This window comes from Prosopis cineraria, unplaced genomic scaffold (genome assembly GCF_029017545.1).
Source record: "Prosopis cineraria cultivar Desert tree isolate PC_DT_omini unplaced genomic scaffold, ASM2901754v1 PC3, whole genome shotgun sequence".
Taxonomy (NCBI): Eukaryota; Viridiplantae; Streptophyta; class Magnoliopsida; order Fabales; family Fabaceae; genus Prosopis; species Prosopis cineraria.
The window spans coordinates 27217229-27289317 of NW_026555334.1; the positions used below are offsets into that span (position 1 = coordinate 27217229).

Consider the following 72089-nt stretch of genomic DNA (forward strand, 5'->3'; position numbering starts at 1 on the left):
AAATTTTGGATCCCTAGTTTACAAAACTAAAACCATATTTTTAAAGTCCTCCAAATAAACAAATCAGAGTTGACAAGTATATGAAAGTATAGGATCATTTCAAACATGAGTTCATTAGTATAAGAAATTGGAAAACAAGAAAATGTTAAAAAGGTTTGGGGTAAGCACTGCAGCTCATTGAACATGTCTACGGCATGTTTGTTTCTGTGACATGCGCTGTGGTGCAATTGCATGAATTTTGACAGTAAATTTTGTTGTCAATTGACAGTTTTTGGGGCAATGGTTGACACGCCCCAATTCTCCATCCGATGTTCAATTGATGCAAATTAGGTGTCTATGGAAAGCTCTTTCCAAGCTTTAACTAATGGATTTTGTTTTATAATCAAATTATTACTCAATCAAAATTTAAGTACTCTTTTCAAAACTTGCACTTTTTTTTTTACAAATTTCACAAAACTAAATAGCCAAACCAGTTACCATAAACCTTTAGACATTGAAACCCATTTGACCACATGAAAAACATCAAGATTAACTTGTACAATGCACCATATCACAATAAATACTTATAAATCACAATTTCACTACTCAACCCCGTAACCTCAAAAACATACAAGGGAGAGTTTAAGCACAATTTCATCAAATAATCCATGATCAACACATAATGTACTCTACTCTCACTTGCATTAATGTGTTGGCCTTATCACATATTTCACAAAACATGAACTTCATCCCTAGGGCCCAAAATACACTTACAACTCACAAACACATAATGCAAATGAGAACTAAAAATGGATAAAACCTAGTTGACAATTTAAATCGTCAAATACATATGGTGTCTCCAAAATAAAGAGACATACAAAGTAGGATCATAGTCTTAAGCCTCTGAGAGCTTTCCTCTTTCCAATCCTCTTGAGTTATTCTCTATAATATTAAAGATAGTGGGGTGAGTACAATTACTTATTAGCTAAGGTCCAACTAACTATACTAGTACATGTCAATTAGTTTAAATACAAGTGGCATATAAACAATTCTTCAAACCATGTAAAACATGGATTTAATTCTCTACTTCTCTTCTAAGGCAAACTCCCACCTCTCATGATCATGCAATGCATATATTATACTATATAATAATTTAAGGTATACAATCACTCATTGTCACACATGCACAAAGACATCATAGTACACATCTCATATATAAAAATTACATTAATTCAATCATTAGACTCATCATATTCATTGAACTCTTCAATTTAACTTTTCATTACACAAATCATTAAACTTCCCAATTTCACAATCATTGTACTTTACTCACTCACAATCGTTGTACTTCAAACTTTCAATCAATCATGGAACTCTACTATGTTACACATTATTAAACTCCTCATAACCATGTTTTCATTAAACTTCACAATACATAACTCATTGAACTTCTTAAATTCACAATCGTTGAACTAAATTAAATCACCACTTCATAGTGGGCTTTTTCAAGCAAAGCAAGCCACATTTTCATTTCAATCAATTTTACATAATTCAATCATCATTTATTAATCGATAACTAATAAACACACAAAAGTTTAAGTTAGAATTCCCTTGGTTACCTCAAATCTTTGAGAAGTAAAAGATTTACCCCTCAAATACTCACTTCCAAAGCTTTTAAGAAGCTTAAATGGTGCCAATAATAGTCACACTACAAGCATTTACCATATAAATCATCAATATCCATATTTGAGATAATTCACTAATACTTCAACATTTCTTAATACTCAAGATTCATTCTTGACTCATGTAAAAGCATTCATAGGTTTTCTTAGCTTCTTTTAACCTTCATTAATCATTGAGCTCTTTATTGGTTATTAATAGGACCATATTGTTCCTAACCACCATATTTATAAGGATTTTCAGACACTAATTGCTCCTCAATCACTAATCCTCATATAATCATTAATACCAAGTTTACTTAGCTCAATCTACTTCCATTAACTCTATTTAAGTTAATGAGTTTGGAACCATGTCCTCTATGAACCAAAAGTCACCATTATCAGTCAAACCTTAACTTTTACCATTAAGAAAATGGAAGAAGAGAGAAAGATTTATGTGTAGAAAGCTCACCTTTGACGTTTAGGAGCTCCAAAATACTCCCAACATTCAAATTTTTCAAGCCCTAGCACTAATCTCTCACTGCTCTCTTTATTTCTTCTCTTCTCTATTGCATCATATTCACAACTTATTACAATAAAAAAGTGACCATGCGCCATGGCAGACGCACAATGCACCACAACGCATGGCATAGAGAGCACCTCATAGGCATGTTGCCACACATGCACCATGGTGGCTTATCTAAAAGCCGTGACGTTGGCACAAAATCTTCCTCTTTAAAATTTCTTCCTCTTTCATTCTTGGGTGATCCGATTCTCCTTCGGACCTGTGTTTAGGGCTGAAATTGAAATTGAACATACTCGTTAGGCCATTCAAGCCACAAACTGAATTAATCTGATTGAGCTTAGATAATCTAGTTTAAAATTGAGGATGTTACAATCACCAATCACACGTGCCAAACTATACATTCAAATATTTTTTTTTGAAAAGATTAAGCCCAAGACTTATTTTGCAAAACTAACAAAAGCATAACATATCAGAGCTATACATAGTGGAAATAAATTATATGCATTCATATAAATCATTACATACCCTTGAGATAAGGAAATATGGTCAGATTATGAGGCATACGCCGTGACGTGCACCACATGTGCCGTGGCTTGTGGCACAGAGCCACACACCTTGACTTTCTCTGTACCATGCACTATAGCGTGATGTGCAATGCATCACGGTGCACAAGCCCATTTCCGCTGCTATCATCTGACAGCATAAATAATGAATGTAATACTTATATTGAGTGTTATCCAGAAATCACATAATTCAAATAAACTAAGTGTGGTTAAGGAGTTGATCCTCTAACCAACTTAGAAAATAAATCATTTAAATCACTAAATAGATACACCATCACAACATAAACATTTAAAACCTTTAAAAAAATTTGTAGGTTCTACCTATAGTGCATGAAAGCAAGCTAGACGAAAGTGGGATAAAAAAATATTGTCATAACAGCAATTGATAGCATTAAATTGCTATAATGATAGCCCTCCAAGGCCAACTTTCGGGAGGTGCCATTCTATCAATTGACCTCCGATCGAAGTATAATTATTACTTAGATTACACTAAATTTCAAAAAGATCTAACGGTCGAATTAAAAATTGGACATTTTTGCTGTCATGACAGCACAGCACCTTCGGACTAACTTCTGGAATGCACTATTTCATCATCTGACCTCCAATCAGAGCAATTCAAAAGCTCACATGTCACTTTTAAAGAGTACTATTAGCATACCAAATTTTGAAAAGATCAAACGGATGAATTAAAATTCATGTTTGTTGTAACATCAACACTGTTGCTATCATGACAACACTTTTGTTGTCATGATAACTCCTTCAGACCAAATTCTGGAGTGTGCCATTTTTTTATTTGGTGTCCAATCAATGTGATTCTAAAGCCCACACGAAGCTTATAAAAAGTTTTACTTGTGATCCAAATTTTAGAGAAATCCAACGGTCAGATTAAGATTTGAACACCCGGATGTAAAAGTGTAGTTTTTTAGTAAAAACATTTTCAAAATTGTCCAAATCCCATCATAATGGTCACAAACCTGTGAAGATACTTTAGACATGTCAAATAAGATTAAAAACATCTGATAGAACATTTAAATGATAGAAAAACCTTTTATACCAAAATTTGACTACCCAGGTGCCATTTTCCAAAATGAACCCTAAGTCCCCAAAATTCACAAATCATATAAGAGTGGCCAAAAACCATTATAAATATCATATACACATATGAATACACATGTTAAATATTTTCACTTGGCTCAGAGATCTCTGTGGGGCCCACATACCCACTCTCTCTATCCAAGGTGTATGTTTGCCCATAGCACACCATTTGTAATGCAGCCACTTTGCATTTGCTTGTAGAATCACATATATATCAAAATAAATATCTACTTGTAGTAGAAACTTGGTCTACTAGATAAATCCATCAAAACCACACACTATAACCAAGTTTCTTAGCCACAAGTCTACAAGCAGATAAAATTTCATATGCAAGCCATATAATCCACACATATTCACACACATATTTATATAAGCACATCCTACTGGCACCCTAATCCTAAATACATTACAATAGATTTACTCAAAAGAAAGAGGTTGTAGTTCTTTACAATCTATAAACAAACCCCTAGCTCTGCTCCTTTCCTCGTCCACCACTGGTTCATTTGCCTAGACCTAAAAATATTGAAAAGAAAGGGGTGAGACAACTACAGTCTCAATAATAGAGAAATCTACATTGATTATTACAAAGTAAGTCATAATTGAGTAAACAAATAATAAATTTAACGTAGTATATAATTTAGCCATTTAAAATGTATGAATGCGTGACATAGGTCGATATGACCTTTCATGACCAACAAAATGTCCCCTGGCACTCTTTAACTTGTAGGTAAACCTTATACCTACTTGTACCTCCACAGGCACAAAACATAATCTAAGGCATGATCTAATCCACCGAACTGCCTATGTCCCTTCGACTTAAATCCTGAGCAGTCGAAGCTAACTCCCTCCCAGAGCCAGCCTGACTTACTCTCCATGTGAGGGCTACTTTAGCCTAGGTACTCAACCTTACACTTTATATGTCAGATTCCCTCCCCCATTGAGAGGTGTCGAACACTCAATACACTAACCATTTTAGTGCATGAGCCTACAATACATAAGGCAACACTGAGTATTAGCAGTGTGCCATAGAATATTACAAGTCCACACCTTCTTATTGGTGAACTCTCACTAAGATCATGCCTTTTACTCTTGTTTACCTTTCTCGAGTATTGACCACTTCAACACTTTGAGCTAGTATAACCACTTCAACACTTTAAGCTAGTATAACATTTATAAATCTCCCTTAAATGGTTCCTTAGCCTATCTAAGGTACCTAACTTAGTTACACTTTCTTAAGTACAACTTCTATTCTTTATGATTACAATACATGTAAACAAATCTTGTTTCCATAAAAATATTGTTGTTAAACAATTAAAAAAACATATTTGCACTATAATCAAAGTAGTACCCCATAACCCCTAAGCACATTTAATCTTTTAAACCATATAATGCATGATAACTAGTAATATTTATTCAAAAATAGCTAAACAAAGTAATAAGAAATATAAATTCCCTTGTTATTTCGACCTTTTGGTACCAAAAGGGTTCTTCTTGTACAAAATAGGACTTGGCTTGTTCCTTAACTTTTTAATAAGTTCCATCAACAATTCCCTACAATATATGAGTGATCCATATTACTTTTTATGACAAATAGCATTAATGATGACTATAACTCATACCACACAACTTGAGTCAATAAGCCATAATCCATCCTAATGGTCCATATATTAAACCAACCATTCACATAATATCACTTAACCACCAAAACTATTTATTAGCCATCACTAGGCCAATTTTCAATTCATATAATTTTTAATTAATTAAAAACTTTTATTTAGTGTCACTAACTTTCATCATTAGCCCTTATAATGAAAATCAAATCTTAATTTAAATCTTATTGGGCTCAAATAGTAAAATTATAATAAAATCAATAGGCTTAAACCATTAAGGAGCAAAACCCAACCTCTTGGGATTTGACTTTTTCCCTAAAACTTTATTTTCATCCAATTACTCACTTAAAACATTAGAGCATCATGTAAAAACTCCAAACAACCTCCTAAAGACTCAAGGAAACTAAAGCTTACAAGAATAAAACCTTTTGGATCAAACTTCAGAAATTTTCTCTTCTAAAAATTGAAGAAAACCATGAGGGAAGGAAGAGGATTGAAGTAAAAAGTTTACTTATTGTGTAGCCGAGCTCACAATGGTCATAAAGCCTTCTAAATCCAAGTCTAACTCCCTCCCTTCCTCCTCTCTTCTTCCTCTCACTCTCTCGTTTTCTTTCTCTTTGTTTCATAGCTTTCTTTGTTTCAATTCTGCGTGAAATGGCTATTAAAAATTGATCCAAAAACTTTTGAAAAAATTACAAGGAAGGGCCCCACGTTTCTTAATTATAGAACAAAAGCCTGGGTCAACTTTAGTAATTTTTCTCATAGTTAAAAATAAAATAAAACCAAACTTTTCCTTAGAAAAATTCAAACTTTGAACCTCTATCAAATTATTCTTGATTTTAATTTAATTATAGATATTTTATTTTTTTTAAATAAATTCGAGTCTTAAAATTTTTAAGATGTTACAATGAACTTTCAACATGCGTCATTTTCACATACAACATCTAATTGTAGTGATTCAAGTGCCCACACAAAACTTATCTTATAAGCTAGCTAATGAAAATTTTTTGGATATGATCCAACAGTCCAATCAAAATGTGAGCACCTGAGTGCAAAAAGTCACCTTTTTGTAAAAATTTTAGTGCATCCAAGTGCTCAAATCAATCACATTGTCTCATTAGACCACTCTGGGCCATGAGCCAAGTCCAAAAGAACCTAATACATCTGATTGACCATAGTCTATATCATACAAACACATATATCATAGTTTAGCCATTCAACGGCCCATTTTCACAAACATAAACTTTGCACCATTTGGCATAAAGTGGCTTGCTTGGCTTTTTTCACCACATTATTTCAACTTTACCCATTCACAATATATTATAACTAAATCTTAGCCTCGGTTAATCATTTCACTACACATTTCTGTATATAGGCTAAGATTCACAAAATCACTACAAATTTGCACAAATCATAACTTAAACATACAGGCAATCCTTATGGCAATTTATATACACAATATTTGCATTAATTTAGTTCATTACACAAACTCAAGAATCTCTACAGCAATGACACCAATATGCCAATCCAGATTATTTCCCCTTATCTTGATCACTATTCTGTCCTATAAAATATAACAATGGGGTGAAATAATAATTTCATTAATAGTATAACTCTATACTATCGACTATCACATGCAACCATAAACAAGTATAGCATAATATATAGTTAAACATAATATATAACATATATTCACTTCAAATCTCATCAACTTAAATCATTTTACCACTTTTCAACATTTCAAACAATCCCATTTCACTTTTACTCAACTTTCCACTCCAATTTCTCTTTAGATTTAGAGCAAATGGAGCCTACAACTTCAAAGTTCTATCATTCAACTCTAAATTAGTTATAAAGCTCTAATTTAACTCTCGATAACCTTTTTATTACTATAAGGTAAGAAACAAACTCCTTAAATTTTCTCAATTCAATTTCTCCAGAACTCATATTAAAGGAAATTATAGTAGAATTGAAGGTAAGGGTCATATGAAGTTTACCTAATAAATTATTGATCGAAGGTGTCTTCTAATGCTCTGAAATCTCTTGCCCTAGCTAACCCTTGCTTCTTTTCTTCTCCCTTCATGTTTGTTTTTTCTTTCCTCTCTGCCCTCACCAAGATCCATGACTTTTGAAGTCAATTTTTGGTATATGCACCATGGTGTAGGTAGTTTTAATTGCGACACGTGGCACAACAAAAAAAAAATTCTCACTGTGCACACACATTTTGTTCCAGGACACAATCCTTCCAACCATATTTGTTTATTTAACATCCCAATGATATAAATTATTAAGTAATCATCCAAATCTCTAATCATTTATTAATTACTAATACATTGCAAATCAATAGCAAATTACTATATTAGAAAATCAGGATGTTACATATTGAATACTTCACTTGATATTTTTTGGTAAAAAAAATCACTTGATACTTTGCCAACAAAATATTAATCATTATAAGTTCTTCCTTACATGTAATTAGTTTGGTCAAATGTAAATAATTTGCATAAAAAGAACTTTAATATTAATCCATAATAAAAGTCACAAGACATTCTCAAGAACAATCAATATTGTATTTAAGAAGATATTTGAGAATATTAAAAATGAATTATAATTTTTTTGTGACATACCTTTAATTATTTGCGTAAAACTTTTGTTTGTAGTTCATACTTCTTCATTAGAATTAGCTATGTTTGTATCATTCACGTTTATCATTAAATTCCTTGTGTACTAATGCTGTCAAATTAAAGACCGCATACTAAGGGGGGGAAAACACAAACTTATGAATGTTGTTAATTTTGAATACATAGGACTTCCTTCATTAAAAAATATAAGGCATTTTTAACTGAATTTCACTCTCCAATAAAATAATTACCTATTTTCAAACTAACTCTTCTTTTTTAATTTACTTTTATTACACCTCTTATAATAAATATAAAATTATTATCAATAAAAAATATTTTTAAAATAATAATAATTATATTTTAAAAATTAAAAATATTTTATATTTTTAAATATTTAACTTTTTAAAAAATATCTGATTTTTAGGGAGTGTGTGATAATAATAATGCTCCAAGAGGATAGCTTATTCCACAATAAAGTGACTTTGAGAAAACATGAAACTAATATAATCAGATATCTCACCCTATTAAGTGGGGCTCGGGATCGGGAGCGTGTTGGCGGTTTGACTGTCTTTTCTTTCGATCATCGGAACATCTTCTCTTTCTCCATCAATGGCAAAGAAACTGGTCAAATATTTGGTGGTTGGTTTCTTGTTTCACTGGGTTTTGTGTGTGTTTGTCATGCATCATCGTGAATGGCTCTGTCTCTATTGATGAATAGGTGGACGCGTTCACAGAGTCACCTTTCAAGGGAAACCCCGCAGCAGTGTGTCTATTGTAGGAAGAGAGGAACGACAATTGGTTGTAAACGATAGCCGCTGAGTTCAATATCTCGGAGACCTGTTACTTGACTCGAATTGCTGAGTCGGAGGGTCTTCCCCACTTGATCAATGCTAGCTCTAACCCTCGTTTCCATCTTAGATGGTTCACTCCCGTCTGCGAGGTAAGATTTCTAAAACGATTTAATTACTGAATATATCACTATAAAATAGCTCTTCTTGGATTGTATATGCAGATTTGATATGGGAATGGTCTTATGCAGTTAACGATTCCTCTATCGCGTAGCAGTAATCTGAGTTTATTCACGAGTAATGGCTTTGAATACTGAATTCATTCATGATAATTGATGGCTTTCGATTCAACAAGTATTATTTTGCAGTCTCTGAGCTACGTGATTCGGTTAGCATGTGTTAGGAGAAAACTGGAAGTTGACTTATAACTTGGCCAACAGTATGCTATTCAAGTTTGTTTCTGGATTCTGTTTAAGTCAAAACTGTTCAAAAATCAAGCACGATTTGTGGCATGTCTATCACTCAAAAAGTGCTTGATGAGGAGTTCATCATTAACAAAATTGGTGCTCTTTTGTAGGTTGAACTTTGTGGCCATGCTACCTTAGCTGCTGCGCGCGCACTCTTTTCTTCTGGTTTAGTGGCTTCCAATATTGTTGAATTCGTGACGTTGTCCAAAGTATTGACTGCCAAAAAAAAAATTATAATAATAAAATACCAGAGATTGGTATATCACAAGTACATCTGACTTGGAAAATGGTGAAAATCAAGGCAGATACTACATTGAATTAAACTTTCCTGTTGATCCTCCTACAGAATTTCATTCTATTGAGACTTCACAAATTTCGGCAATGTTAAAGGGTGCTTCCATATTTGAAATAAAAAGGACAACCATCGGAGATGACCTATTGGTAATTCCTAAATCTGTTCTCTTCCTTTCTTTGATGGCATATTAATCATAGTTCTATCATTTTCCCATATTACAAGGCCTGCTTATGACAATGGCTTAATACTACCATAGCTTCAAACTGTTGACTGCGAAAAATACATATCCCATGATATTCTAAGTCTAATTAGGAAACGAGTTTAATGTATGTGAGTAGTTATTGTATATCAAACATGTTTGGTTTTAGGCTTCTGATATCTTGTAGGTTGAAGTCACTTCTGGGAAATCTGTCATAGAACTTAAGCCACAATTTGATGCTATAGTAAAATGTCCTGGAAGAGGGTTGATTGTCACTTCCATTGCTCCTTCAGACTCAGGATTTGACTTCTACAGCAGATTCTTCTGCCCAAAATTCGGAATTAATGAGGTAAATAGCTGAGATATAACTATATGACTATATCTAATGGTTCTAGTCTGTCATGGTTTATTTTATGCACAAATAATGGTGCATTATTTCTTAAATCCCCCCTTCCATTTTGATTTACCGCCTCATAGGTGCTGCTCTGCTGTTTGTCACGCAGCTGGCACCTTTTCTGATTTTGGCTTGTGATTAGCATTAAACATGTTAATTTAAATTTTGAATCAAACTATTCGATAATTTTCTACGTAATACTACAATGTCTAGTACAGTGTCTTGTGATCCATGTAATTACCTTAATGAGATAAAGAGCTGATGTTCTATCAAATAGAAATGGTTGTTTCACAAAATGTACTTCTAAGTAATGGCTCCATAGATCCTATGTCTATCTATATGAAGGAGAAATCATGTAACAAGAGGAATTCTTATTTATACAAACGTACTTTTAACTTAGAACAAGCATGAAGAAATTAATGATACTTCTTAATATTGAGTTGTTTCTGCCACATTAGTGCTCAAGACCTTTGGTCTTTACTTGGCCTTGATGAAAAAAATGAGATCACTTCTTATGGACTCATTGAGAATGGTTAATCTACCAGAAAGGGAAAATGCTACAGAAATCAAAACCGAACGTCCATTAAATTTCTAGATAATAAAACAAAAGTAATGAGATAATGGTGGGTCACTTTCATTTCTTTTCAGGATCCCGTTTGTGGGAGTGTACATTGTGCTTTAGCATCTTATTGGAGCAAGAAACTTGGGAAGCTTGATTTTAATGCTTATCAGGTACAGTCTATCCCTTAGTTTGGAGTTATCTTTGTGATTGTTGTCTTGACTCTTTATATTATATGAGCAGGCATCGCCAAGAGGCGGAGTTCTCAATATTCATCTTGATGAGCAGAACCAAAAGGTGCTATTGCGAGGGAAAGCTGTTACAGTGATGGAAGGATGCATTATAGTTTAGTCCTGCTTTGGCGTTGCAAATATAATTAACATGAATAAATGTAGTGGATGACAAGACCCACTGCAACTGAGTTTAAATTCTTAGACTATTATAATGCTATTGAATGTTGAGAATTATGATGGACCTTCTTCAGAGAGTGTTTCAGATAGGGGAGGACCAGTGCCACAATTAAGAAGGCTGATGGTCTAAGTGAATTTAGGAGAAGTCCTCATAGTTTAACCCTATGTTTGTTTGGGGGGGGAGGGGAGGGGACGGGAGGGGAAAATCCTCCAAAACCTACCCCCAAATTGGGGAGGAGCACCCTCCCCTCCCCTCCTCCTCCTCTCTCCTTCCCTCCCCTCCCCCTCCCCTCACCTCCCTTCCCCTCCCCTCACCTCTCTTCCCTTTACCTCCCCTTGAACCAAACAAAATCTAAATGATGGCTTTGAAAAGGAAAAACTTGTCAGAAGAGACATGTGCCCTGATGAACACAAATGCCTTAATGCATTGTGCGCGTAGACAAATAAACAAAATGAATATTATTTTATCATCTGAGTGCCAATGAATCATCAAGCTGTGCTCCATCCAAATTTCATCTTCTCTGCTTTAGCAAGATTAGATCCGCTTGCATCAGTTGAAGAAATCGATGTACTTAACAAAAATGTTATGAAGTTAGATGAACAGATGGTGGACAAAGGCTAAGAATCGCAACTAAATCATTCAATATCATCCAAGCGTACCAGCAATCTCGCAACAAGAAATGAAAACTCATCAAATTTGTCCAACCTATAGAACTACAATCTAGAAAAGTTCAAGTGCAAGATACAAACTCGGGTAAAGAAAATATAATCTCTGAAATCAAAGCCTTCAAAACTCTTATCTCTTACAAAGATTCACTCATAGGCTATAATAGCTACTTTGGAATCCATAAGACTAGAGACACTAGGCATATCAATAGCACACTTGCTAAAGAGCTAGACAAGGAATGGAATCCATCAGAAACAACTAAAAAAATTAATGGAGTGATTTCTAATGGTGCTTATCTCAGATCATGAATGGAAGAATATATGCCTTCCTTGGATGGACACTTTGGTGATAAATACTCTGGGCATTCAATTGCATCCTAGATCTCCCAAGTCCAGACTTGCCAGAATGTGGAATTTAGAGGATTTTGAGCTTATTGATTTAGTCAACAATTACTATATAGTGCGAACAAAAAATCCTGAAGTCTATGAAAGAATCCTCAATGGTGGTCCATAGACTATCTTCGATCATTGCATCCTTGTTCAGAGATGGACACCCTAATTCAATCCTAACACTAACTCTCTAGGTAAGGTAACACTATGAGTTCGATTATCTAACATTCCCATCCAATGTTATGATAAAAAAAATACTTTGGAGAATAGGAAATTGCATCAGAAAAACTTTTAAGGTGGATGCAAACACCCTATCTAAAGCAAAGACGAAAGATGTCATAGAAAAAATAGAACGAGGTAAAATCACTAGAATCAATGTTGAAATAGATTTACAGAAGAAATTAGTCCTCGGACTCCTCATTAGAGATGAATTATACAACATGGAGTACGAAAGCCTAAACTTAATTTGCTTCAGTTGTAGATGCTATGGACACAATAAGAATATTTGCCTATTTAATCCGAAGAACAATCAAGCAAAAACAGGGCAAGAAGGTCTACACTCAAAACCGAATCAACATAATATTCAAACTAGGAATCAAGGGACTCCGATTAATCTTGTTAATCCCATCAATAGAGGGTCATCAAAAAGCATTCAATAGCACTTATCGATAGAAGATTGCGGCAAACGGATGAAGGTCCGACGGCCAAATCATGCTCAATTCTTGAGGTTTACAATGGCTACAAATCTAGGCCACAAGGATCGATCACAGCACCTAAACCGAGGTACAAACTTCTCTAACAAATCTCAATTTGATCTCTTAACTAACCTTGACAAGATCTATGAAGATGACAACTGATATGGGGAGACTAGCAAGTAAAGTGTTTCACCTATAAACCTAGCTACATCTCCGAAGAGGACTGCTAGACAGGTATGGCGAAAAAAAGATTTATCTGGAGTCAAGAGATCTCGATCGATAGAGAAAGATGAAGTAGGGGCGGCTTACAATGATAACAGAACAGATGATAAAGGAAAAAAGAAAGTTAACACAATTGGACCGACTAGAAAGGCCCACAAACACTAAATGCAAAAGCAATTAAGATCATGGAAACTAAACCCAAAAACGCACAATCGAGGCCCAAAAAATTTGTCTATTCGGTAGTTAAAGGAAGCAAAAGTGATTTGGGCTCCTTCAAACAGCCCATAAACGATAATCCGCATCTTAAGCCCACAGATGACAAAATTACTAGTCCTTCATTCACACTTGAACCAAAAGTTTGGAACGAGCCCAACACATTAGATAGAAATCACTATCCATTAGCTAATCCTCCTCCTAATTCACATCCAATTCCTAGACATAGCAAGCCACCTGACCCTATTAATGCCACTCCAACCACTAGCTTCGTTCGAGAGACACAGTTCAACATTGACAAAGATATGAAAATTAATGACCAATCTTTATTACTAGAAAATAAAGAAGGCATAGAAGACATGAATCTCATTGAGGATAATGATGATGACAATCTCCAATAAGAAGATTTTGGTCATACTCCTAAGAATGATGACCTGGAATGTAAATACCGTATTTTATTCGGACATTTTTTTAATAATAATAAATAACCAAAATATATAAAAATATAAAAAAATAATAAACATAATTAAAAAAAGAGCTATTAGGACTTTTAGGATTATATTTTTCTTAAAAGAGTTATTATATTTTCTTTTTAGGATTATATTTTCAAAAATATTTTCTTAATCCAAAATCAGTTTTGTTTAAGTCCCTTAATCCAATTTTTAAAATTAATAAACATAATTAAAAAAAAAGTTATTAAAAATTAAAATATATAAAGTAAGTTGGGTCCTTCATGCACACGTTATAGCAAAAAGTGGATAAGAAAAAAATACAAAGCTGGACGAAACATGCACCAACATAGCACACGAGAGAGCAAAAACACGAACAGAAGCATGCAGTAGTAAACACGTAGAAGCACAGACCAGAGAGAAGCAAGCACAGAACAAAAGAAAAGGGAAGAGGAGAGAAAGCCGAAAAGATCAGCCTCGCGTGCACGAAAACACATGAACAAGAACCAGAGTCACAGAGGCAACATGAAATGCAGAAAAGAGAAAAAAAGGAAGCACGCACACACACAGCCAGAGGAGGCAGAAACAGAGCAGAGAGCTTTGGATGAACGCAAAAAATGCAGCGGAAGAGAAGGGAAAAGGAAGAAGCAAAGCAAGAGAGCAATGATTCACCTCTTCCATTCTCTATATAAGGCTGGACATATAATAGAGACGAGAGGAGTTAAAAAAAGACATAACATGAACGAAAGAAAAAAAACGGAGAAGGAACACTGGAGACGAGGAGTCTGAGAGGAGATAGAAAAATGAGAAAAAGACAGAGCATGGACAACGTTTGAAAGAGAGCATGAAAATGGAGAAAAGCTGGACGAGAAGACAGAGATGAAGGAGGAAAGGAGGGAGAGACCGAAAAAACTGAGGAAAAAAGCAGAGCAAAAGAAGAAGAGAGAAGAACGAACGAGAAGGAGAACACAGACAGCCTTCAATCCAAGAGGAAGATCTAGAGAGAGAAAGCAAAAAAAATAGAGGAGAGACGAAAAAAGAGACAATAGAAACGTGAGGGAGAGGCGAGTCCGAGGAAGAAAAGAGAGAGAAGGACCAAAACTGGAAAGGGAGAGAGGAGAATAGAAACAGAGCATAAAAGAGGGAAAGTGAGGGAGTGAGAGGACAGCGATGGAGTACTCTGAAATAAAGGTGTTTAGATATGCCTTAACATTCAAACACATAAGCAAAGGGATGAAGAGATTAACAGCACACTCATAGAAAAGAAGAAAATGTAGAAACAGAGCCACGTGGGTGCTGAACAAGATTATCTTCTTCTTCTACCCTCAATTACGTGGGTTCGGCTACCAGCAATGCACAGGTTCTGACTCGGTACATCAGTTGAAGGAAGTGATATGGCTTCGAAGGAGCTTAAGGACTTGCAGAAAGATCCTTTGACTTCATTCTGCACAGGTTCTAATACAGGTTTTTCATAACTTCATGCAGCCTTATATTATATCATTTTCTCGCTGCAATGTATGCATAGCTTGTTATAAAGTACAATAGTTGAAGGTGATGAATATATCACTATAGATTTGATTTTGGCCACCTATAATTAAAACTTAGACATACTTTTACAAATTAGATTCTATTAAGCTAAAAATCTTGATTACATAATGAATGTGTTTTTGAATAACCCATATCATAAGAAAAAAATTTATCATAATAAAAAAATTTAAATCCCCACAAAATGATCCTTTATCGTGGAAATCAATAAGATTTTGCGGGTATGAGGATCGATTTTATATGTATTTATATGAGTTTCAAAGGCCCATTATTAAAATTATTTTTTTAGATAATAAATATTTAAGTCTCACATGAGATTTTAAGAATCTTTGTAGAGAATTAAATTAATCACATTATCGTGTAGGATAATAAATTCTCATAGATATCGTGATTCACAATTTGTATGGTAAATAAATAAATGAATTTTGCAAATAAAATAAATTTTTTTATAATTTTAATTAATTAAATTAATGAATTTAAATTATAATTATATTTGCCAATTATATTTTTTGGTCATGTGAGATTTTTGAAACTTTGTAGACCTTTAAGATAATCGTACTATCGCGTGAGTCAATAAGGCTTCGCAAGTATAACGATTAAGATTTATATATTAAAAAATATGTGTTATATAATTACACATTAAAATATATTCAAAGTGAATATTATTTAATCCTTTTATCGTGTGAGACTTTAAATCTCCGTAAGTATAGAAGATAATCTCGTATCGTGTGAATCAATAAGATTTTACAGATATGAGAGCAAAACTTATATATTAAAATTAACTCTCCTTTTATAATCTAAATTAATAATTTATTTAAGTCTCATGTGAGATTTTAAGAATTTTCATAGAGACTTAAATTAATCACATTATCATATGGGATAATAAGTCCTCGCAGATATAATGATTGTCAATCCCTATAGTAAATAAGTGATTTTTGTAAATAATCATATAATATACAATTTAGGAAAATCAATTAACAAAATTAATGTATTTAAATTATAATCATATTTACCAATTATATCTTTTAGTCATGTGAGATTTTTGAATCTTTGTAGACTTTTAAGATAATTGTATTATCATATGAGTCATTAAGACTCTGCAGATATAACGATTAAGTTTTTAATATATATAAATATATATATTATATTAAATTAATCAAATTAAAAATATAATTAAATAAATTTAATTCCTTTATCGTGTGAGATTTTGAAATCTCTGCAAATATTTAGGATAATCATATTGACATACAAGCTAATAAAGCTTTGCAGGTATGATGATTAAAATTTTTTAAAAACATGTACATGCATACTTAAATAAATTATTACTAGCATTTAAAAATAAATAAATAAAATTGATAAATTCTTTTATCGTGTGAGATTTCAGAATCTCTACAGATATTTAAAGTAACTGCATTATCGTATAAGCTAATAAGGCTCTACAGGTATAGCAGTTAAAATTCTCAATCATAAAACATAAGAAAAATAATTTTAAATCCTTTTCTTTCTTTATTCCAAAAATTCAAAAATTAAGAAAATAATTAAAATCAAATTACTTTTTGCAAATTAAAATACACATATCAAAATTTTAGAAATTGTTTTATTTGTAAATTGGTGAATTATTTCTAATTAAGTTCTCTTTAAAAAATATATTTTCACCAACAATTTTCAAGCTCGAACTACGTGAACTTTGATCCTCATTACAGGACACATGGGTCTCAGAGTCAAATTCTAAGTCAAGTCCTTCCTCATAAATAAATAAATTATTCTCACTCTATTATCATCATTTTTATATCAAACATATGAATATAAAAGGGATAATTAAAATAATTATAAAACCATATTAATAGAGTACAATAAATTTCAAGTAACCGTTCTAACGAAGAGGTGTTGTGGGGTGCCTAACACCTTCCCCATACTCAATTGACTCCTGAACCTATTCTCTGTTTCTGCAGACTACCCTTATCCTCCCTTTAAATGGTTTCCTACGATTTCTCTCAAAATCTTGGTGGCGACTCCTCAACCATGCAGTTCCCGTCATGAAGGCCGGGACCTCTGCTCGCGCGCCGTCCAAAGTCACATTTTTCTGGGTGCGACATGGAAAATGATGAGTTCAATGATGACTCTATCTCCGAGTCAAATGATTAATCTAGTTATCAAGTTCTTTTCCTCCTTTCTTAATTTATCTTTTAATTATGGAAATCATATGCTATAATTGTAAAGATACCTACTTTAAAAGCTTTCCTTCACGTATTAGAGACATAACAAATAAGTTTAATACTCAAATTATCATTCTTATTGAAACTACAGTAAGTGATTCAAGAGCTAATAATATTAGTAAAAAACTTGGTTTCTTTGACTGAATTCGTTTAAAAGCTACAGGCTATACAGGTGGTATTTGGTTGCTTTGGAATAATGATGAGGTCAATATTGACTATATCTATTCCAATATTCAACTCCTTCATTATAAAGTTAATCACATCTCAAAGAAAACATCTTATCTCCTATCTTGTATCTATAGTGATTCTAATCCTTACAATCGGGATGGAATTATATTAATAATCTTGCTTCTACTATCACTGATCCTTAGCTTATTGTGGGGGACTTCAATTCCTACCTTTCTTGTGATAATAAGAATGGTGAAAGCAATTATAATTGGAGGTCTATGAAACTTTTAGAAATGCATCAACTCCTCTAAACTTCTTGAACTCAATTTTGTTAGAGATAAATTCACTTGGGAGAAAGGCAACACCAAAGAAAGACTTGACTGGTCCTTCTGTAATGCTGAATGGAGACTCAAATTCAACCAAGCAAACACATATCATCTCCTTAAATATGACTCAGATCATCGTCCTATTAGAATTCAACTTAAGAATTCACCTAATTCTACTCTTCACAAAAAACCTTTCAAATGTCATGCTGCTTGGATGGTCAAAGATTCTTTCCAAACTATAGTGAAAGGTGGTTGGATAAATCAAGATCAGAAAGAAGGTTCTTTCAAATTTGCTACCTTTGTAACTTCATGGAATAAAAACTATTTAGGTAGCATCTCAACTAATGAGGAAAGGATTTTAAGAAGACTTGAATTGTAAAAGGAACTCAAATGACAGTTACTTCCTTAGGAAACTTGAAAAGTCTCTTTGGGAAGATTACAATAAAACACTCCTTCAAGAAGAACTTCTCTAGCTTCAAAATTCTAGATGCAAATGGTTGAAATGGGGAGATAGGAATTCTAAATTATTTCATACAACTGCTATCATTAGGAGAAAAAGAAATTAGATATTATCTATTCAAGACGAAGATGGTAATTGGATTCATGATCATTCTGCTCTCAAGAACCAAGCTATCTCTTACTTTTAAAAACTCTTTTGTGAGGATACTTATCCTAAGTCAAAATTGTTAACTGATAGGAGCTTTTAACCTCTGTGCCCTATTCAATTAAAGTCTATCCATAAAGAAGTCAGTGAGGAAGAAATAAAAAATGTTGCTTTTCATATTGGTGCTTTTAAGGCTCCTGGGCCTGATGGCCTTAATGCTGGATTCATTTAATGTTATTGGAATGATCTCAGAGATAGTATCAACCAAATTGTGAAGAGGATTTTCATTGATCCCAATCTCATCAGTGAAATCAACAATACCTTCATCACTCTTATCCCTAAAATTGACAACCCTCTAGTATGAAGGACTTTTGTCCGATATCTTTTTGCAATATGAGCTATAAAATTATAACCAAGATCCTTTCCAACAAGCTTCAACAATGCATGAATCATTTGATTAGAGACAACCAATATAGTTTCTTACAAGGTAGACAAAGTAGTGATAATATCATTATTGCTCGAGAAATCATTCACTCTATGAGAAACAAAACTAGGAAAAAGGGCTTCATGGTACTCAAGATTGACCTTGAAAAAGCTTTTGACAAACTTTCATGGGATTTTATTGATGATACTCTTCACATTATTGGTTTCAATGAGAAACTCAAAAAACTCATTATGACAGCAATCTCCTCCACTTGTATGTTCTTTGGAATGGTGAACCCACTAATGAATTCACCCTATCACGTGGCATAAGACAGGAAGATCTTCTTTTACCTTATCTCTTTGTTCTTTGTATTGAATGTTTAAGTCATATCATTATAGCAGCATTGATAAGAAAGATTGAAAACCTATTAGCTTTACAACTAATGGACTCCTTATCTCCCATCTATTTTTTTGCTGATGATTTGTTTCTTTTTTGCAAAATCATCCCTCAAACAAGCCAAGATTATCCAACAGTGTCTCACTAATTTCTGCAAAACTTTGGGAAAAAAGTCAACAATACTAAATCCAAGCTCTTTTGCTCTAAAAATGTTAATTTCAATAGGGTGACTCAACTTAGTGAGGAATTGAGAATTCCCCTGACCAGCAACCTTGGAAAATATCTTGGGATTCCTATCATTCATGAGAGGGTTTCAAAACTCACTTTTGCTCCTCTAATTGATAAAACTAATCCTCATATCTCTAATTGAAAATGTCATTTCCTAAATACTGCTGGGAAAGCGGTGCTTATAAAATATGTTCTCTCTTCTATTCCTAGTTATGTTATGCAAACCAAACTCTTACCTGACAATATTCTCACTGATTTAGAATCTCACTCAGGAAACTTTCTTTGAGATTCTACTAATGGTACTAAAAAACCTCATCTTTTATCATGGGATAATATCACTATGAGTAAAGATCAAGGAGGTCTTGGCATCAAAAAGCTTAAAAATTGTAATATGGCCTACATTATGAAGCTCTGTTAGGGAATCATTACGAAGCATAATTGTCTATGGGTTCGTGTCTTGTGTGACAAATACAAATGCAACAGCCCTACCATTCCTATGGTTGTTAAAACCAACTCTTGTCCTTACACATGGACCGGTATATGCAAAGTTTGGAACCAATTCAGATCCCATGTGGGTTGGAAGGTAGGAAAGGGGGATCACATATCTTTTTAGTATGACAAATGGTGTCCTCTTCCTGAACCCATCATTAATTATGTATCTCATAAAGCAAACTTAATTTTACATGCTAAAGTCTCTTATTTCTATTTTGTCTCAAGAAGATGGAATGTTGATCAATTAAGCAGATATCTCCACCAGGATGTCATTAAACATATCATCATTGTCCAGCCTCCAAATGCCAATGTTGACAATGATGCTATTTAGACCTTCTAATGATGGTAGCTTTACCATCAAATCTGCTTTTAAGACTATCGATAACCACTATGACAATCCCCACTCTAAGATTTGGCTGAGAATCTAGAAATGGCCAACGTAAGAGAAGATTAAGACCTTTCTTTAGAAAGCAGCCTAGGATCGTCTTTAACCTAAATTTATCTACTCCAATGATGGCCATACCTTTCCTAGGGCATGCCCATTTAGCTGCAACTCCTTAGATTCAATCGTTCATATCCTGAGAAATTGCAAGACTTCTAAAAAGGTTTGGATAAAATTTGTTAAACAATCTAAACTTAACACTTTCTTTTCTCTTCCTCTACAGGACTGGATACTTTGGAATGCTAACCATGATGTGGGCAATGCTTGTTCGAGAAAGATCCCATGGCAGAAATTATTTGCTCATGTTTGTTGGAATATCTAGAAAGATAGATGCAAAATCATTTACTCCGTAAAAGATAATCTTGAGAGAGACATTGCTTTTACTAGCATCTAGGATATTCTCAATTATCTGTCTTCAATATAAAATCAATTTTCTAAAGTAGCAAGGCGATAAAACAAACTCTAAATGGTTATGCACTAGAGATTGATGGGTTAGACTTGATATTGATGGTTCAATTAACAATCAAGTTGCTACTTCCTGCGATGGGCTCATAAGAGATGAACATGGGAATTGAATCAAAGGATTCTTCAAATATCTTGGTTACCATCCATGTACGGGAGCTGAGCTTTTAGAAATATTGAAAGGACTAAATATTTGTTGGGAGAAGAAGATAGAAAAAGTTAATGTCTACTCTGACTCCATGGAAGCCCTTACGTTAACATGCAATGAGTTCTCTACTAATCACCCATTAATTGCTACTATCAATAAAATTAGAGATCTTATTATGAGAGATTGGACAGTCACTTTTGATCATGTCTATAGGGAGGTAAACAAATGCGCAAACTAGTTGGCTCATCAGGCTCCTACTGAAAATTTCAATGTTCAAATCTTTGATACTCCTCCCCTAGGATGTAGGGATTTTTTATACGCTGACATGACATAACATGTCCACACGATGTTCTTGTAGCCTTTTTATTAAAAAAATTGATGGCCTTGATAATCTTGGGGATAATTAGCCTCATAGTTTAAATGATGGCCTTGATAATCTTGGGGATAATAGCCTGTCTCACAACTCACAAGAATAGAGTGGATCAAGGTCAAACCATTCTGGTGCACGTCCTTATCGTCCTCATAGTGCTCTAGTTATTCATAGTAAAACTCGACTCCCCTCTTACACATGCCACCGCACGCCCCAACCCTCTCATGTCTACTTTTATGTTCAATTATTCATAAATCAACCAGCATGAATTACTACTCATCCTCTCTACACCTTAAGATCTTGTTCCAAGTACTATCATGTTTCAAATGTGAGTACAGATCCCCTAAAGTTGGGGAATTCATTTATTTCCTGGAACTTGTCTTTTTAAGGGAAAAGAAATATAAGTTTTTTATGTTTTGCAAAGAAAATTAAAAAAAAATCTCCCTTTAATTCTATTTATAAAAAGCTTTTAATATCTTTTTACTTTCACAAAAATTAAAGAAAGCTTTAAATCTTTTTGACTTTATTTTAAATTTTAATATTTTTTTGCATCAAATAAGGATAGAAAGAAAAAGATGAATATAAAAAATAATAGTATTTTATAATTATAATTATAATTATATTTTTTATTTTACAAATAGAATTAGGGTATATAACTAGACTTTTGTCCAATCGATGAGCTGGATTTGTCCTATAGTTTTTCTTTGTTTTTTTTTTTTTTCATAGGGTCCATGCATCAGAGCGACATCGCTTTGTGCACATTGTTTCTTTTTGGTCAAAAGCAAATATGCCATGGAATCAGTGGCTACACAATCCATTTTCGGCCAGCAGCGGCAACACATAATCAGTGGGCTCTCCAAGATGAACTGCCAGTATAATTCAAAGGCTTTTGCAGTTATGACTGATTAGTTATATTTGTTATTGATATAAATACTTTGTAAATGTTTAAATTTTTAATTATAAACCTATTGTATATTAATAATAAATTATTTATATATTAATTATAAATCTTTTATATTTCAATATCAATCGGTTATATTTTTAATTTTTTTTAAAAGTTAATCCATATTTTTTGAGTTTAAGATTCTTTTAAGCCAATGGGCCAATTTATCTTATAATCTAGCTGTCCTTTTCAAATTCGGAGGTTGAGCTTCAACGTTTTTTACCCCAACAGATTCAACGTTCGGAATTTGGAATCAGATATTCCTACTTGCATTCACAACTTACAGTAGTGTGTGTGTGTATATATATATATATATATGTAATAGTCAGAGTTTAAATCATCATAATTTTAAAAAATAATAAGAATTGTTATTTTAAACTAGAGCATCAATTTTGTAGCAACAATGCCAAAACAAGATGAATTATTTTATATTTAAGTGGTGATATAAACATTGCTTAATTAGAAAGAATTTTATTATTATTTGGATGATTAGCTTTTAAGGAAAAATATGACTTTTTTACTTAAAAAATAATAAAAACAGGTAAATTTGTAATTTTTAAAACTAAAAAAAATATGTTTTTACTAGTGGGTTTTGTGAGTTGGCAAAATTATAACCCTTGTAGAATGTGGGTTATGCCAATTTCATCTTACCAAACCCATAGCGCTCAAGTTGATCCATATTATCAACTTTGTTGGGTGACAATTATCAATCGATCTAAAAGATGTGTTGTTGCCAACGATGAAGGTGGTCATTGTGTAACACTGATGTCTAGGGGCGGATGACAGTGGGTGAGGGTGGGAGGCAACAATTAATAAGGAGGAGGAGATGACAATGGGGGTAGAGGTGGGATAGAAACTAGATTCTAGGAAATCTAACTAATTCTATGGCTAAGAAGATAGAATTTGATTCTGCCTTTTTTCCTTGAATTTAGATTCTTAGGAATTATAATTAGACTATAACAAATAACACTTGTCTAGAATTCTTATTCCAATTTCATTTTTAACTAACAGCAAATGTGGAAAAGAACCGGACATGATAATTTTTCATCATCCGGCTCGAGCACGAATCAAACGTATCTATCTAAAAATTTATATGTTATACACACATAACATATATGAATATGAAGATTCTACGTACGAAAAAATATAGCAGAGTCTCTTTTTCGGAGTTACAACTATCCATTGCAAGAGATTCTGTTCTTATAAGTTAAATAAATGCTCAATACCCGAGTAGGCTTATAAAGTTGATAGTGCTTTCTGGGTCATCTCAGACCTTGCGGTTGGCCTTTATCCTTATCCCCCAAAATCTCGAGACTTTTACTTTACATACAAAGGATTTACTTGTTACTAATATAATCTAGCCCCTATTCTTCTTTAGATCTACTTGTTTCACTCCGATAGTATCATAAATTGAGTCAATGCAGAGGAAATGAATGCATTTCCATACAATTAAGTTAAGTGAAATATAAGACATAATCCGGATTATACCACATCACTTATTTTACTGGATCTTACGGAGCCTGTTCATGCAGGACATGATGGAGTCTGATCATAGAAAAGATTCTCTTCAAGCGAACCAGCCTATCCTCTGTAGGGGACTTGCACGGTGGTTGGAACAAAGACACATTTCATTGTGAATTCAAATGTGGTGGATAAGATAAAGTCATATATCTGCGCGGCCCAATCAGTAGTTCAAGTCACACACTCCCATAATCCTTTTTTTCTTCGAAGAATTCCCTTCAACTATTCGTGTTTGTCAAATAAATAATCCAATTTTGTGAAGTTGAAGGGAAATATCCAAATACATGTCTTATTATTTTAAATAAGACATATTTGTAGCAATGAAATACTATTGTTCTCCTCCCCCAAATGGTAAATGATTGATTCCAAATATCTATGATCCATATTCTCTATAAAGGACCGGAAATGCCTTGCTTACGTATCATTGGAAAGTGCATTAACATAAATACGGCAGTAAGAAGAGGTAATACAAAAGTGTGTAAACTATAAAAACGAGTCAAGGTAGATTGGCCCACACTAGCACTTCCGCGTAATAACTCTACCAAAGATGATCCTATTACAGGAATAGCTTCAGGTACGCCAGTTACAATTTTTACTGCCCAATAACCAATTTGGTCCCAAGGTAAGGAATAACCAGTTACACCAAAGGATGCGGTCAATACAGCCAAAACTACACCCATAACCCAAGTCAATTCGCGAGGTTTCTAAATAATACCAAATGTGGCCTAAAGGAGTAGCAAAGCAGGAACTAACAGCAACATGGAAAATAACTAGCAACAGCAAATAGAAACAAACAAAATGAAAAATACCAAAGCTAGGGAACAAAAAAGTCAAGAACACTGGTTCCTAGCCTTAGACATAGATGAAAGATCAAAAACTAGGACATCAACCATGGGAGAAAGGGGCACTTCTCCCTGCGATAAAAGCCAAGAGCTTTGCCAAGATTAGTGAAGTCCACTGGAATCAAGCAAATTCCTTTCGAACAAAATGAAGCATTAAGCATATCTTGCACCAGTGGAGAAACAAAACCTTCCATAATCCTTACAAAATTAAGTAGCTTAAATCCTAGACCTCAAGTCATCCTTAATTTTTCCACCAAATGATCTAAGAGGATTAGCAGGAATACAACAAATTGGAGTTGGACAAGATTAACAGCACTACCCCCATTCAAAAACACAAATGCAGAAGCACCAATATGCAAAAGCAAAAAGCCCCAACAACACACAGCAATAACGTAGCATATACCAATCTAGAGAAGGATAGTTCAAGAAAACCATCTCCAGTATATCCCATTTCCAAAACACTGACCCTGTGTCACCCTCAATTGGCCTAGCGCAGTCTTGTTGTCACCATAGCTTAAATTTCCTAAGCTATTTACTTTGCTTTTCTCTCCAATCATTAGAGCACTAGTTGTATTTAATCATCAATAATATGATCAAATATTGTACGTTTTTTAACGTACTCCTAGTTTCTCATCCAACTTCGGCACTTTAAGAAAATTGTGATAAAGAACCTTGACAACTCACACATTTGCTTGATCTACTATTCACTTTGAAGATTAATTCCTCTAGCATGCTTAACCTCCTTTCAAAGGCCACAATGCTCCGTGCCTATATCCCAAAACTAAGCCAACACAATGAAAAGATGATGATAATAAATTAAACGGGGAAAATAGCGAGAGTGTGAGAAGTATATTTGATATTTCAAATGATTAAGGTGAATAATACATTTGAAATTACAAATAAATTATAATAAAATATAAATTTAGATTTAATTCAAATTCAAATTCATGAATTTTTATAAATTTAATTCCTGTCCAAATACATCCACATCTAAAAGTAACATTAAGATATTAAGATATTTATGTGTGTTAAGAAATGCAACAAATATGACAAACTTCTTTTTGGTTTTTATACCTTTCCAAATTGGTCATTAATTCATTTTATAATTAATAAAAAGAAAATAAAGAAATAAGACTATGAATGCTGTTTTATACTTCATACACATTAATATCATATTGAGATTACAAATAAGGATATAATCAAAAAAGGACAAAATTAGTCATTTGATTTTTTAACTTTTAATTCAATTATGACACAATTTTTCAAGTTTAACTCGTCACAATTCAATCTTTTAATTTTGGTTCATTTAAAAATTTCACCCTTGCCATGAGTCAATCAGACAAGACCAAATAAAAATATCAATAGATATGGTCTAATTAAAAGGACTAGTTTTTCCTAACACAACGAATCAAAATTTGAATCTGCCTACATTTAAAGTATGATCATACTTCGAATAATATTACCTTCAATAAAATAACATTTGTGAACAATAAAAACAAAAAATATCAATAATCAATAAATATATGGTATTAAAAATCTGTTAAAAACATGTGTAAAATGTCAGAAAATTTCAAAAAACTTTTTTTAACCGGCACCAAAAATCTATTAATTTTGGTTCATTTAAAATTTTCACCCTTGTCATGAGTGAAGTCAGACAAGACCTACTTATTAGTCACTCGCTTACATGACATTCTTATCAACAACACATCATATTTACCTGTCAATATAATTTGATGCATATAGAAATTTATATAGAGACATAATATTCACAAATCATAAAATATGCAACTCATTATTTAAATTTCACGCAGGGCACATAAAAAAAAGTGTAGCATTAAATAAATGTATAATAAATAGTATTATTTTCATGTCATAGATAAATCAACTCAAGAGGTATTTCATCATCAACATACTCAAGTATAAAATATATTACTCCTAATCAAAATAAGTCCATTGCTTCCAATTTTGTTTTGTCTCTAGATCTCTTCCTTCCACTCCGTCAGCCGTAGCTTTCCTGCTTTGTCATTCATAGTCTAACCATTTTCGTTTGCTTGTTCAAAATGCTCCAAAGTCTGAACCCGTCTCTGTTCCTTTTAATTTCTTTTTCTTTTTTTTTTTACTTTTTGTGATTTTATTTTTTAATACATTGGCAAGCAAATATGATGTGTGGCTGACAAGGATGCCATCTAAGCATTGTTTGTGACACATAAGCATGTCTAATTTAATTTCTCATGATAAGAATGAAATTTTTAAATTGATCAAATTTGAGAGATTAAGTCTTAATAAGTTATACTTGAAAGATTAAGTTAAAAGTTGAAGTATAGAATAACTAATTACCCCAAATAAAAATATCAATAGATATGGCCTAGTCAAAAGGACTAATTCTCCCTAATGCAACAAATCAAAATTTGAATCCTCCTACATTTAAAGTATGATCATATTTTGAATAATATTACTTCCAATAAAATAACATTTGTAAATAATAAAAAGAAAAATCAATAATCAATAAATATATGGTATTAAAAATCTGTTAAAAACATGTGTAAAATACTAGAAAATCCCAAAAAACCCTTTTTTTTTTACCAGCACAAAAAATACTTATATTTTATTATATTTGTAATGTTTGGTATCTTATAGGAATAATATATTTTGAAGACAGATTTATGAGGATACATCTTTATTTAAAATTCTTTAATACTACATTGTTTTGGGGTAATCATGTAGCTAGGAATTTCTACAGTGTTAATAACGTTGGAAAATAAAATTTATTGAAGAAAACATCCATTTGGTATAGAAAAATTTAGATGAGTAGGATTACGAGGATTTATCGGCATGTCATTAAATTTAAAAAGTATTTATAAAAATACTAACTAATCACCCACCACCAAAATTAAATTTGATCCCAAGATTGGATTGGCCCAACATTTGTTTGCTATTGAAGACAACATTCATGTTAACGCATGTCACCAACCATTATTCATATTTATTGTTCCAGAGGAACGTCGAAATTGCTAATTGTGGTCATAATTAAATAATTACAACGAATATTTTGTAGTAATTAATAACGTCACGTCATTGAACAAAATTTAATTTAATTTAATTTAATGATTTACTTCGGTCATACGACCTCACTGACGTCAGCACTATGGACCCAAAGGTCAATAAAGTGGTACGGATCCATTTGATATTAAACTATTCCACGATTTTTTTGGCCAGCTGTACCGAGAAAAATATTAAAAAAAAAATTAACTCATTTGTTTATATAAATCAAACGCTGCATATATGACTTTTTTTTTTATTGTACACAGCTTTACTTTTTTTTTTTTTGCAAATTTCAAGATACAATCACATATTAAATGCAAATATTTATTTTAACAGAATTTGAACACTTTTCATTAAATTTATTAAACTGCTACCAACAATCAGGTGAGAGGACATTTCTATGTCCCATTAATTCGTAGACAACTTAGTATCTGTTATTATTATTAATTTCTAAATGAAATGATTTTTCAGATAGTCGAGTTTAAATCCCATGTTGCCATCAATGCTTTCACGTTACAGTTAGCATAAATAAAAATCATAGAACACCGTCACAGGGGAATACTTGATTTTCATATTTCAATAGCATAGAAGATTTGAGTAGATTTTTATATTTTGACAAATATAAGTTATTGCTGTTAAAGCTTTTCTTTTTAATTAAACTCTAATATAACATCTGGATTTTTGCCAGAATCAAACAGATTTCTCTTCTATTTTCAAAATCAATACAAACCTCTCTAAATTATATATCTGAAAAGTGTATAAATATCTCTTAGGTTTAAAAATATAGAACCCTATATCTTCATTATATTTTTAAAAAAAATCAAAAAGATAATTATTGAACAATTTCATAAAATTGTACGAAACTTGAAAATTAAGAAAATAGTGAAACTTACTTTTTATTTTTATGAAAATTTTTCCGAATCTTTTAAAAAATAATGTGTGTGTGTGTGTGTGTGTATATGATTTTAATTTGAAGAAAATCGTATAATTTACTCCAAAAAATATATTATATCTATTCGTACGAGAATGACGATGCTGAGAAAGTGGCACATGCATGCATGCATGCATATGAATTACAACGCTGAAGAACCAGACAACATACAAGAGCGCTTTAAGCAACTGATTCATTAACTTCACATGTAATTAACTTATTTTGAACATAAAACCATGTGATGTGATAACCAATAAATATGCCCAAAAACCTGTCTTTCCAAGCCACGATCAAGTTCTCTTCTCAAGCAAATGAAATTAATTTCCATCACTTTTCCCGCTCAACCTTTTCACAATAATGGCCATAACTACTAACTCAAATCCCTTTATCTTCTTGATCTTCTTCTCCTTCCTTCTCTTATTTCAGAGCTCATCTGCTTTAGACATCAATGTGGAGAGTTTCGGGGCTGAACCGAATGGCATGGCGGACTCTACAACGCCGTTTCTGAAGGCATGGTCACGGGCATGTGAATCAGAAGAGGAAACAACAATTTATGTGCCGCAAGGGAGCTTTTTGGTGAAACAAGTGACGTTCCATGGTCCATGCAAGAAGAAGGTGAAGTTCAGAATTGATGGCACTATTGTTGCTCCTGGAGATTCCTGGTCATTGGGAAATTCTGGGTATTGGATATTGTTCAGAAAGCTTGATGGTCTTTCTATCTATGGAGTAGGCACTATTGATGCAAGAGGCTCTTCTTACTGGGCTTGCAGAAAAGCTCGCAACAACTGTCCTCCAGGAGCGAGGGTAAGTCACTGCCTGAATTGCATGCGTTAATTAGAGTTTAATATAACGCATAGATATAGAATATGGTTTGATAAATAATACTTATTTAGTAAGCTTTGATAATAGAAATTTCTAATTGAAAAGAGATTAATGCAGTAGAAAATAGGAGGCCTCATTTATTGATTAAGAAAAAATTAATACATGTGTTTGTTTGTTATGAACTATGAAGTGGTGAAAGTGACGATAACTGTGCTGTGATAAAAATGCAGTCAATATCGTTTAGTTGGTCAAGCAATGTGGTGGTGAGTGGAATAAAGTCAGTGAATAGCCAAACAATGCACATGGCCATTGATCACTGCAAGAATGTAATAATAGAGAAGGTGAAGATAAGAGCACCAAGCAGGAGCCCCAACACCGACGGAATCAACGTTCAGTTTTCGACTGGAGTCACCATCAGCAACGCCATCATCGCCACCGGAGATGACTGTATTTCCATCAGCCAAGGCTCCGCCCATCTCTGGATAGACCACATCACTTGTGGCCCTGGTCATGGCATTAGGTACATTTAAAATCTAATCAAATAGCTTCTAAAATTTCCAAAGATTCTGACTAATTCAAAACCAATTGAATTGAGGGTCATTTGTTTGGTTGTGACAGCATAGGGAGTCTGGGGAACTATGAGAAGGAGGAAGGGGTAGAGAACGTGACAGTGACGGGTTCGACATTCACAAAAACAGATAATGGGGTGAGAATAAAGTCAAAAGCGCAACCAAGCAATGGATTCACCAGAGATATGGTTTTCAGAAACCTGATCATGCACAGTGTCTTCAATCCCATAATTATTGATCAGAGGTACTGCCCTGGAGCCCCTTGCCATCATCATCAGGTCAGCCTTTCTCCTCCTCCTCCCTCCCTATTCATATTATCATGTAGGACCAGAGATGCTACATGAATAGTTGAATGCATATTGCTTCACATTTTTATAACGTTACCTTCATGAACATCATTAAAACTTGCCCTAGTTGAATACTTTTAAAGGAAAATACAATTATTGCTCTCTATATCTTTTTATCGAATTTTGCTTTTAATTTTTATAATTTTTTTCCAATGTTTTTAATTCTTCTAGTCCCTATAATTTAACATCATTAGGATAAGAAGAATAAACATCACCCAATTTTATTGAAATTATAAAGATTTAAAACATTAAAAAAAATTAAGACTAACTAATATCAAAACCCGATGAAACTATAAGGGATAATGATTGTGTTTTCCTTACTTTTAAATCCAAGCAATTAACTAACAAGCATTGATCTTAGTATGAGAAACTTTAACCATTTACATACATGATTTTGAGTTTGAGTTCATATAAATGTCAAAAATGCTTTTGAACAAGCTACCCTTAATTGCGCCAATAAGGCTCAGTCTTAACCCAATCATATAGCCATAAATCCAGGCGATGAAAAGGCTTGACAACAATACTTCCAACATTTGCACCTAAATCTTTGGTTTTTATTTACACTTCTTGGGTTTGCTTATTCCCCCTCCCCCGAAGAAAAGTACATATATTTTCTCGCCATTTTATCTGCTTTCAATAACTAGCTTCTTCAAGCAGCTTCTGAAAGCTTAAGCACCGCAGCTCATCTATCGATACAACTACTCTTGTAACTCTAAAAGGTAAAAGGCCATCACAAATGATTCTGAACTATCATTTTATTGTGAAATAATTGCAATAGCAGAACTCAGGAGTGAAGATAAGCAGAGTAAGGTACGAAGAGATAAGGGGGACATCGAGGAGTGAAGTGGCAATCAACTTGGATTGCAGCGCAAGTAATCCATGCGAAGAAATCACACTGCGCGACATAAAGCTGACTTATGCTCATGGAACAGCGACCTCGTCTTGTAGAAATGCTGCTGGAACTTCCCGCGGTTATGTCATCCCAAAGAGCTGTCTTTGAAAGTCATATATGTAAAAATCTTTTCTTTTTTATTTTTTTAAGAAAAAAATATTTCTATTGGAATCTTGTTTGTTAAAAATGTGTTGCTGTGTTTTATTCATCAGTATTCTATTAAGTGTATCTGATCAAGGATGGCTAGAGCTTTCTCATTAAACCATGGAGGCTTCTTGTGTGCTTGATTGCATGAATAAAGGTCAAGACTCCACCGTTGGACAATCTAAATCATTTAGATTTACAGACGGGACTGAATTGGAGCATTAAGAGAGAGAGAGGAGAAGGAAAAAGACAATGGAAGTAAAGAGGAAATATAGGTATCACACAATTCATTAACCTTGAAGATCCATTTAAGACAATTTACCCCTGAACAATAAACAAAAGGACAATAAAATGACCAAATTTAACATCTTAGATTATATTTTACAAGGGTCCCCCGCCACCTTGGCAAGGAAAAGAAAAAGAAAAAGAAGAAAACTTGGGAAAATTTTCTCACATGTTCGTTTAGATTCTCTAATAAAAATTTAAAATATTAACAAACCTCTGAAAACATCAAATCATACAACATTGAACTGAAAAATATCAGTATCAATAAATTGCACTAAAAATCTGTCCCGCGACAATAATAACTATACATGCGTAGCTTCTAACCAGTAAGATATAAACAAAATTTACGTACCTAAAAGATTGCCATTAAGGTTATATTATATTAATTTTCCTTCAGAGACCTGCAGAGAATGGATGCAAAATTATGAAATTATACGCAGACTGCTAATAGCAGACATCATAAAATAAGTGGTAATCAGATATTGAAAAAAAATCAAATCCATCAATTTTGAATCTAAAGAAAAAGAGAGTTTGAGTAGTTTAAATGATCCCCTACACAACTTTCTCAGTTGCATCCCAGAAGGAATGGCATCATAAGGACGCTAGATGGCAAGAGCATATAGTGTTGAAGAACAACTAATTAGGTACTTACCAATCCATTTACTTCTTTCGTGTTAATTTAATCCCCCTGATTCGCCCAAAAACCAAGAGTTGTATGGAGATTCTGGTGAAGGAGGTACCATGTTTTTAAAAAATTCTGACGCCTATACTATCTCAGTGGTGATATTGCTTTCTCTAAACCTCCAACTGTCAGCCTAGCCTTTACTACATATATGGGAGTAGATTATTCAATTTTAAACCATTGAACCAAACCTGTTTCTAACCAGTAAATTCACTCAAAATTTGATCTCTCTTGTAAACACCAGCAAATGGCAGTCCTGATCACTACCTTTAATGATTATTAAGGTAATTGCCACTATAGCGTATAGCAGCACAGTCAAATGCATAAATATTTTAAGACGCTTGTGACAACATTGTTTCTACCTATATGAACCTTCCTTTTGCCCTCTTACAACAAAGTCCTGATTCATACAAACCCAATCGCAGGCATGTATCACAGAAAAAAGCAGACAAGATAAACCTAGTTAACAAGGTCAACAAGTACGTGGAGAAAACCCAGAGAAGGAAAGCAGCGTCATTAGGCCATTTGGAAGCCTAGAATTCACTGTAAGAAATATATAACCAGAACTGAAATAGGACGATCTTTAAGGAAAGGCTAAAAAAGCTAGTGAGACCAAACAATTGGAAAACAAGCTACGTCTATTACCTCTCAAGCCTTGACAAGCAATTGAATTTAATGTTTTGACGACTCCCAACTCAAAACTGACTCGTTCCCAAATTTACAACAAAACTAATGATGACTGGTCTGATGATCTATTTGACATTCAGTGGCAATATGTTTGAGCATTACAGATGTAAAATTCAACATGAATAGCCTCTGAACATGCACGTTCTTCATTTTTCACATGTTTTTATGCCAGTATTCCAGTATCAGATTGCACTCTTACAATAGAATTATAAAAACAAAAACAAAGGTAACCACAAAGTTCAAATCACCCAAGGAAGCAGAAGAGAACAGGTGTAAGAATGATAAATGGAAATTCATTTCTCACAAATGCTGACATGGTTTCCTTGGATGTCAATACAGAATAGGAGACGGGTGTCATCTCACCAAGCCAACTTCAGTAATGACTCTTTGTGCCACTCTGCCGGTTGAAATAGGACGCATTCCTCGACCAAAGTGAAAAGGAAAGGCCCCTTGGATGCATGACTGATTTTAAATTAGTTCATGAACTCAAAACTTATTACAACAAGAATTTATAGATCTCATGTCACAACATCCACAACACATCATGATAAGAAATATTCAATCTGATTCTATCAGAAAGAGATTGTAGAGCATAATCATGCATGACTACTAAGTGGTGAATAAGTATCTTGCAAAATAAAAAAGATGCTTTTTAGAGTTAACCTCGACCATTTGACTATGTCATCCCATCTACAGCAAAAGATGATAGATATTATAACAACTCTCAAACAAAAGGTTAATCTACCATTCCTCTCAACTATATGTTGCAATCTTTCTCGAAATGTACTCTTTCCTAGAATCATTTTGCTTTAATAAGTTAATGCTTTTTGGAAGTCGATTCAGAAAATCACTGCATTAAGTAAACAATTTGTTGTCCAGCTTTTTGTCTAATTACCAACTACATCAAGCACACAATTTGTTGATACGAAGATACTGCTGAAAAGACGAACCCATATCAGATATGTATCTAATGTGATACGCTTACCACATTCCCCAATATGCATAACATACTTTAACACCTACGATGCAGGTCTTTCTGTATGATATGTTTGAGACATTTTCAAAATGCATTGGACATTTTTGAAATGCTCTAAAACAGCATAAGAACTTACAAAGAATCTTAACGATGTAAAAGGAAACGAACATTGACATTTAATTTGAGTTGGAATGTATACTTTTAATTTGTTATGTTGTTATCAGAACCATGTTTTGAACACAGTTATTTTACATCTGAAATATTTCTCTGGAACTCAATTTTCTAAAACTAAAATATTTACTTTCAAAATATATATGCTTTCAATTTTCTATTATGCTGTTAGCATTTCATGTGTTACTTTGTTGAATATATATTTGTTGCACCTATATCTTAAAATTTTAAAAGTTATTACATCTTTCATATCTTATCGTGTCATAACCAATAAGCTTATCCATATTGGTACTACTTTCCTAGGCATATCGAACATATTTTCTGATAACCAAATAACTTTTCAATGATTGGATTTAGTTTTGAAGCTCAGAATTTTCGAGAAAGCATGCGATATAAAAGCGCAGGAATGGATTTTATAGCTGTAACATGTCCCCGCCTGTAAATACCAGTGCTTGTTTTCTAAATCATCAATTCCCCATCCTTCTTGTATGATTGCACAACCCTCACTAGTGGCATACTGAACTCAAAAAACAGAGACATCTATAACTCAAGATGGGACTCACACTCCAAATAAACATACACGGCAGCTTGAACATGTAAATAACCATATTTGTAGGAAATTTAATACAATCTAAAAGCTATTTGAAAGCGGAACATAGATGTTCCTTGATAACAAGTAGTTCAGATTTTTCTTACTATAAATGGAAATGTAGATGATAGTTTGAAACTAAATATTTCTTGCATGTATAGTTACAGCAAGGAAGGTAAGCTATATACTTTGTAATGTGGACACAGTTGGGTAGAACGAATGTTACGCAGCTAATTTAAAAGAATTTATCGTCAATTATTAATAAATGTAACTTGAACCTCAGTTGTTTGATATTATTCTCAATTCCTCATCATAATTAGTCTCATTCTTATATTATTTATTATTCACTTACTCTCACAAGTATATTGAAGTGTCATACTATGTCCATAAATTTCCCTGCACTGTTTTAGTCGCACATGATGACTAATTATCATCTAATAGACTCATGAAGAGGCCCCTTTCAATAATTACTATGCAATTCGTCAAGTTTAGTAATTAAAATTTCAGACTTGAGGTTATTCTGGGCTCTTCAACTTTGCTAAACGTCTTAGTGTCCTGAAGCAATATGTTCTGGAAGTTTTTTATGAACTAAATTTCAGCCTTGCTTTGCTACACTTTTTCACCTAAAGTCCACAAAACTGTTTTAACCATAATCCTAGTCGCACATGTACAGAAAAAAATGAAAAAACTTAAATAGTTTATTAGCAACAATGATCCAAGGCAGAAATCAATAGTTCCGTTTCCACCCAGCACTCATGAAATTTAATAGGCCCTTTTCCATATGAAACCAAAATGAAAATATGTAACTTTACCATATATATTCCATAATCTAAAAATGTTTCATGTACACCCTCAGAGAATAATAAACACTTCAACTGTACAAGGACTAGGGATTAAGAGAGAGATCAGAGACAGATGCTACAACTACCTTTTAAGAGAAACAAAGCACTCCACAGAGCCGTCAACTGAGAGGAAAACGGAACCACATTTGGACTCAACAATAAGAAAACTGATAGTTTATTATAGTTAATACCTCAAGAGCTAAAGCAGAAAGGATACCTTTTCTTCTAATTAGAGGACAAATTTTCATTGGAATATTATTAGAAAAAGGAGAGGCTGCAAATTTTGCTCCAGCAAGAAACCTTATTCTTTGTTACCAAATTTCTCAGCAATAATTGGACGGACATCATCTGCATCAGCCAGTATCTCTAGGAAGGGAAGTAATGACATCAGCGCACAATCTGATGGATCATCAAACCAACTCTTTATTGGAATTCCATTATTCACTTGCAAGCGGAAAACCTGTAATTTATGACAGGAGAGCAAGAATTAATAATTCGGAACATAATTTCTCCCCTTCCCACTCCTAGGCTAGACAATGGCATTCCAGGTTAAAAGGTTATTCTTGACTAAATGGAAGGAATCGCATATATTTTCTTTGTTCTATTAGCCTCCTCTCAGGACAAGTTAAACGCTAGTTCTCATCTAATGCTTTCTTGTAGATTACTCAAGATAAATCTCTCAAGCAAACTTTAAGCTAAGCATGAAATTTTCAGAATCACCTAATGTAAATGCAAAGGCCCAGAAAAAAAAAAAAAAAAAACTAATCAATGAGGGCCATAATAGATTTGGTGTAACTCAGCCATCTGTTTTTTGTTCCTTTTTTCATCAATTAAACACCCCCTAGTAAACGTATCCTTTGTCACTTAATAAAATGACTGCCATGGCCCAAGTTTTGACAAAATTATCAACTCTCAAAGAGAATGAAGTATTCAAAAGGGAAGAAAGAAAGAAATCACCCTGGACAAAATTCAATGCTTCAGCAGAAACTAAAAACACTTAAAAGTACAGAACAAAACTAATAAAAAGAAAAGTTAAGCGAACCATCAAATGAGAGGAGGAGGTTCTGTCTGTACCTGAGGGGAATTATCAACTATGGCAACTTTTGCAAGATCAACACCTAATATTGTCAGATCTTTTGTGTAATTACCATCTGAAAAAATGCAAGATTCACGGTATATTCGGCGAGAAATAAGTTTCCCATCAGGATCCAATACATCAAGTAGTTGTTTCGCATAAATGCTTTGACTGGCAGTAAAAATAACTACTTCAAACATCTCTGCTACCCTTTCCAAGAAAGTGTGGAGGTATGGCCTCTTTCTTACATATACTGTGTAATCTTTCATATTGAAGAATACAGGAAAAGTGAAATCCGCATTATCACAATGTTCCAACGTAGAATGAACAAGAGTCTCTGCATGTATGAAAGCACAACGGCTAGATTGAATAGGAGTTACCAGTGTAAAAATTTCATAGAAAGAAAAATGATTATCAAGACAGAAAGAATTAATCGGTGTGTGACAAATGAATGTTATTGTGAGAGAGATAATCTAAAAAGCCACATCAATTACCTGATTGAACTCTAACATAGTTGTCAAGCAAATTTTAATTGGGTTTACCAGAAAAAGACAATACTAAGCCCAATCAACTAGCTGATTTTAATGAATATGCTGAACCATCAACTAACTCAGTCGTCTTGTGAATTTAAATTTTGTATACATAAGCAAACCCATATTGGCCTCATGCACTTTCCTCATATCATTACTCATTGTTGAAGAATGTATAGAGGCAATAAAGAGGATAAAACTGAGGAGAGGGAGAGTGAAAAAAATATTATAGGCAAAATGTACTTTCTGCATTAGCCGGCACCATTGCTTATATCAGAAGATTTGAAAGAGAAAAAGAATATGCACATTCCCAAAATTTTATCATATGATAACTTGCCAAAATTACTCAAAGGATGCATCAATGGTGAATATACTCTTAGTTAAATCAGCATGCTTGATTCTCTATTTATTACTGACCAAATCCCCCTAATCGAGGCCAGCTTTTTATTTTTGTTTTCTTTTCTCTCCTAAACATCTCTATGGACCATAGGAGAGCATTGATGGCAATGATTCATTTACTTTTCCAACCCTCATTGGTATCTAAATTAAATAAATGCTATATTAAAAAAGTATAAGATTATCAATATTCAAAAGAAACACGCTCAATTTCTTACCATCTAGATCAAGAACAAGGGTTACTGATTTTCTTCTCTGAGATGCCTTTGATGTTACAGCAAGTTGATTATCTGATTCTATGTCAGAGAGTTCTGGTAGATTCTTGATAAACGACTGTGGATCAAAGCACTCAGCCTTATCAGACTCAATTATAAGATTAGAACCCTGGTTGCAGGATCTTATCTGCCCTATTGCTGAATAGAGGCTGACATTTTCTTGAACCCTTATGACTTCTTCACATGATCTGATATTAGAAGTACTGTCAATTTTAGCATCATCTTCTAGAGCAGGCAGGACCATGTACTGGTCAGCAGCATCAAACATGGTTGATTCAGCAGATTTATAATCAGATATGCAGCCAGTCTCACTGATATCTCCAGCAAAGGCATCTCCATCCATGGGTAAGCTTGTCATGATCATGTCAGAAATGTAGAAGTCAGACACATCACACGTTTCATAGACACATTCAATTCTTCCATCTTCATTCCCATCAGCTCCCAATCCTCTCATGTCACTATAACCAATGCTCCCAACTAGAGAATGGGAGTTTTCAAGCAATGAATAAAAACATCGGCCACCAAAAAAAAAAAAAAAAAAAGCAATGAATAAAAACATTCAGACAGTCAACGCAAAAAAAAAAAAAAAAAGTAACTAGACACCATATTGAGCAAGTGATAAGTTAACACGTAGCTAAAAAATAGGTTTTGCTGAAGAAAAGATTAGAGAGTTATGATGTAGAAATTTGAGGAATAAATATTTCTACTTTGGGAATAATTAACTGGGGAAGTGGTTAATTAAGTGAATAGATAGTTAATTGATTAATCACTCTTTGCACTTTGTCAACATTTACATGGTTTATTGTTCCTAATTTGGAATTTTTTTGCCAAAAGTTCCTAAATTGTAGTTCTCTCAAAAAAGAATCCCAGTGAAAGATTTTACTCATTTATGATCTACATTTCACACAGATGACTACCCAAACTTTTGGGGATTATGGCTTTCAAATTTTTCACAGTAGTTGAAGAAAGTTTAATTTGCCGCACCACCCATGCTTATTAAGCATGGTCTACATACAATCTCCTTAAAGTGAATGAGCAGAATAAATGCAGTACTTGATTATTGATCCTAATTCCTAGTAGTTAAAAAACAAGACAGGGCCCTGCCACCATTAAAACAAACACACATCTCATGAACAATAGTCCTAATTCATAGCAGTAAATGAGAAAGGACCCAGGAAACCAGTAATATGATGCACGACATAACTACAAATAGAACTCCAGCAGAAATAAATTATCATGGGATAGATCCTATATGATAAATATTTTATCATGCAGAAATAAGTAGAAGAGTGAAAATGTCATATATGCATCTTCATAATTTCTGCAATTTTTAATAAATGAAAAATCACAAAATATGGAGGCATTTTCTTCCAGCTGAAAATATAAAAATAGCCTCACCAAAGGCGCAGTCAAATGAAAAGAGTTTCACTCTTGTAGAGCTCAAAAAAAAAAAAATGCAGGAAGACAAGTGGAGATAATCACAGATTTTTTTTAAAACCATCAACTCTTAAAACATATCATTAATCAAGCTCTTTAGGACTTTGTGCAGAAAAATAAAAGAGCAGGCTACTCCTGGTGCATCTTATCAAGGACGGGAAAAAATTGTGCTCTATGTACAGTAACATCAGTTATACCAGCATCATTGTCAGCATAGTGTTCAGAATGAGCTTCAATGGGCTCAAAAGCAGGAGAAAAAATCGTTTCCAAGTTTGCTGTACATGAGCCATTTGATTCCTGGGACAAGAAAAAGAATTCAGTCAGTAATGCACTGAAAAGCACTTAATCCCAATCCTTAAGAGTCTATGCAGCCGTATGAGAGTAAGTATGGCATCTGAAACAATATAATATACAGATGCAACAATTTTCTAATGATCCAGTATTAAAGTATGGATAGGCATCTTATAAAGAATGTATAAAAGTAATTTTACCACAAATATTGCTGATACAAACCCAACACAGATGTCAGATATTGTCAACATAAATACAGAAGCAGGCCTCAAAGTGGTATCTTAACACAGGATATAACAGACTTTGATAGCAAAAACCAAGGTAGTAAAGGAAAGAATGAACACAAAAAACAAAGCACCAAAAGATCCACCTACCTCCCAAAAATAACAGTAAAGTACACATAGTAAACAGTAAATGCTGAGTAGAAATATATAGTAAGAAACTATAAAAAATTTTAATTTATTTTAGAAAATTTTCATACAGGAATGCCCCAAGACCAGTGTTTATCTAGATGCACCGACTTTCGCACAATGTTTATTAAGGGTCAATATATAAAGTAGAGAAATCCTTATATATGGCAGATTTAAATTACCCCGAACACAAAAGTAACTAGTATGAAGGTGTCAAATACAAACCAAAAAAAATTACAAAAAACAAATGCTATCTAAAGCCAATGCAATCAAACTTTACCATTCTTCCCAGTGGAGGGGAACCAGCAGAAAATGATTGCTGGGGATGGAGATTGGAATCTTCTTTATCCATATGCTCCTTGTTGTCAAGGGATACAGCACCTTCAATGTCTTTTGGGGAGACCTCCGTCTTTGATGTAACTAAAAGAACAAAAACTATCGATGATAAGCATCTATAGGAATTTCAATATACATTTTTGATACAATGCTTCAAAATAAGCCAGACCATGACATATACAGAAAGTAACACCGTTATATAACACAAATAAATCATGTCAAGCAAAAAATCAACTGCAAATGATATAGATTTCTAAAAGTCTACTTTTAAACATAGTTGACTACTGTTGAAAGACTTATCACATATTGTGAGATAAGTGTTACAAAGGAAGAGGAATAATAATAAGTTTGTAATCAGAGAGCCTTGGAATTTGTTATTTTCTAGAAGAGCTACACTCTACCCTCATAATAAGAATAAAGTAAAATACAAAGTGCTGAAGCGCACAAGATTTTTTTTCTTTCAAATTCCTAGTTCTGAAATCATAAACTACAGAAGTTACCAATTGCTTACAAAAATGAAAAATCTGAAATCATCTCAAGCTTTCAAGTGAATTTGCATATCAAACTCAAAAGCAAAATGAAAAGGGAATAAACAGACATGGAAGCACTAATCTCCAAAAGCGACTGAATGAGATCCTTTCATGAGTTAAGCTGCTTACCATCCTGGCAATCGTGAAAAGCAGTGTCTGTTTCAGCCACTTGAGCAGAAATTGTGATCTTAGAGCACGACTTTTTGGAAATTACATTTGATTTTGGAGAGACAGGAAGATCCTTTCTTTCCTTTAAACAGATTGTGCTCACTTTGCTCTTCATTTTTAGGGATGGCATTAGATCTGAGTTTATGATGGGTAACGCAAACTTGCCTTAGGCACATCAGTGGAGAAACAAGACCCCTATAAACAATTCTAGCAGCAGAGGCTGGAGCACGATAAGTAGACAAAAAATTAATCATATACTATGTAGAAAGAAATTATGCATCAAAAGATCGCCACATCCAATAGAAGTTAAATTTCTACATCAGCATCAAAAAATGTTGTGAGCATTTATTTATATGTAAATGCAGTAATTATGGCCATCAAAATCAAAGTTAGACAGTGTGAAGTAGAGGATGAGTGTACTTCTATTAAAAGTAATATAACAAAAACAAGACAAAACATGGAAAGAATAGCAATCTAATAATTTTCTGAATCGATTAAAGAAACTTTCAAATAAGCTCCAATAAATGAAAGACAGAGAGACCTGAGGGAAATCAATAGTTAACGCAAGCAATTATAGAAAACATATCAAAACAACTTCCTGGCAATCACGGTTTTACCAAGAAACCGGGAAATCAATAGTTAACGCAAGCAATTATAGAAAACATATCAAAACGAAACAAAAACTTCAATCAAACATACGAATTTTACATTCCCGATTATTATTTTGCAAGAAAACAAGGGGAATCCCCACACCTATACACCCTTAAGGTTCATCAAGAGAGCGAACAAAAACTATCTGTTCAAGATAACCCAAAATATTAAAAAAGGGACTGTCTAGACTTACAGTATCCAGTATTCAGCATCCATCCACAACAGTTAACCCTCCCAAAACAGAACTACTGAAAGTCCTCAGAAGACGCCTATCTACGTCATAACATGAAAAGCGACCTAAAACCTATGCTCTTTAACAAACACAATTTTCAACTTAACGGGCGAAATTGGAAGTCAACCATAAAAATTATCACAGCAAAGCAACACAAAACCCAGAAGTCACGGCTGAGGTAGAGATTAACGAAAAGAGGAAAAGTTATCAAAAGCAAAAGTCAAGACAATCGATGAATTAAAAATTAAAACCCTCAACAAAGAACAAGAACGAGAATAAACCCAACTTACGGTTATGCATCAGTATAACTAACACACACAGTTCGAAGCGAACAGGGAAAAAATGGGAGGAGACCATAATAATATTGAAACAGCAGTTCATAACATCAGTAAATAGCTAAATAAAACCCAAATTTATCGTAATTTACAGTGAAATTCCTGTGGAAAAGCAGCTTACCTGTGTGGCAGCAGAGCCCCCTCTCTCTCCTCTCTCCCTCTCCCCCACTCCCTCTCTCTTCCTGTATACGTCTCTCTCTCTTAGCTTCCACGAGTCAGACAGAAATAGCGTTTGGGGTCTATTGGATGCTTTGACGGCTGGGATGGTACCTGGGGCAATTGGTTCCACCGGTAATAATAAGCCACGTGGTATATGGAACCATCTCAGCATGACGCGTTGACACGTGCTGCTTCGCGGAAAGAAAGGAGGGAAGTAGAAGCTTTTTGAGCTCCTGGCGGGGCGATGAATTACATGCTATTGTCGACCGCCCTGAACAGCGCGTGTTCTTCACGTCTTATATTCCCGTGGAGAGTTTCTTTCTGCTTGTTCCAGTGGCTGGTGAGGACTGAGGAATCGCCGGTGATGAGGAGCTTCCCTCCAAAATCCGAAGCCTAGTGTAGACAGATTAGTTCTCCCCTCATTTATATATATATATATATATATATAATATATCATATAATTTTAAAAAATTAATTAACTATAATAATCATATTTAAAAATAAAAAATTAAATTAAAATACCCTATATCAATCAATAAAAATATATATTAATTATTTTTCATTAATGTAAATTACAAAAATGATTTAAAAAATGCATAATAAATACTTATTGAAACATCTAATTTTGCTTATATAAAAAAATAAGTAAAAAGTAATAGTTTTTCTTATGGATAGAAACGGAGTAGTACGTTCTTTCAGTTTTATTCACAAATCGCTTTTTTAAAAAAATAATAATGTTTTTATAAATCAATTTGTATAAAATTGTATGTTATTAATTACTTTCTCCCAATTTTATTTTATTTTTTTTACAATTTTTGATAAATATAGAGTAAAAAGTTAAATGAGAGATAGAGTGTTTTTAAGGATGATGCATTTAATAAGAGTAAATTAGATAATTTCTTTCTTTATAGACACTATCAATAACTTAATTACCTATTATTAATTTTCGTAAAATAATTAGAAGTGACTTATAAATAAGATCAAAATAAATAATAAATTATTTTAATTGCTCCTTTCGTTAAAAATAGAAAATATTTTTAATTAAATTATATTCTAGTCTTATTTATAAGTCACTCTCAACACATTTTATCAAAATTAAAAAAAAATTTAAATCTCATTAACTTTGTCTTAAAAATTAACATTTATCCCTAATAAATATTCTTAAATTTTAGTAGTAGTATTTTTATTCAAGGCATTTAATAAGGGTAAAAATATAAAAATGAATATTAAAAATTGACAAGTTTTCTATAAATGTAATCAAATTGTTTATTCTCTCTCTACCTTATAAATAGGACTAGAGGAGTATATTTAAGTTAGCTAATCGTCTTTAATCTTACACTATTTTTTTTATATTTGCCTTTAGTTAATAAAGTGTCTCATTTGAAAATAAAGGGATTTATTTATTAAGGATATTTTAAAAAACATATTAATTATATATTGAAAAACTAAAAATTCATTACTCATTCCCTTCAAAAATATAAAGAATTTGTTTTGAGAATAAGATGTTAAAAATATAAGACATTTTGAATCTTTTAAAGTGTAATTAATTATTTTTTTCTTAAAAAACTCTTAATTAGCGGTGAAATTAATAATTTTTTTAAATTGAGGCAATATTAAAAAGAGCATAGTTTGAATCCTTACTGAGAGATGTGCCCACACTTAATGCTCAATCATGTAACGAACAAGATTGTCTTCAATAAAATAATATATGCAATAAAAAAAGGAGTAAACATAGAAAGAGTGTGTAATTTTAAAAATAATTAGCTAACTTATTAAGGGTGTGACTTAGTTAAAAATGCCTTAAAATGTCTTATATTTTAACATCTTATTAACATCCAACCTAAAAAATGTCTTATATTATTTAACGAAGGGGGTATGTCAGTGTTAATATTTAATCATTTTATTTTTATTTATTTTTTAAAGCTAAACTAAAAATAATTCTTTTTAGTCTTCATTATGTGGTCTATAAATGGATATTAAAAAAAAATAGGTTTAATGAATTGGTATTTTGATAAGTATCTAAGATGATAAATGAATAGGATATCTGTGCACTTGCATAATCTGATCTATTTAAGACAAAATATCAAACTATAAATTAAAATGAATTAAAGTCATTTTTGTCCCTCAACCGTACATGAAAGGTCATTAAAAACTTTAAATTCAACTATATGTCATTTATATCCCTCAACCTTAATGACTCTTTCTTCCATTACCCTACCGTTTTCTCCATTCATTTTTTCCATTAATAGGGCCCATATTTGAATTTTTAAATATTTATATTATGAAATATTGCATAGTAGGTCCCACCAATATATTTTTATATTTTTTATAATATAAAAAATCCTTCTCTCTCTCCGCTCTACTTTCTCTCTCTCCCCCAGCTAGTTCTCATGCCTTATCTTAGCTTGAGTCACCCCATGTGCACCATCAAGTTCACTAAGCTTCTCGTCAACTACCATGAACACCTTTCCATCACCATCCTCATCATCAAAGCATCATTTGACCAAGCTATCAATGCCTACACCCACTTTCTCACCTCCTCATCTTCATTCCCAAATCATCTTCACTTTACTATCCTTCCTCCACATTCCATACACCCTAAGCCTAACAACTCTTACTCTCTTGATCTATCTTCCCTCTTACACTCTCTCATCAAAGGCTAGAAGCTTAACGCTAGAGATGTTGTGTCTAAACTAAGGCTACACATGGGCAAGGTTGGGCCAAGCATCACCCTTGCCTAGTGCCTTGCCTGATGTGTAGTTCAAGCCAACCCGATGTTAAAGTGTTTGGGTCAAGCTTGGCCTAATTGACCCGAAAAAATCTTACAAATAGTTTTTTGAAGAATATAAGGTTAAGATTCATTTTTATCCCTCAAATGTACTCAAAAGTTCACTAATAACTCTAAACTCAACTATGGTTTAATTGCATCCCTTAACTTTTAGAATCTGTATCTCAATGCCCCTCATGTTAATGTGACAAAAAAATTCGTTAGTGGACCCTACTTTTTACTTGACCTATTCTTTTAAATAATAAATATAATAGTAAGGCCTACTTTATTTTTTATTATATTTTTTACACCTCATACCCTCAGTCTCATCTTATCTCCTATCTTCATCATCCATCTCATCTCCCTTATATATATATATATATCATTGACTTTTGAGGAATCATGCTGAATCAAACCTATAACTTAAAGTCAAGCTAATGCACGCCCTAACCAAGTACCCAGTAAGCTATGAGTTCAAAAGGCTCTATTCTAGACTTCTCTTCAAAACTCCAGCCTTACCAGTAGTCTATGAGTGATTCCATTGCCTACCTCGATATGGAAATCCTTGAGGAATGTCAAGACTCGGTGGCCCTAGAGCCTACCTTACGTTTGACAAGCTTGATGATAACCAACTGATGTTTATGTTCTTCGATGATATTGGCTTGACTTTATTGGCACTATCATCTGCGATTGCACTAAATCCATCCATATCATCTAATGATCTACATAGCAATTACAAGGAGAAGCTTATAGTGCTTAATGACGTCATCCCGCATAGGAATGAGTGTAGTTGGTAGCATGGGAAGCTAAGGAATTGAGGATTGTTCTAAGATTGAAGTAAAAGGTGTTGTTTTGAGTGACAGTTTCAGTGCATGTGCATTTTTCACGAAGGAAAGTAGGGGCTTCTACTGCTTTAAAGATGGGAGAATAGAGGATGTAAAGAAACATAGGGAGGATGATAAGGTTAAAGGAAGAGCTATAGTTAGATGAGGATAAGGATGAGGAAGAGAGAGAGAAAGGGAAGTAGGAGGGAGGGAGGAGAGAGAAATTAAATAAGAGAGAGGACTTGGCTCATCGCAGATATTACTAGCTTGCTTCATCTATTTAGCCTAGCTCTCTGAGGTGCAGAATGTGACAAGTAAGCCTTTTGAGGCTAAGCGCTAGTCAAGTTTGAGAAGAGGCTTGACATAGCCTTGGCTAGAGAAGGAGACTAAATAAACGTGTGCAAGGGAATCCACAGCAAGAGTAGTATGTGCAAGCAAGGAAAGGGTGAGGGAAAGAGAAAAGTGTAACATTTTGAATTTCTTAATCCCGTGAATAGCTGTTAATCTAGGGTAAAGTGATAATTAGTGTGGGATTAGAAATCTGGATAATTACTTAATAGTTTGACTCGTTAGGATGTTGTATGAACAGATACGATTGGAAGGATAACGTTTCGGGTCGGAGTAAGTGCATATGGTGAGAATTCTTACCTTAAGTGCAGCTTATATTGATGGACTAAAAAATGACCCCATAAGTCATGAATTTTGCATGAACTTTAAAGAGAGAAATCAGAAAACACATGAAAGAAGAAGAGGAAAAGGGCTGGTGTGCTAAGGCAAGCCATTTCAGATCATTAGAAGGTGCTTTTGACTAGTAACTTATTAGGTAAGCTATGTATAACCCTTACCTTCCATTCTACCCAAATTTCTTTGAATAAGAATTATAGAGAAATTGAATCGGTGAAATTTAAGGGGTTTGATTCTTACCTAAGAGTAATAAAAAGGTTCTCGGGAGTTAAATTAGAGTTTTGTGACTGGTTTAGAGCTTAACGATAGAGCTTTAAACCCGTAAGCTCAATTTGGCCTTAAATTATAGAGGAAAAGGGGTAAAAATAGTATTTAAGTTAAATGAGACCAATCGAAGTAATGTAAAGTAATAATCGAGTAGTAATGGACCTAAAATGGATAAATGAAAAAGAATAGACGACTAGACATAGCCATAAGTAGTAATTATGTACTTTTGGTCAAATTGGACTAATTGATTAAATTGTGCCAATTGTGTTTAGATTGGCAAATTGCATGTGTGGGTTGAGAAAAAAGGCTTGTGACAAGCTATAGTGATAGTTGAACTTCAGGGTTAACCTTTCTAGTGACAGAAGGGTTGAAGTAACTAAATAACTTTCTCTGTTTAACTATTTATTGTAACTGTGTATTAATATGCTATTTAGTGGATGAAATGATTTTAAATAAAGCATGATTTATGGCATTTTGTAAATATTGCATGAAATAGCTTTTGATCAAATAAAATTATACAAACATGTGATTTGATATTATATATATATAAGTTTTGTATTGAAACATGGTTAGTGGTGATTGAAAACTTATGATTGATTCAGAAAGCATGATCATAAGGATGAGAGTTCACTTATGTAGAGTATGGTGATAAGACCACATGGAATTCTCCTTAGTGCCTGACATGAATATGGGCTAAGATTGAGTAGTAAATATGGTGTGCATGTGTAAAGTAATGAATTTGTGTTGATATGTGGCAAGAAAGGGTCAAGTAGGCTAGTTTATGTTAAGTGGTGTAATTTTTTGAAATGTGAAAATGGGCTGTTGAACAGCTGGATTTTGATATACGTGTATATATGTGATATATTATCATCAATTAGGTGTAATAGGTCTATTTGGACTTAGTTCAACGACTTATGTGGTCTAATAAGATAATAGGATTGATTTAAGCGCTTAGGTGCGCAAAATTCTTTGAAAAAGTGACTTTTTGCACCTTGTATGTTCAAATTTTGATTAGACCATTAGATCGTGTAATCCATTAGCTAGCTTATAAAATAAGTTTCATGTGGGCACTTGAATCACTTTGATCGAACATTGTATGTGAAAATAGCGTACGTCGAAAGTTCATCATTTTTGCTATCAAATGACAACAAAAAATTTAGACTAGTACCCCATGGCGCGTGACACAGATGGTCAAGCATGTGGCTTTGTGCTACATGTCACAGTACATGTATTGCACACCACGACGTATATCCCATATTTCAATCTAGTCTTGTGATTTTGAATGCATGCAATTGTTATATAAATGCTTATGGGTTGTGTCCACTACACATTATTCAAATGTATTATAATTTTTGATAATTTTTGTAAATGAGACTTGGGCCCAAGCTTTTCAAACAAATTTTTTAATTAGTGTGATAATATTCATGTAGTGATTTAGTTAGTCTTCTTCTATATTTGGAGGATATGGGGAAAGGTTACAAAAAGTAAGCAGGGGGAGAGAGAGAGAGAAGTGGGGTGAAGGAAGAGAGAGAAAGATTGGTCAAAAAAGTATAAAAAAAATACTAGTGGGTGGGACCTATTAACAATAGAAAAGGGAGATTTAATGTGAGGGGCATGGAGTTTTAAATTTTAAAATTTAAAAGACATAATTGACCAACAATTGAGTTTAGGGTCATTAGTAACCTTTCGTGTATCGTTAAGGGACAAAATTAACCTTTAACCCAAGAATATATAAAAATGTTTTCTTTGAAATTATTATTATTTATATTATTATTATTATCATTTAAAGTATATTCTTTATAAAACTAATATTAGAATCAAAAGTAAAATTTTTAAAGGTACAAATAATTAGTATCTGTCAATTATTTTTACATTATATTAAGTTAAAAATAAATTTAAAATTTTATTTCCTAAAAAATAAATTTAAAATTTTCAAAGAGATTAAACAAAATTGTTATGATAAAAAAATGTCTAAAAGATGATAAAAATAATCTTTCATAATAACTTTCAACAAAAATAATACCATAAAATAAATATCATTTATAAAAAAATTTAAAAAAATATATCACATTCTTAGGTAGGGCAGGGTTTAACCCTACCCAGTGCTCGACTATTAATGGAACATTGCATTTTTAGAGAGGTTTAATGAACCAAAATTGGCGCACTGGGCCCAAATAGGAAATTCACTAAAGCCCAAACCAATAAAAAAGCAAATGTGGCCCATTAGCAATTCGATCCCATACACGTAAATAGACTAGTACATTTTAGAGAGTTTAATGAAGTTACACCTACTCTACCTGCCTCCTAAAATTCTCAACGCAGTTACATGTAGAACTCTACAGGACAAAGCGCACCTACAGGAATTTAAAGGCTCGAATAGATACTTGTTCCTGAAGATGCCAAACTTCAATTCAAAAGGAGTGTGTTATTGCCATTTTTCTATAAATAGGTAACAATTGTGTAAACTTACACAAAACTTGCCCAGTGTAAACACTAATCCTAACCCTGTGTTACTCAATCTCACCTAGCACGATTGGCCTTTCTTGAGCAAACTTGCTTCTTAGGCTAGTTTCGTAGTTATATTTACTCCTTTGTCTTCACAGAGCACTTGATTGTATTCATTTTACTAGTAGTACTATGAAGCTTCAAGCTCAATATGGCGGACGACTTCACTAACCTCACATGTTACTTGACTCTCCAAGGGAATTGTTGTAAAGGACCTCGAGAACCCATTCAATTGTCAAATAGCAACTCAAACTTTTCAGGACTCATTCCTATAGCACTCTTAGCACACACCTTAAGGATCGCGATGCCTCGACTCCTTCCCTGAAAGTCAAGCCAACAACTATAAACTAAATTATAGGAAAGATTTCATCATACACAAGCATAGACCCACTTGTTGAGTAGAGGGAGTAGCTACCACCACAAAAAAATTACAATTTCTTTAATAAATATAGGTAGTATGTATATCATATGCCTCATCTTATAGATATTAATTGCCTAGTGATTAATAATATTACTCTCTTATGCCATTTAAATTTTTATTATTTTTTATACTCATAATTTTCATGGCCCACATAAAAATATCACACATCTTATTCTCATTATTTTATCTGTAGCCTTTTTTCTCATTGAAGCAGACTTTTCCCCTCCTATTTTTTTTATTTATTTTCTTGCGGAATTAGCTTTAATATTACTAGTGGCAATTGCAATAATTGAAAGGGCTTTTTTTGGCATAAATATCATCAAGAATCAAAAGTGAATTAGCATGAGAGATAAATTAATGACTGATTAGTTGGTCACTTACATGGAGAAAGAAAATTTTTTTAATATTGAAAATGAAAAAGTATGTAGCATTACCAAAATATGAAATCTCGTAGAAAAAGTTTATTAAAAAAAAAATCTCAAAAGGAAGGATTATGATGTATATTCAATTTGTTTGTAGTATATTAAGATGCATTTCTTTGTATTATGAGTGCTTTTATATGTATAAATATATAGGACCCCTACTATTTAAAATTTCTAGGTCTATCGCTAATAATATATGATATAAATATTGTAATTTTAAAAGTATAAGCTTGTTGCATGTTAATACAATTACTCTTTCAATTTGCTGAGTAGAATCTTCAATCCTTACTATTTTTCTATTTATTTGGTATTGGTTACTTATTATACTATTTTAAAAATATTAGTTTGTTGCATGTTAATGCAATTACTCTTTCAATTTGTCGAGTAGAATCTTCAATCCTTACTATTTTTCTATTATTTGGTATTGATTACTTATTATTATGTATTATTATATTATTTTAGTATGACTATAACATTGAAGCATGAAAATGCAATTATATAATAACTTTTTAGATTCTAATGTGTAAGAGAATATGCAAAAGAAATAGGTATCTTTCTATTTTTTTATAGTTGGTTATAAAAGTGAGCATCTCTCCTAACGAGGATTTAAACATTAGTTCTTTATGTTGTAAGGTATTAGCTTCTTCCATTAGATTTAATCCTTGTTGGTAAATAGGTCTTTCTTTTAATAAATAAGAAAACATAGGTAAAAATTTTTAATGGTGAACAAATAAAATGGAACAATTTAAATTTCAACAGACCGTTTGGTTTTTAAAAAAAACTTTAGATGTTTAAGAAAATAAAATTTATATCTGATTGATGTGAGCTTTGTTTGTATAACAATATCTCAGAGACTAAGTGAGGATAATTACATAACAAAAGATGTTAGATCTCCTGTAATGCACAGAGGACATTAATCTTTTATTTTGTTCAAGAGAAATAGAGAGGAGGAAGGATATATTTAAGTTTAATTTACAAATCTAGACAAGTAGAATTATAATATTTTAACAGAAATAATATGTAGGAGGAAAAAAATAAAAATTAATTAAAAAATTTCAATCATATTTCTTTTTCTTTAAAATCAAACTCATGAAAGTAAAAATAATATATTAAAATGGGTCAAAACTTTAAATAAAAGAAATAATATTTTTTATTTTATTATCTTCGTGCATATTTAAAAAATATTTATAATGGTGTGCAATTTAAAATTTATTATCCCTCTTGCATGCGTTAGAAATATAAGAAACCACTTGTTTTGTTTTATAAATTTTTATTCTAATACATATTAAAAATATAAATAATAATTTACTGCCTCCTAAAAATTAAAAATTCTTTGCCTCCTAAAATTAAAAATTCTATCATATTAATATTTCCAAAGCATTATCCCATACATCATGTGTAATTATAAATCATTCAATTTGAAGAAAAAAAAAGTTATAGGTGATTCAAAGAATTTGAAAAAAAATAAAAATGTAAAATAGAAGGATAAAATAAAAAAAATCTAACATAATTTCATAAATTTGAAAAAAGGAAAAAGCTAAAATAAAAATATGATTGAAGACAAATATTTTATTGTTATTTTTTAAAAAATATAATTTTAGAAATTTATGATTAAAAATATTTTTTTAAAAAAATATGATTATGAAAGCAGTAAAATTGTTAATTATAATATTTTTTAGTATACAGTAAAAAGAGTTTTTAAAAGTTATTATATTTTATTTATAATAGTAGACAGATAGATTTTGACAATCAGACCCAAAAACTAATTTCAAATGCTTGGATGTTCCACTTCTTTGTCATCATTTTCCTTCTATTTTCTTAATCATAATCATTCATCAAATTTATTGCCAAACATGTTCACTTAATGTACTAATATCAATGATCATGATTAGGGCAATGGAGGAAAAATAATGCTTAAAAAAGGTAGAGATTTCCTTCTAGCTTATTGTAATAATCTATAATGTATATATATGATGTGTGTTGGATAAGACACGTATTCAATGCATTGATACTTTAACACACACACATATAATTATTATAAAATACACTATATGTGATTGTCCTTTAACAAAACAATAAATATCAAGCATGTCAAAGATGTGAATCTCCAAAATAACAATAAGGTCCCCAAGCTTCCTTAATCACAGTTTACTCAACCGTAAAGATGTAAATAGAGTAAAACAGAATCTACTTTTGAATTAATGGTGAAAATGAAAACACATAGTTGTGTTGATTGCAACTTGAAATTGAAAGTGATTTTAAACTAATTGGAATATGAGGTAAATCTAGAAAGTAAAATGGCTCTATTTGAAAATGTTGATAGAGTGTTGTTGATGATTCTAATAACGCTGATGATGATCCTCCTCGTAGTCCTTTGACCCTTTTATACGCATTCAACTGAGATCGTTATTTCCATGAGGTCCGAAGCCCGTTTACAAAATATTAGGGATCATTTAACACAACCTGACGAGATTCATGGGATGTTACAATATATCTATTTGACGATCTAATGTCCTGTTGCCCTAAGCCTTAAGGGTTATGCCAAGCTCGTGTGTGGCACACCCTTTGTGAGGTCTCCTTTATTAATTCACGTTTAACTCTAAAATATAGCAATTAGAGGATTAACCTTCAAAGGATTACCAAACTGTAAGGTTTCACAAAAAGAGAATCTCTTAAACCCTTTATGAAAGAAATCCCAATTTCAACATTTCAAATCCAAATATTTTTAATATGCTCAAATCAAAGTTTCAAGAGTAATGCGGAAGCTTGAAAATCAATTGGGGCCCAAATTCATGAATTTTAAAACTCAAAACTAATATTTATGCAGAAAAAGACACGTGCATTGCAGCTCGTGACATGTGCGTCATAGCTCGTCTTCTTTGTGCCATGTGTTGTGACGTGAGGCACCATGCATAGTGGCGCATTGCACAAATTTCACAGCATCAATGCTGTCATTTGACAGCACAGGGAGCGAACTTCCGAAACGTCCCAAATCTCCATCCAACGTATAATTAAGGTGGTTTCTGTGTTTACACGGAGCTTTTTTCTAGCTCTAGCTAATGGTATTGATTTTATACTTAAATTCTTTTTCCATAAAAAGTTGGATATCAAAATCCATTTTGACCACTTTGTCATAAACTTTCTCAAATGGGTGTCCCAACTCACTCACACATGCCAAATAGCTCACATTAATCATCCGACCATACTCAATAGACTCTAACGGACCCGTGTAATACATCACACACAATCAGAAACACGTTTATCATAAAATCACCACTCAACCCTGATTTTCTCAAAACACAAAGGCGGAGCAAAGTTGCACAAATACATTAATTTTATTCCAAATCTTTAAAATACATATGTCTTTACTACACAACTAACTATCTTGGCCCTATCCATAGGTTTACAACCAAAACTCACTAACTTAAGGAACAAAATACATAAATTATACACAAAATCATGCAAGTGGTGCATGAATCATGTCAGATGATCCTAGTTGGCAATACATTAACAAATACATATGAAACAATAAAAAGAGGCAAAAAGAGGATTACTCCACAATCCTAGGCCTCTGTGTGTTTTCCGCGATTCAGATCTAATGAGCTAGGTCCTGAAAATATTGAGAATTGAGGGGTAAGTACAACCACTCAATAATCAAGTTTCACCTAACCTACACAGTTGCATATCAATTGTAATAGATACAATTATGCAAATACATAGATATCTCATATAAACACTTAGGCACTGTTCATAAAACTAACAATCATGTGACCAGGCCCATAACACACAATATCAGGATATTTCACAAGCACAACATGGGGTTACAATAATAACAACCATACACCCCTAACACGTGCGGGACCACAAAACTAACAACCATATAGCTAGTCTTATATGCATGATCATATGTCAACCTTATACCCTCCTATTACCTTTGACATAAAACTGATGGCTATTATATGGCTATATCCCTCATGGACTAACCCAGCCTACCATTTGTGAAGAGTATCTAGCTAGGGTGAACTTACTCACTTATGTAATCTGACTTCTCCCAATACTAACAATCATAAGGTGTCGTACTCCTAATCTAGCCTCCTTATGAACTGGTAGAGACAAATTAGGTTCAAGTCCCTTATAGAACAAGTGGAACAGTCCTGAATCAATCATAGGACAAGGGCTACCTCCCCATTCTAATGGTCGGTGCCAAGGCAAGTTCTCAATTCCAACAATCACTTAAACCAATCTACTCCTTCCCTTAGGTGAACTCCCACCAATAATGGCCTCCTAAACTGATGTTTCCTAGAATACTCAAGCCATTATCCCTACCAACCTATCTGAGGATTTAGCCACTATTCGCAACCCACTCAAACCGCCTTAAAATGCCGCTCTAATAAGTATTGATATTTTTACTTTTTTCTCTTTTTTTGCTTCCTTTTTTTAAATATGTCTTTTTTCTTGTAGGAACCTTTGACTTCCCTTAGGCTTCTTGCCTCTCTTCAGTTCCAATAAGTGTTTTCCTTTTATAAGCCATTTCTTTATTTCCCTCACTTGTTTTCAATTTCTAATTTTTCTTGTGTTTTTCTAGATTAAGTGCTCCTCCATATAGTTTCCTTCTAGCCATTAGCACAAACATCAGCCACTTGTCCATAACCAAAAGCTTTTAGATCTAGTGGGCCCATAATCCCTAACTGTGGTCAGACTAAATATTTATTAATCGTATATATTATTATGAGTATATTTCGGGTAGATATCAGGGAGATAATTTAGTATTTATGTAGGAGATATCGTGCGATACCCAGATCTGATTCTAGCTCCATGATTCTCGGAGAGATAGTCGCACACTCCTTGTATATATCTGTATATTCTCTTTCGGTTTAGTGAGAAGTTTTTACACAGTAAATTGCTACATGGTATCAGAGCAGTCACCTGTGACTTCAGACGCAGAACAGCTTGACTCTGAAAGCATCGAGAACGAGTTGAACCCAACTTACACTCCATCAATGTCGAGGAGTGATGGGTCCTCAAAGACTGATCCGAGCAGGCCAGGCGGTGGTCTCTTTGGGTCGACTACCAGCCACAAAGGATCAGCGATGCATATCGTCACAGTCAAACTCAACGGAGCAAACTACCGCATATGGGCTCAGGCTATGAAGCTAGCGATTGGAGGCAGGGGAAAGATAGGTTTTATCGATGGCTCATCTAAAGTCCCTGATGAATCCGAGACGCAAGAAGCTCTGCGATGGCACACAGACAATGCATTGGTATCGTCGTGGCTTATAAACGCGATGATACTAGAAATTCAGCAAAGTTTCATGTTTCTTTCTTCTGCTCATGAAATCTGGAAGGCCGCACGAGATTCATACTCTGATGGAAAAGACTTAGCAGACTGTACGAGCTTAAAACAAAGACTTGGACACTCCAACAAGGAGATCGTGAGGTCACTGCATTCTGGTTGGAACTAAACTCTATATGGCAAGAGCTGGATTTGATGACAGAGGTAGAATGGTCAAGTAGCACTGATGCTACTCGCTATAGAGAGCAAATTGAGAATGAACGTGTATTTCAATTCCTTGCTGGTCTCAACCAATCGTTGGATGACATAAGGGGACGAATTCTGGGTCGTACACCACTTCCATCAACAAGGGAAGTATTTTCTGAGGTTCGCCGTGAGACAACTAGACGTAAGGTAATGCTCTCTGGAACTTTTCCTACTCCATCCACTCCTTTAGAATCTGCCGCTCTTGTAAGCCAGAGTGGTAATACAACCCAAAGGAATCAAAAAGGGAAGGTCACATGTGACCATTGCAAAAAGGTGGGCCATACTCGTGAGACTTGTTGGGACATCCATGGCAAACCAGCTGATTGGAAGCCACAGAAAGCAAAGGCTAAGGGGTACCAAACCTCTAATGACCCACCACCAAACAAATCAGATCCAATACCTCAAATGCCTCAAGTTGATAAGGAGCAACTAGGTAAGTTACTTGAAATGCTTAATATGCTTCAGAAGAATGATCAAGCCCAGAAATCAAATCACACTGCTTCTGTAGCCCATAAAGGTAATAGTGCATTACTCACTACTACTAACAACTTCAAGTGGATTGTGGATACTGGGGCAACAGATCATATGACCTCCGACTCCACTGTGTTTCACACATATGTCCCTAGTGCTGGGAATGAGACAATTAGTACAGCTAATGGGTCTTCCGCAGCAATAGCAGGAACTGGGAGTGTAATTATTTCTGATGTTATGAAATTAGAACACGTGTTACATGTGCCTTATCTAGCCTGCAATTTATTATCCATTAGTAAGTTAACGAAACAAGCGAGTTGTTGGGCTCATTTTTGCTGCACTCATTGTATTTTTCAGGACCTCTTATCGGGGAAGATGATTGGGAGTGCTAAGGAGCATAATGGCCTCTATTACCTTGACGAATCAACCGTGAGTAACCTATGGTCTCGAATTCAGTGCAATATTGCATCTACATCTGAGAAAAAGACTTTAAAGATCTTTTGTTATGGCATAGGAGAATGGGTCATCCAAATTTCCAATACTTATGTCGCTTATTTCCTGAATTTCAATCAAATAAAATTCCTTTTTTCCATTGTACTGATTGTGAACTGGCCAAGCATCAAAGATCTAGTTTCAAACCTGTGGAATATAAGTCTACCCATCCTTTTTCAATTATTCATAGTGATTTATGGGGACCTGCTCGTATTCCTAATCGCTCTAACACAAAATGGTTTATCACCTTTATTGATGATCAGACTAGAATGTGCTGGGTCTATCTGTTACATGACAAGTCCTATGTCCTATCCGTGTTTTCTGAATTCTACACAATGATCAAAAATCAATTTGATACTACTATTCAAGTCCTTCATACGGACAATGGAACGGAGTATTTTAATCAATCAATGAATCTTTTTCTCAAAGAACACGGAATTGTCCATAAGAGTACATGTCCTAACACTCCCCAACAAAATGGTATCGCAGAAAGAAAAAACAAACACCTTTTGGAAGTTGCAAGGGCATTACTCTTCACTTATAATGTTCCCAAATATTTTTGGGGAGATGCTATTCTCACAGCAACTTATTTAATAAATCGTTTACCTAGCCGTGTCCTTTCCTATGTTTCACCTCTTGAAAAATTAAAAGAGTCCCATTCCATAGCCCATCTTGACACCCATCTCCCTCTTAAAATATTTGGCTGTACCTCTTTTGTTCACTCTCATTTTTCTCACAAATTGGAACCAAAAGCTGTGAAGTGTATTTTTCTGGGCTATACATCAACTCAAAAAGGTTATAAATGCTTTGATCCTCATACCCGACGCCTGTACATTAGTAATGATGTCACGTTTGTCGAAACTGAACCTTTCTACCCAAAAGCCTCAATTCAAGGGGAGAGGGGGAGTGACATGAATGACTTTCAGCCTTTGGATGCCATTTCTGAAATTCCTGAATCTCTTCCAGAATCCGAAAGAACACTTACAGCACCAGAAAACTCCCTTCCAGAACTAACAGATCCTAATTTCCTTGTCCAAAAACCCACCGAGCCCAGGATCCAACCTTCTAAGCCAGAAACTGAAGTGAAAAGTCTCTCAGAGAATAATAAAAATGCAGGTAGTGCACTGGAGAAGACACCAGTAGTTTACTCTAGAAAAACGTGGAGGAATAAAGAAACTATTATGCCTGAGGCACAACCAGAATCTAAGCCAATAGAGGTCCCTGGAGCTGAGATTGAAGGAAGTGAGAGCCCCCTACGTGAACATGAAGGCGGTGAAATTGAAGAACCTCGTGATATAGACTTGCCTATAGCCCTCAGAAAACAACCCAGAACCTGCACACAACATCCTATTCAACGATTTGTAAGTCATCATACTTTATCTCCCCAGTATTGTGCCTTTGTAACTAATCTTGATAAGGTGAGGGTTCCTAAAGATATACATGAGGCACTCAGTATACCAGAATGGAAGAATGCTGTGATGGAGGAGATGAATGCCTTAAAACGAAATGGCACTTGGGAGATAGTAGAGCTACCTCAAGGGAAGAAAGTTGCGGGATGCAAGTGGGTGTTTACCCCTAAATATGATGCTGCAGGTAACCTGGACAGGCTGAAAGCACGATTAGTGGTAAGGGGATTTACTCAGACCTATGGTTTGGACTACAAAGAAACATTTGCGCCTGTAGCCAAACTTAACACCATCAGAATTTTGATTTCTGTGGCTGTAAACATGGACTGGTAGCTGCACCAATTGGATATTAAAAATGCTTTCCTGAATGGTGATCTAAAAGAAGAAGTGTTCATGACATTGCCCCCAGGTTTTGATGAAGGAAAACCCAATAAAGTGTGCAGATTGGAAAAATCTTTGTATGGTTTAAAGCAATCACCTCGGGCTTGGTTTGATAGATTTTCAAAGGTTTTGAGAATTGAAGGGTATAAGCAAGGGTTATCTGATCATACCATGTTTGTGAAGTCGGAGGGTGGAAAAAGGTGCATAATCATTGTATATGTTGAAGATATCATCATTACAGGTGATCATGAAGAGGAAGTAACAAAAATAAAGAAGGCTTTAAGTCAAGAATTTGAAGTGAAGGATCTGGGCAACTTAAAATATTTCTTGGGTATGGAAGTTGCGAGATCACAGCACGGGATTTATGTGTCCCAAAGAAAGTATATCTTGGATTTATTGACTGAGACAGGCATGCTGGGGTGCAAACCAGTAGATACACCCATTATAGTAAAAAGGAAGAAAAAGGAACAAAAGAAAGATACAGAGGAAGGAAAAGATGAATTAGAAGAAGAGCCGGATGAGGAAGGAAATGAACTAGTAGACAAAGAAAGATATCAAAGATTAGTGGGGAGGTTAATCTATCTTTCACACACTCGGCCAGATATAGCTTTTGCTGTAAGCGTTACAAGCCAGTACATGTGTGATCCGAGAAAGAGGCACATGGAAGCTGTATATAGAATTTTGAAGTACTTGAAGGGAACGGCTGGAAAGGGGTTATTATTCAAGAAACAAAACCTACGGTCTGTTGAGATCTATACAGATGCAGACTGGGGAGGAGCAGACCAAGATAAGAGGTCAACATCAGGATATTGCTCATTCGTATGGGGCAACCTTGTTACATGGAAAAGTCAAAAACAGAGAGTAGTCTCAAGAAGTAGTGCAGAATCAGAATTGCGAGCCCTAGCTCAGGGCATCACTGAAATATTATAGGTAAGACGTGTCTTGGAGGAAATACAGATCCAAGTAGAGTTTCCATTAAGACTCTACTGTGATAACAAAGCAGCAATTAGCATGGCATTAAACCCAATTCAACATGAACGATCTAAGCACGTGGAGATTGACAGACACTTCATAAGAGAAAAGGTTGAAGAAGGAGTTGTGTGCCTCATCTACTTATCGACTAGACTCCAAGTTGCTGATGTGTTAACCAAGGGTCTACATAAGCCATTATTTGATAATTGTATGAGCAAGTTGGATATGATTAATATCTATAATCCAACTTGAGGGGGAGTGTGGTCAGACTAAATATTTATTAATCGTATATATTATTATGAGTATATTTCGGGTAGATATCAAGGAGATAATTTAGTATTTATGTAGGAGATATCGTGCGATACCCATATCTGATTCTAGCTCCATGATTCTCGGAGAGATAGTCGCACACTCCTTGTATATATCTGTATATTCTCTTTCGATTCAGTGAGAAGTTTTTACACAATAAATTGCTACACTAACCCTTAGCCGTTATCCTCAATTAAGGAGTTGCTACTTCCTCAGGAGATTGTCTCATTTAACGAGTCTTCTTATGGGAAAATCCATAATTGGCCCCAATGTTCATCTACTTGGGCCTAATAGGTGGAACATTTTCAACCCGCTTACCAGCTTCATTGAGAAGAGGTGGGTTTGCTCAACCTAATCCAACTCTTCTTGGTCAACTTAGCCATTCTTATCCCTAATTGCAATGCCTTTATTTTTTAGCTGAGCCTTATGACCGTCACACTTTTGAAGACCTTGAGGCATAAGCTTCTTACACTCTTCCTCTCACTATCCATCCCTTATAGTAAACTAAACTACTTTGAGTTCTTTTTCTAGTAGAAGGAGGAGCTAGCTTGTCGATTAAGCATGTTGTTAGTCCCTAACTACCGTCTCCCTCAATGGTTCAAGTTCTACTTGGTTAAGAAGTTTAAGACCATCCTATAAGATAGTGTCTTCATCTCATCTACTACTCCTAAGAAGATGTCGTTGCCTATGACTACCTTTAATAACAAGGCTTTTTTGAAATATTATCATCCCTAGCTAATAGCTAGCAGGCCAATTTGGTCTCAACCAATGCATCTCTCATGGTCTAACTCAAAAGTTCAAGTTAGAGACCATGGAAAAGGATGGCATCCCTACTATTGCTCCTCCTTACAAGGTTAAAGCACCATACAAGGCAAAGCTAATGACTTGGGATGTCTGCCTTTACTTTAATAAATGGTGGCCTCAGCATTTCAAACGCATTTTAAAGACTCATATTGGTAAGCTTTTGTTAACTTTTATTTTGACTTTTTTATTTTAATTTCACATCTAACCTTAATGAATTTTCTTTTATTTTGTTAGAGCAAAGGTAGGAGCACGTTTCTAGGTTGCTTAATTCCTTGAGGGGTAACTTGGATGCCCTTGCCCTTTTGACACCCCCACTATTGAGTCTTTAACTATAATGGCAATGAAGAAGTTACCTTCTAAGTGGCTAGGACCAGAAAGAAGGCGCGGTCCAAGAGGAAGCTTAAGGGGGATGCAGGCCAAGAGAAGAAGAAAAGTAAGAAAATAAAATCCTAGACTCTTGGGGCTAGCTCCAGCCTAGTTACTGCAAGGTTTGCTTTAACTACCTTAATCCCATAAGGGCACCGTCATCGTCATGCCTTAAAAATTGATCTCGAGGGAGGTGATGAAGTTAGGATCCCCATCTTATGCCCTCTTACGGGAGATAATAGCCTGCCACCCATAGGGTCTACTGAGGAGCTGGCTATTGGGGATCCTCTAGGAGACCCTCTTACTCAGCCAGATCCTTTTACCCTTTCTATAGTAGGGTTTGAACTTGCACCTAATAGGGCTATAAAAGCTAGCCCTATAGATCCCAATATAGCCATGGTCTCTTGCAAGCTAATCCTTATGACTTCCTTATCCCCATCAAGTACCATGAGTGCTAAAATGTCTTCATCGCCTATTGGGGCTAGCAAAGTGTCTAAATTAGGGGCTGGGAAATCAATGGACTCAAGCAAATCTTCTATGGTATCCAAGATGAGTTCTTTACCTTAAGTGTTTATCTTCCTCATCATTTCTCCTTATCTGATCACTTGATTTTATTATCAAGCTCGACCTCCCTCTCCTCAATCTCCCAGTGCATACTTTATGGGACCTAAGCCTGATGATGATCTCTTTATTAAGGAGGCTAGGGTGACCATCGAGTTCTACCTAAAAAAGGAATCGATGTGACTCTTGGAGCCTCACTTCGAGGAGATTTTGAAGGGCTTGGATACTTTACATTAGAGGTGTTCAATTTATACTCATCCCGATTGGCCCGATATCGTCTCGATCATATCGGAACGGGTTTTGTCCTGGCTCGAAAATAATCGAGACGGGACTTTACGAGACAGGATGGGACGAGACACGGGATTACCATCGGGACGTCCCGTCCCGTCCCGTCCCGAATATTATATATATTATTTTTTATTTTAAATATATAATTATATTAATATAATTTATACTTATATTAATTATATCAATTATAATTTTAATACTTATAATTCTTATTTAAAACTAAAGTATTTTTATATTGATAATTTTAATGGCCTGAAGTAAACATGGTGATATCTTTTTTATAATATATTAATTATATTAATATAATTTATTCTTATATCTATCTATTTAATAATTTTATTTATAACATATTTTTTGCTTATTTTTAGAAGAGTAATTAGCTTAATATATCTTCACTAAAGTAGAAGAATAATTATTTAATGTTGTATTTGACTTGCCTGTTGTTGCTAATTTTATAGCATAAAGATCACTTGTATTTTTTATTATAATATGTAATTTTGATTAATATAATTCAATAATTGATTTTAAATTATTGTTATTTATGTACTTGTGTTATTTTGATTTTAACTTAATAAATTATATAATTTAAAATTTTAATGAACATTATTATCCAAATCTTTTTTCGATATTATTTCATTTATCAGGACGGCGGGACGTCCTGATCTTGTCCCGGTCCCATCCCGACTCTTAACGGGACGGGACAACTTTCAAGACGAGACGGGACACGGGACCAAATTCAGTCCCTATCTTTTTTTCAGGACGAGACACGGGACAGGGGTGTCCTGGTCCCGTCCAGTCCTGTGAACACCCCTACTTTACATAAGAAGAGACCATTACCGTTGGTCAACATGTTGTATTCTCAGCTCCCTCACACCTTCGCACGTATTTGTACTCATCTTGTGGTGCTGCTTGATTTGGTGGCCAACATTAAGGCGAAGTGAGGAGTCCAGCCCACCCTGCTTGAATTATTTTCAAAAATGGCAACCTTGGATGCTGAGGTTAAGGCCCTGGCCGCTAAGATTAAATGTGTCCAGGCATTGAAAGCAAGGAAAGAGGAGTTGAAATAGGAGTTGGCAGCGGTTTACAAAGAGATTGAGGAGGTTAAGGACCCAACCTTGAATGCAAGGCTTGTCAAAGTGCAGGACAAACTTGCTATGCTTAGAGTTGATGAGGCCGCCCATCTATCCCAAGCAGTTGAGCTGGGGGATGCTACGCCTCACCACAAGCACACTAAGACTAGTTTAGACGAAGCTATATATACATGGAAGGTCTTAGTAGAAGATTGGAAGACTTATCCTTTTAGGCACCCTTACATTTTTTTTCTTTTTTCTTTTTCTTGTACATTTATTTTCCTTGTACTTGTAAACAACTTTCATTAATACAAATGCATTCTTCATTGACTCATGTTTTTCTTCAAAGGTTATTTTAAGCCTTGATAAAGCACAATGGCGTTTTGCAATCCATGTAGCCGACTCCACCTAGTGGGATAAAAGCTTGTTGTTGTTGTTGCTATTCTAAGCCTTATGCCTTAACTACTTTCTTACAGTGATAGTAGTGTTTCTTAATTATTTTTTGCTTATGGCCTGTTTGTGTGGAGTCCCATTAAAACTAGATAACCAATATGTGTTGCTTTTAAATACTTCGTATACATTGAATGGTCCCTACTAATGAGATGAAAATTTACTAAATGTCCAATCCTTAGTGCCAGGCGATAAAATAAGTTTCTACTTTAAGGCAAGCGTTTTAACTTTAGGGCCAAACAATATGACAACTATATTTGAGTCTACCCATTTTATATTAAAATATTAGTTTTTTCATATCATAAAAGATTTTGAAATAAATAAAAAATCTACAAACTAATTTATAATATAAAATGAAAATACTCAACAATAAATAGTAAAATATATTAGAAAAAATAAAATATTTATTTTTGAAAACATAATAGACTTATTTTCAACATAATAAACTTATTTTCTTATAAATTTAATTTTTTAATTTTAAAATAAAATCATAAAAAATATTAGGAATAAAAATATTAATATGAAAATTATTAATAAAAATTAATTACTTAAACATGGCATAAAGTATGTCATGAGACTTGAAGTATTGGTGCTAAAATATTAACTCACAATTTAAAAATATCGGATACATATCAAAAATTAAAATATTTTTATTAAAAAAATAACATTTCAATACTTTACAAATATGCATCAATGCTTCATATATGTGACCCGGAAAGTCATTTGAGGAAAATTTTATCCAAAATTTCAAACATAAAGAAACATGTTAACTAGCTTATGCTAGCTTAACTCCAGTTTGGGTGACTGGAACGCTAAACCAAACATATTCTTAATAATGATCTGAAAGCAAGGAGAACCAAAAATGATTTCTTACTTCAATTAGTTAGAAGTGCTCCGCTTAAAATAGGAGAGCGAATTGGATTTTTCTGGTAAATAAAAATTGGACTTAATTAGCATTAATATAGACACACAATCAGAGCTTGCAAGTTAGTTTAATTTGTTGATCTTTTTTTCTTTTTTATTTTTTACGCGTAAGTGGAATTATCAAACTTGCGAGTTGATTAATCGAGTCAATTTAATTTCCATGTTTACGTAAGTTTTATATGTTATCTTGTTTTAAAAGTCGTTTACAGAACTAAATCAACTTATTTGTAACCTGCACAAAATTATAAATGATCAATTGAATTGCCCAATTTGAAGCGAACTAGGTGAGTAATTCATATGAGGCGAATACAACTTTTGTGACTTGTTAGATCTACTATCCATTTATATCTCTTTTCTGTCATATTAAGAAAGGGTTCAAATCCTTCATTGAAAAACAAATTTGTTCATATATTATCCTTTGAATTTGAAAGGATTTGATCTGATGGGAAGCCATTCAAATATCTCCATTTAAAAAAATTAATTTCATTCAGGGATATTGGAATTGTTTTCCTTTTAACTATTTTAGTGAACAGTCTTATCCTAATTTTTTTTGGTTGAAAATTATGCTAAATTATTTATTAGAATAATACTGCTTTTCAAATATTAGAATCATTGCAGTTTTACCCTAAACTAATAGACAGGAAGGGACGTACAAACGTGTAAAGTAAATATATTTCACAAGCTGAAAAAAAAAAAGATATGAAATGACTGTAAATAGATCACTTGCTTTTTAGAAAGGAGGAAGCAATGTTGAAAAATAATTTTCTTTAACTTTTAAAATCAAAAATTTTATCACAAAATTTCTGAACTATACAAAAGAGGTTAGTAAGTTTTACTTATTAAAATTTTCATTAAGTTTGCCTTAATTATCAATTTAATTCCTAAAATTTAATTGTAATCAATCAAATTCTTAAAATTCCATACATAATTTGATCAATCAAACTATTTGTGTATGATTGTCAAACTTTAAGAACTTAATTGATAAAAATAAAATTTTAAGAAATAAATTGATTGATTTAAAATTTTAAATTCTTTCAATTTTAATTTATAGCCATCAGATGGAATTAAAGTGCCACGGTCTTGTTTAATTCTTACATTAAGTGGGTATAGTATCTATTTTTGTTTTTATTTAAATTATAAACACATAAAAAATATTTTAAACCTTTAAATTGATATGATAATTAAAAAAATCAAAATATAGATTAATCGATAAATTTTAAGATTAAGATGTATAAGTGGATCAAGGTGTGGATAAACATTATCACAATTTTTTTTTTTTTGGGGGATGAAGAACATGATATAAGTCATGAATGAAATGGGTGGTTCAATAAGTGGGTTTGGCCCACAAAATGAAAGGCCCATTTCAGAATATTAAAAAACTCTCATGAAATAAATCATACTTGAAATTTTGTTATGAAAGGAAAATGAATTGTTTTAAGAACAATCAAACCGGTTGGACTATCAACTAGAGCTGTTAACAGCTCAATTTGAACCAAAAAATTATTTTTATAGTTGGACCAAAGTTGTGCTGCCTTTAACTAAAAATTGGAATAGTTTTTAGAAAACTAACCTAGTTTAAACATAATATAAAAAAGGATAAAAAAATTTTAAAGAAAAAAATTTCAAAAATTACGTCCTAATAAAAATTGACTCATTTTTGGATCATTCACTCACATATATAATATGATTTAGTACTATTTTTCAAGAAAGATGTTGACAACTATAAGTATAAATATAGATACTTTTGAACCCACTTATACTCAATTTAACAAAGATCTTTATATATTTGATAAGTTATAAAATTATAATTTATAACATTATTGATCTATGATCATATTATGTTATTTTATTAACAACTAGACATACTGTAAAATTACATTATATTATATATATATATGGTAAAGGTGTAAATTTACCCCAAAGCTTTTACTCTAGGTATGCTTGGCGTCATAATCTTATTTTTTGGATCAATATCTCCCTTAATCTTTAAAAAACATAGCAATGTTGACAAACTATTAAATTAAAGTCATGTTGGCTATTAATTTATTAGTTTTCACCGATGAAATTAGATGTGGCATCTCTCATCTTTTGGGTAAACTTACATGTGGCAAAATAATGGCTGTTTGATGTGGATTATTATGATCTGCCATTAAAAAGACCACTAACTTTTCCAACCCCCTCAACCTACATTCAATTGTGTAGAGAGACTAATGCAGGAGCAAAATAGTTGAGCAACTTAAAGGCATAGTAGAATTGACATCCTCTTGGACAATAGGATTGAGAAGGAGGCTTGCACTGGTTAGGTGATGATACAAGGTAGAGTACAAAAATCTAAGAAAGTACTTTCATTTGGTTAGCCTGCTCCTCAATGGACCTCATGGAGTAAGGAGAATCCTGAGAGAAGGTTTTATGGTTGCCTTGATATCCCAAATTTTAATCGCTAATTATGGAAGATAATAAAGAGAAAATGAAGTAAATTTAAGCACTTATAGATTTGAGGATAGTTAGATATGGTTAATAGATTTACTAAGTTTTGTTTACAGCCTTTCGATCAAGCTCGGAGTTGTATTGGGCCATTTGGGCCTAATTGTAGGACTGAAGGTGGACTAGCCTTCTCTATACGAGCTCTAACCAAAAATAAATGACACAAATAATGTAACACCCAAAAATTTTCAAACCGATTTTTCACAAATTATTAATTCAATAAATCATTCTTACATCATTAAACCCTTATCATGGTAGGAAAATTTTTACCATGTTAATAAATAACAAAAGTTCTTTTAAAACCCTACTGTGGTAAAAAAGAGTTTATCATATAAATAAAATATTTTACAAATAGCCTACCACAGTAGAAAGAATTTAACATAATGAATAAGCTCTACCATGATAATTGAAAATATATTTATAATAAAATTTTACCTAATGGAAAACAATGTAAAACAATTCATATAAAAGAAAAAAACTTTTAGATCAGCATTTGGCACGGAAGCCTATCTTAAGGTGGCAGGATTCTAAACAATTTTTAAATATAAATTTATGATATTGTAATGTGACCTAAGTGTACATCCAAAATAATATATCACAAGTCTTGTTTAAGTACTAACACTTCCTAAATAATACTAGTTCAACAATACCTAAAATGGATCCGCACAATATTTACCATAATCCATCACTTTTCCTTAACAAAATATAATTATAGGATGTACACTTATTCACATTATAAATACCTTTTCATTGAATACTCAATGCTTCTAAATAAATTTTGTTATGGTATTAACATACCTAAAGAAAAAGCAGTTAGAACCATAGGGACAGATAAGATTTTCATAGCATGATATTCAAATCAAGTTAAGGATCAAGATGGGTAGACATGATCCTCTTGATCATATAAATGCAATTAATAAAAGTATAAGCTCTACAAAATAAGATATCTCCTAAGTTGGCACTAAATACATTGCATAATTCAAAATAAGAGACAACATAAAAGGTGGTATTTCATACACCAAAGTTATGCCTCTGGTGCTTTCTCAGCTAGACTCACTCTTATAAAATTATTAACTACTAGGAATGAGACTTAAAAGTCACAATAGCTAAAAATTAATGTGCAATAATACATGTGGATGTAACTAATCATGCAATTGCTAAGTGGGCACACAAAAAAATTTAATAGAACAATATTTCCAAACAAACCAAACAAATATTGAATTGTATGACTATACCTTATATCTTTCTTTTGCCATGCCTAGATACCAAATCACCCGACCAAAGGTGAGTTGGACCAAACTACATGCCACTCATTAGGTCTAATGAAGGCTTACCATGTAGTAATAATTAACTAGACAAAAATCCCCAACAACACCATATATTAAAATACCCTGACAAGTCATGCCTCATTTAAAACAACCGAACAAGAATATAACCAAACAATAATCTCTCACCATAATAAACAAATATAAATTTTAACCCACTTGGAAATAATTCCAAACAATTATATACCAGTATTTATTTCTAATAATTCATAATTTTTTCAAACAATAAAAAAAAACATAACCAATTACACACACATCCATCACAACACATTAATAATAGTTACCTTATATCTTGAACAACAAGTTCTCCTTCACAACTCCTCTTTCATTACTTTCTTTGTCAATATAATCTACATAATTATTTCATAGTACTATATATGTTCACATTGAAATTAATAAATAACTCTAATTTAAAGAGTTAGAAAGTTTTAGACCTAAGACCTATATTAACACTAATTTAAGGTTTGTACCTGATTTAACTTTTCAAATTATTTCCTAGAATTCTCATATCCTTACAAACTATATTTAAGCCTCAAATCACTTATAGTATTACAATTTCATCAATCCATATTCTATAAATTCATCTAAAAATAAATTTAAAATTTATCCTGAAGCCTCAAATCACCATTTTATAACCTTAAAAATATCTATTCATACTTAAATAAATATTTAATAATTAGAGGTTCATCCTTGCATTTCATATTCAACATAAATTCAACCATATAGATCTAGAGTTTAACTCAAAAAATCTTAAATATAAGTTTTGACTTTAAGAAAATATTCTATTATATTTATTATATCCCTAACAACTTCAACATGTATTTTTAATTCATCATAGTGTCAGACTAACTATCCTATAAAAAAATTCTAATAAGAATATTTGTTCGACTCTATAAAATAATCATATCATTAGAAAGCTAATATCATTTAGGAAATAACTTTAAAATTAATTTTATAATTAAATAATTTTTTTAATGCTAATCTAAACTGAAAAATTAGAGCATATCTGAAGAAAAAGAAAATAACCCTCCTTACATATGAGAAAATGACCCAACGTAAGAGAGAGAGAAAATAATATAAAAATGAGATTGTAGGTCTCACATTATATTAAAAAATGACTATAGATTTAAATTTAATTATTCAAATCTTTGGACCATTAGTTGTAATTTTCATATATTGCTTCAATGCCCTCTTACCCCCTCCCCTGATGCACATTCCAGCATATTTATAATTGAGGAATCTATACTTCTTCCCACATCTAACCAATGTGGGATCTAAAAATAAGCCTTGCACCTTTACCGCCCCACACATATATTTATATATTTTAAATCTTAAAATTATCTCTTACTAATGTGATTTTAAGCCTAAATTTTTAATTCATAATTACATGCCTAATTATATTATCACTCTCGAATAACCTCAAATAATATAAATTTCTATTATTATTATTTTATCCTTAATAAGACCTAAATTTCATAATTTTTTTAATATTTAAAAATCAAAATGTTACAGATAGGGTGTTTGAAAAGTAAAAGAAAAGGAAAGAAGAATGAGAGACCTCTATTTTGGCTTTACTAGGGATTCGTCCATGCATAAATTTGATAGGATTCAAAACTCTAAAACACAAGGTTAGCCTTTTCTATCATTCTTCTTCCTTTACACTCCATTTTAAGTTAGGGTTTGTAAAGGAGATGGTGATTTTTTGAATCCTAAGGCTTTAATCTAAACCTAGTAGATAAGAGTTATTGAAGTTTTCTACACCAAGGTTTGGTGATTTTATAAGTTTATATGCATGGGTCTTGGGTTTACTTTATGATTTCAAGAAGACAATGATGAGTAGAGGAATCAAATCGTGTGGGGCGAATCAAGGGGCAAAGTTATAATAAATCACAAACTTTTACAGGTAAGGATCCAAGTTTATTCATTGTTTTAGTTTTTTATTAGCACAATGAAATCACATCAAAGCCCTTCTTGTATGTGATCGGGTTTTTTTATTCTTTGATCTTAAGGAGTCATATGGGTACAAATTGGGATGCAATAAATAAATATTTAGAAGAAATTAGTAAGAGGTTAAAAGAATGGTAGAACTAAGAGAGTCTGTGGTGGATATGGGTCAATAGCTGAAAGTTTTCAAGTTTTTGATAGTATAGGTGACAAGAATAATAGTGTGTGAAACAACGAAGGGGGTGAGAGTAGTCGAGGGAAGCAGTATGTATGTGATAATAAAAGGGGTAAGAGTAGTTGACTGAAGCAATATGTATGTGAAAGCGAAGGGGTTGATAATGGTCGAAAGTAGGTACTTGAAGAATATATTATTGATGTATATTTGAAGAATGTGCTAATTAATTGGGATGAGATTGCACTATCTAATGATGGTGAGAAGAATGTCCTTAATAATGTTGAAGGCAGTGTTGAGGTAACAAATAATAGTGAGGGAATTGTAATCCATAACAATGGTGAAAATGATGAGGTCTCCACTAAGGAAGACCAATTTATTAGTAAGGATTAGGACTTTTGTGACAAGAAAGAGAATGCCTCATCTAAAGAGGAAGGCGGGAACAGTAGATATGAGAATGAGGACTTAAAAAGTAAAATGGGCCTAGATGATGATATTGGGCCTTTGAAAGAAATGAGAAGACTTGTTAGAGCTAATGGATTGAATGCAAGGCCCTTTTTCATGTTAGACTCAACCTTTGCAAATAAGGAAGAGACCTTAGTAGCGATTGATAGGTATGCCATTAGAGAGTGGGTTCATTTAAATGTAAGGAAGAGTAAGCCTTTTAGGGTACAATCCATATGTCAAAAGGGCTACCCATTTCATATCTATGTTGCAAAGGATAGAAAGAACCTAGAATGAAGGTGAAGACATTATGTTTAGATCACAGGTGTATTAGGGTTTATAGGAATCTAAGAGCCATAGCCAAGTATTTAGCTTCATAGTTCAAGAACAAGGTTCAAGAGAGGCCTTAATATAAGGTCTCTAACATGAAGAAGAATGTAGAGGATGAGTTGACACTCTATGTTAGCTACACAAGTGCAAGCATAACAAGAAGATTATCATGGAGGAAATGAAGGGTAGCTATATGGACGAGGTTAATAATATTGAAACTTATTGTAATAAGGTGAAGGCTTCTAACCCAAGTTCTGATGTAAGTATTGAAGTGAGCAAAAAAGCTATGGAGAAGGGAGAAAGGGTGTTTAGTAGGCTATAAATGTGCTTTAATACTTTAAAGGTTAAATTTTTTTTTATACTTTAATTTGTTGTCTATTATAATTACTCCAATAAATTTGAACGGATTTTTTTATACTTTAAAGCTTGATAGAAAGTTGGTTGTACACCTATTATTGGGCTTAATGACACTTTCTTGAAAGGACATGCTCAAGGAATACTCCTCATTGCGATTGGAATTGATGCTGATGATTCTCTATATCCCTTTACTTTCGGACTCATATAGAAAGAAAATACAATGAATTGGACTTGGTTTAAACAGTGGATCTAAAAATCATTTGACCTTAAGGATAGCTAAAAGGAGACAATCATGTCTAACATGCAAAAGGTATAAATTGTGTTATTTGTTAATTTTTTATGTTTGCATTAATTTTACTAATTTTTGGTTTGATGATGTA

General features: G+C 33.1%; 2 protein-coding genes and 1 pseudogene across 15 annotated transcripts; 2 read left to right on the forward strand and 1 right to left on the reverse strand.

Moving 5' to 3' along the window:
• Positions 1 to 8661: 8661 nt before the first annotated feature.
• Positions 8662 to 11309, forward strand: LOC129306727 (uncharacterized; annotated as a pseudogene).
• A 17887-nt stretch (positions 11310 to 29196) lies between these two features.
• On the forward strand, positions 29197 to 31637 carry LOC129305772 (polygalacturonase-like). Its single transcript, XM_054945840.1, has 4 exons — positions 29197 to 29703; positions 29952 to 30241; positions 30340 to 30568; positions 31419 to 31637. The coding sequence occupies exons 1-4, from the start codon at positions 29257 to 29259 to the stop codon at positions 31635 to 31637; spliced, it is 1185 nt and encodes a 394-aa protein (XP_054801815.1). The 5' UTR covers positions 29197 to 29256.
• Positions 31638 to 31932: 295 nt separating this feature from the next.
• Positions 31933 to 42828, reverse strand: LOC129305770 (nuclear envelope morphology protein 1-like). 14 transcript variants are annotated; one of them, XR_008592031.1, is made up of 9 exons: positions 42693 to 42828; positions 41315 to 41573; positions 40600 to 40739; positions 39816 to 39915; positions 38125 to 38658; positions 36980 to 37317; positions 36123 to 36365; positions 35992 to 36028; positions 31933 to 32359 (listed from the first exon to the last, which is right to left on the reverse strand). XR_008592031.1 is itself a non-coding variant. In XM_054945839.1 (7 exons), the coding sequence occupies exons 2-7, from the start codon at positions 41481 to 41483 to the stop codon at positions 36207 to 36209; spliced, it is 1440 nt and encodes a 479-aa protein (XP_054801814.1). In that variant the 5' UTR covers positions 41484 to 41573; positions 42693 to 42828; the 3' UTR covers positions 35857 to 36206. The 14 variants fall into 14 exon arrangements, 1 of the variants encoding a protein (XP_054801814.1); XR_008592030.1 differs by having other exon boundaries at positions 31933 to 33776; XR_008592028.1 differs by having other exon boundaries at positions 31933 to 33789.
• Between the last annotated feature and the right edge of the window lie 29261 nt (positions 42829 to 72089).

Bases quoted from the DNA above. Each gene is read 5' to 3' on its own strand.
- LOC129305770 (XM_054945839.1), bottom strand. From the start codon at position 41,483: ATGCCATCCCTAAAAATGAAGAGCAAAGTGAGCACAATCTGTTTAAAG. The intron at 37,318-38,124 runs GTAAGAAATTGA...TCATACATGCAG, and splicing joins CCTTGTTCTTGATCTAGATG to AGACTCTTGTTCATTCTACG. The intron at 36,366-36,979 runs GTACAGACAGAA...CATAAATTACAG, and splicing joins TAGTTGATAATTCCCCTCAG to GTTTTCCGCTTGCAAGTGAA.
- LOC129305772 (XM_054945840.1), top strand. From the start codon at position 29,257: ATGGCCATAACTACTAACTCAAATCCCTTTATCTTCTTGATCTTCTTC. The intron at 29,704-29,951 runs GTAAGTCACTGC...ATAAAAATGCAG, and splicing joins ACTGTCCTCCAGGAGCGAGG to TCAATATCGTTTAGTTGGTC. The intron at 30,569-31,418 runs GTCAGCCTTTCT...TTGCAATAGCAG, and splicing joins CCCCTTGCCATCATCATCAG to AACTCAGGAGTGAAGATAAG.